This window comes from Lycium barbarum, chromosome 7 (genome assembly GCF_019175385.1).
Source record: "Lycium barbarum isolate Lr01 chromosome 7, ASM1917538v2, whole genome shotgun sequence".
Taxonomy (NCBI): domain Eukaryota; kingdom Viridiplantae; phylum Streptophyta; class Magnoliopsida; order Solanales; family Solanaceae; genus Lycium; species Lycium barbarum.
Window position 1 is genome coordinate 50,093,832 of NC_083343.1, and position 72,089 is coordinate 50,165,920.

The 72,089-nt window shown below is 39.0% G+C and overlaps 1 pseudogene; it reads left to right on the top strand.

Annotated features, from left to right (window-relative positions):
- The first annotated feature begins 5,466 nt into the window (after positions 1-5,466).
- LOC132601487 (uncharacterized) lies at positions 5,467-54,005 on the top strand (annotated as a pseudogene).
- The last annotated feature ends 18,084 nt before the right edge of the window (positions 54,006-72,089 follow it).

Below are 72,089 nucleotides of genomic sequence, written 5' to 3' on the forward strand. Positions count from 1 at the left end.
AGGAATATGTAAGACTACAAAAATCATTATTTGTTAAGCAATTATGTACTTAAATTGGGTTGTTACATTTAACTAAGTCTTATAATATTATTTGAAATAGGTATGATGCAACCATATTGAGAACCAATTCTTGCGTAGTCTTGCTCATGGGCCATTAATAAGCGCAAAACATTATCTGGTGTATTTTGTTAATGGATACAAATTTCACACAGAATGTCATGGTAGTGCAAGATCAACAATGAATAGTGGGGTTTGTATCTCTGATCCAAATGTTGGTGACTACTATGGATGAATACAAGAGATTATAAAAGTGGAATACCGTGAAGAACCTTTTAAGAAAGTTGTATTATTCAAGTGTGAATGGTTTGATTCAACTGTAAATGTTGGTGTTAGGAAGCATAATCAGTACAAATTGACTGATGTGAACCATCGTCATCGGTTTGGAAAGTATGAACCTTTTATTCTTGCGATGCAAGCAACTCAAGTGTGTTATGTGCCTTATCCTAGCATGAAAAAGGACAATGATGATGGGGTAGTTGTATTGAACAACCCGATGAGGCAATAACAACAATTCGAGAATCGGATCGTCCTTTCCAAGTAGATGAAGTTGAAGTCCATGAGATAGATATGAATTTCATTACTGATGAGAATATAATCTTACATGATCCAAATGGGGATGTAATTGAAATGGTTGAACCCTTTGTTGATGGATTGTTGCCAGAGCATCAAGAATTTGAAGAAGAATCTACAGAAGACGAGTATGAAACTGAGGATGAAACTGAGGAGGACGATGAGGAAGACTTTGAAGAAGAAACAGATGATGACTAGTGTATTGATAAAAATGTGCTACTATATTTTCATTGAGTTTTGTTTGTATTAATCTGTGTGGTATGCTATAAGTTATGTATCCATTTTGTAGTATAATCTATAAAGAATCAAATTGAATATCACGTTTGCAGTAATGTATGTGGTGTACTCATCTAGCTTACATTGTGTTATGCCTCTTTTACATTAGACTAATTCCTATTTTAGCAGCAGTAATGTTTATTGTCAACTTAATAGTGTTACATGATTAATCTGCCTAAATTCATAACTAATTGGAGCCAAGATCGTTGTATTTTGGTCTGAAGAATATAACCAATTAAAAAATTCAGTGATTGGTTCCAACATCAGATAGTGCAAGTATTTTTGTTATTGTTGTATTGTGCCTCTTTATATCAGGCTATGCTGTTGGATATGTTTTAATTCTATTGGTACGTTGCTTAGCTTCTTTTTGAGCAATTTCAACTTATTTAGGATCAGTTAACAAATTATTTGAATTTCGGATCTGTATCAGTACAATGATATGCAGAATAATTGTCTTGAACTAAAATTGTCAAAAATGCACAGAACTTGAAAGCTTTCTTGCTGTAAAAACTCTAGAAAATCTTTAACATTATTGAAGTAGTTTTCTTATACTGGCTTTATACTATGTGTGCTCTTTCTATTGTACTAGAAAAATGTACTCTATGTGAAAAAAATTGTTAAAGTGACATGTAACCAGAAATTACTTATAGTAATATCTTAGTAGATTTCATATCCTCCTTTATTTTTTGTTTGTAGATATTCCTCGAGGTAGAGGTCTAGCTAGCGGAGGTCGTGCAGGCAAATCCTTAGGTAGGGGTAATTTTTCTACTCGTGGACACATGCCTACTGTTCCCAGTCCCACATTTAGTCCTCAACAAGGTGGTGCAAGTTCCTATGGTGGAGCAGATCATATCAATCAAGTTCAAACATCAGGTCCTAGTATGCCTCTTCTAGCTTACATTGTGTTATGCCTCTTTTACATTAGACTAATTCCTATTTTAGCAGCAGTAATGTTTATTGTCAACTTAATAGTGTTACATGATTAATCTGTCTAAATTCAGAACTAATTGGAGCCAAAATCGTTGTATTTTGGTCTGAAGAATATAACAAATTCAGAAATTCAGCGATTGGTTCCAACATCAGATAGTGTAAGTATTTCTATCAGATAGTGCAAGTATTTCTTGTTGTTGTTGTATTGTGCCTCTTTATATCAGGCTGTGCTATTGGATATGTTTTAATTCCATTGATACGCTGCTTAGCTTCTTTCCGAGTAATTTCAACTTATTTAGGATCAGTTAACAAATTATTTGAACATTTTCGGATCTGTATCAGTACAATGATATGCAAAATTATAGTCTTGAAATAAAATTGTCAACAATGTGCAGAGCTTGAAAGCTTTCTTGCTGTAGAATCTCTAGAAAATATGTAACATGATTGAAGTAGTTTTCTTATATTGGCTTTATACCATGTGTGCTCTTTCCCTTGTACTAGAGAAATGTACTCTATGTGAAAAAATTGTTAAAGTGACATGTAACTAGAAACTACTTATAGTAATATCTAGTAGATTTCATATCCTCCTTTATTTTTTGTTTGTAGATATGCCTCGAGGTAGAGCTCGAGCTAACAAAGGTCGTGCAGGCAAATCCTTAGGTAAGGGTAATTTTTCTACTCGTGGACACATGCTTACTGTTCCCAGCCCCACATTTAGTCCTCAACAAGGTGGTGCAAGTTCTTCCGGTGGCGCAGATGTCACGACCCAATTTAGGGTCGTGCGGGCACTTACCTTTCCTCCCTCGGTAGGCGAACCCCCTCATTGATTATACATCAATTAAGTAAAGAAAATTCATTTAAATCAATAGATACTTAGGAATTCAGCGGAAACTTCATAATATATGCAATAAACTCAAGATTTAATATAATTACAAAGATGTAACAAATACAGAATCGATCCAACTTGCCATGACCTAGTCTAGACTAGTACAAGAGCGACATTCTAAGGCTCAACCTCCGTCCCGAAATGAAATGGGAGGAGGCCTTCCAGATAGGCATCGCGTATTTCCACATATGCTTCGATCAATCACCTGAAACAATCTACACCCCAAAAAGGGTGTAGCAAGTGCAATATCAGTACAAACCACACGTACTGAGTAAGTATCATAGGCCGAAAATGTTTAGTAACACAGTAAAAGAGTCACAGATAAACATGATAACAACCCAATCAAGTCATACGATGATCTACCACACACTATATATATGTTACATCCCGTATTTTCATACGTTAAGTTGCATCGTAAGTTAGTCACATAAGCTCAAAGGACAAGATTATGTTTGGAGTTATAAGTGTTTATGTTATGTTTAACAAGTGATAAGCAAGTGTTGTGAAGGTTGGAAGTTAAACGCATCGGAGAAAAAAAAAGTTTTGTCAAGTTTGGGATGTTGAACAAGTTATACAGACTATATAGAATTTCGGTCATATCCAAGTATGCAAATAAAGAGATCGGTGTATAAAATTTGAGTCCCTAAAATAATTCCGTGGATGAACAGTGCACGCGGGTGAACAGTGCACACGAAATGAACAGTGACTGTGAAGAGTGAAAATCAGAAAATTTAAAATGAAAAATCTATTTTTTTTCTTCAATCATTTTACACCTCTCTCACCCTCTAAACCCTCTCTAAACTTCCCCGAAACCCTCTCTACCAAGTTCATGAAGGTCTAATATCAAATTCAAGTCATTATATCCAAATTCAACCTCAAAAGTTAACCTTGGTAAGGAAGAACACCTCTATAGCGTTGTGTTGTGTTTAAGGGTGATTGGAAGTTGAATCAGTGGCGGATTTCAAATGATATTTACTGTTTAAGGTAAGTTTAACATCCCTTTGGTTGTGCTTAAGCTTAATTCCATATTGGAGAGATTGTTTATCGCAAAATACAACAAGATAGCATTGAAATAGCCTAAGATATGGCTACTGTTTCGTTGGGATATTTTGAGGTGATAAATATGATTTGTGATGGCTAGAAATTATGGAATACAACATGATTGTGATATGGTCTATGTTGTTATTTGTATATATATGTTTATCAAGTGAATTGGTGAAAGAAACATAAGAAATTTGAGATTGAAAGTGAAGATTGAAATGTTAGGCGTGTGGACTGTTTTGAAAGCTGCTCTTATGAACTTTAAGTGGCTAGGAATTATTTTAAATAAATTGGATATGGTACTGTAAGTATGATTATATTGGTTTACATGTCAAGCTTCTTGAGGAAATTGCTAACTAGAAAAGGAAATGGATATAAAGCACCTGGAAGTTGTCCGCAGTGATATTATCTTGTGTTGGACTGTTTTGGGTAACTTCGAAATTGAGTAGAAGGTTGGACATCCTTTAAAAAGTATTGATTAGTATACTGGATATACTACTACGTTCAAGGATGAATGACAATGGAGTTGAAGCGTGTTAAAAGGGATCCAATCCGAGCTTACTACTCGTCGTGAGATATTGATGACTTGTTATTGACATATTGTTCCTTGTTGTTGATGTTGTATTTGTTGTGTTTCTCTAGTTGTTTTTGTTATGTGGAGTTGGAGGAAGTCAATATTATAGGGAAGATGCTGCCCAAATTACTAACATAGAGATTCGACTAAGTCTCTTTACGGTGTTAATCATGGACCTTATTGTATTAATGTAGATTGAATTGTATTGTGGACTGCTTTTGAAAGCATTGGGGAGATGAGGAGATTTAGGTATGTTAAGGATAAACCCTTTCTTTCTAAAGGCATGATTCTTTTGTTATAAACCTTTGTACCATATCCATAATATCCTTGCCACCATAAATGGTAGAAGCCTATGAATCTCATGATCCTTACGATATTATTGAGATTATTCATGATCTTTGAGACTATTCTTTGTGATTGATCTCGCCTCATAATACTTGTTCTTTCGAGGTGAGATATGGCGATGACGATTCTATTTCTAATGCTATCCAAGTTCATAGCTCTGAATACTCTCATGACATTATCTATTTCATCTTACGATGGTTGATCATTTAAGGAATGATATGGTGATAATGATAATGCTAATGATGATGTTCATTTCATTTATGTATTTTTATGTATATATATGTATGTATGCATTGCACTCCCACTGATCAGTTGGGGATAACACCGAGTCCAGAAAGGGCCAGGTACGGATGACACCGAGTCCTAAAAGGGCCGGGTATGGATAACACCGAGTCCCGAAAGGGCCGGGTACGGATGACACCGAGTCCCGACAGGGCCGGGTACGGATAACAACGAGTCCTGAAAGGGCCGGGTACGGATGGCACCGAGTCCCAACAAGGCTGGGTACGGATATGACAGAAGTATGTATAGTAAATGTATGTGAATGCAAGTGTGTGTATATTGTGTATGGATGTGTATGAAATGTGTTTCCTATAGACAAGTTAATTTACGTGACAGAAATATCAAGAAATGTACGAGGTATAATTGCTCACTTTATCTTATTTTATCTTCATTCTTATATCATGCTACTATTCATGCCTTACATACTCAATAGGATCGTGTGATGAGAGCCAAGTCATAGGGAATGAAATTTCTTGTACTAACCCTTGATTTCAGCGGAAGAATGGTATTGACAAAGGAAGTGGATGATGATATTGGGATTACAGAGGTAAGTCACTTTGCTGAAACTATGTCATCAAAATGTGCTTCTTCTATGAGAATGAATTGGTCATAACCGAGATAAGTTGATTGTATAGTAAAGCAGGGGAATTAGTTAAATGTATAATTTAATGATAAGTTCAGTTGTAATATTGTAGACGATAGAAGTTGAAGGAATCAGTACAGAGGAAAGTAACGGTGAAAAGGATTATAAGTCAACTATGGTAAGAATGTTGCAAGTATTATTGTAATGTATAGCCAATGAATGGAAGAGAAAGTGACCAGGGAAATATAAAAGGACAATTGATAAAAGTTCAATTATATTCCGAGTTGTGAGACATGAGGTAAGTTTCGTCATCTTTGCATTTCTGTTCAATATTGAGAGCCCTGTGAGGCATTGCATGTATTTTCTAGGCTGCGTGCAAGTTTTGGGTTGTAAGAAATATAGGGGAAGCTCTGTTAAAATTTTTGTAAAATTTAAGGATGAGGACCAAAGATTTAAGAGATAACAAAGATTATACGTCTATGATTGCTATAGATTGATTAAAGGGAAAGTATGGGACAAGTTGATATGGAATGATAAAATTAAGATGATGCTACAAGTGGACATCGAGCATTAGTTATTGGAATAAAAAGTACTATTCTGGCCAGATAGATAGTTGGGCACATCATTATTTCGAGTATCCCTATAAATTTTGATTGAGAATGGCAATGAAATACAACACCATAAGGTAAAACCTTTAAGGGGGGAAGCAAATGTTACGCCTCTCGTTCTCGTCGTTGTAGAACCTATGGTTTCCTAGTCGGGTATTCCTTTGGAATAGAGACCCGAGCCCGAGTTTGGAGGTAGAAAGTATCTTACCCCGTGTATAAAGGTACCAACAGGTGTTCCTGGCAATTTACAAGATTAGAAATTGAACGAATCGAATCGACACGATCAGAACTGAACAGGAGAAGTCTGTAGACACCAGTCATCGTCGACGGGCCATCGTTAATGCGGCGTCGATGGGCTTCTGCAGCCCTGAATCTGAAGGCTCAGGTCGACGGAGCACATCGACAGACCGTCGACACGTCGTCGGGTCGTTGATCCGCTCGTCGAATCGCATCGCTGTAACTTTTTAACTCCGAGTATAAATATGTGGTTCACGATTTTATTTCCCATTTTTCCTCCATTCCAGATCAGAGAAACCCTAGTATATTCTCTCCCAACATTTCCATCATTATTAGTGGTGATTTGGTAAGATCCGAGCCCCGTGAACCCGTGCTTGTAAAGAAGAAGGTTGTTTCTAGGGTTTGTTCAAGGTTGTGAAGCTTAGGAAGTTCGAGTTGAAGTGATTCTTGGAGTATTAGGCCTCTCAAGGTATGTAAATGATTTCTACCCTTGTATTTAAGTTAATTACCAAGGATTTTAGTGGTTTTAGGCAAAGAGATGGTATTTGTGAAAGTGGTAAGTTGATGAAGGTTAAGATAGTAATTTGGGGCTATTTTAAGAGATGATGGGGAATAGATTTGAGTATATTTATATATATATATTTTGTTGTTGTTGGATTGAATGGGAAGTTGAAGGATTGTTAAGCTTATAAGGGAAATGTTTCCCATAATTTGTTAAGCTCTACTCGTATTCAAAATGATTAGTAGGCAAGGTAAATAGTCTAATTAAGGCCTACGTTATCTTGATTGTAGACTTACGAGCTCGAGGATTAGAAGTTGGACGATTGGATACAGTTCGAGTTATGTTAAGGCTATCCTTTCTTTCTTTTGGCATGATCCTATGATATGAGTCAACAAACGAGTAAGTGAGCTTCTATATTACTCTACTCTTAGAAACAGTAGGAGTACTTCAGTCTTTGATGTCCATGCACCCCGTTTATGATTGTTCCTTTTGTTCATGGGTCCAGTTTTATGTAGCTAGTTCTATGTATACATTTTATTTATGCATTACATTCGTTATATATCTAAGCACATTGGCCCGTGACCAGAAGGCGCTATATACGCGAATAATAGATATATGTGGGGTATGAGAAGAGAGATAGGCATTATACACGCATTACCACTTGATCAGCTGGTCTACCATGATGATGATATAGGGATCAGGCTACACGTACCACAACAATGTATATGATGATGATGATGGCCGCAGAGAGGCCGATATGATATGATGGGATGCCATAGAGGCTTGACAGGCATTATATACGCACATATATCAGGCGTTATACACGCATATATATAGATGTATGACCTTCATTGATAAGCATTATCATACATATTATGCGCCCACAGTAGCATTGTCAGTTATATAGATTTATGCAGATACATAGAGATACTAGTTCATACAAGTACATGCAGACAATTATTTCAGCTTATGAGTTCAGACTTTAGTCATGATTCTTATATGTACATGATTGCTCTTACGCCTTTCATACTCAGTACATTATTCATACTGACTGCCCATTGCTCGGGGGGCTGCGTTCATGCTCGCAGGTACAGGTAGACAGGCATGTGGTCCAGCTTAGTAGGACTTTTATCCAACAGTGATCAGTGCACTTCATTTGATCCGGAGTTGCATTCGATTTTGGTATGCCATTCTTTTGAGATGTATATAGATGGGTATGATGGGGCCCTGTCCCGTCCTTCTACAACTTTTATTCCAGCAGAGGTTTGTAGACATTTGTATGTATTAGTCAGATGATGTAGCCTTGTCAGCTTCTATTCTTTTGCGTACAGTATATGTAGCAGCCTAGCTGGCTTGCACTGTTCTTCATCATGTTTATTCATATATGTAGATTGTTCAGAGTTCATGATGTCGCCTAAATATGAGATCAGTTTAAGTCATTTTTATGGGCCCTTGATGTTCAGTAAGATTCAGATATGAGTATAGGGTGTTACACCTCACATTCTCAGAGCATGATCATGCCACGTACTTCACCATATTAATGGAGTATCGGAGACATTCCATGAAGTTTTAGAAGGTGCAAGCCATGGGAAGTTAATAACAATAAAGTAAAGGATGAATTACGATCTCGTAAGTCGTAACCGGGAAGGACAACCTTGAAACCAAAGGACATGACCATTATCAAGTATGATTAATGATAAATATCATGTATGGAGAGTTTTAGAAGATTCCGCGACCAAGCAAAGCGAAGAAAATATGTTTGTCAAAAATTTGGAAAAAAAACGTTAGCAGAATTCCGGACAGAATTTTGGGTCAATTTTGGAGGGGTATATCTCCGAGTATATGAGGAGTTTTAAGGTGTTTCAAACGCCTAAAATGAATTTCATCGAGTCTAGTTTCCAACGCAACAAACCGTTTGTCAATCCGACATCCGAGCAGGGCCTTATGGACATTTTAAAACGGACAGTCAGAGGAACCCGAACCTGGGCAGGAATCCGAAAAATCCACTTAAAAGCCCACTTATGTTTTGACCCGGCCCAATCCGAATTTGGCACCTATAAAAGGGCCTCTACACTTCATTTTAATCATTTTCTTCGACTCCATAATCTTCTAGAACTCTCCTAACCTCTCGACACCTCTCTAGAATTTTCCACACTTCTCTCTCCACTACAAGAATATTCTTGAAGGCTCTCCACCATTACAAAATATTCTATACCATCACAAAAGAGGATTAAATTCCAAATCCCCAAGCTAAGTCATGGAGAAGGATTGTTCTTGTCTCCATTTAATGTTGTGATAAATTTAGTCTTGGAAGAAGTTGAGTGGGGTGATGTTCTTCTAGTGTAAGGTATGTTCTCCATCCTATTTCTCATGATTAAGTTGATTTGAAGGTTTAGCAAGTCCTGTAAAAGAAGAGCATCATAGTATAGAAGTTGCAAATTATTAAATGAAGATGATGACTATGGAATGAATTTGAAAGGAGATTTTGGATTAATTTGAGATTAAATTGAATATAATTCTTTGATTATGGTATCATGGATATTGTTATGGTTAGTTGAGAAATTTGGAAAACATCGTGTGGGATGGTTTATGGAGCCTATTGGTGTTGATAATATTGTTGTGATGTTGGTATTGTTGTTGTTGTTGGTTGGTTGTTGGATTTTAATTTCGGGCTAGGCATATAAACAGGGGATGTGCTGCCCAAATTTCTGCAGATTCTAAATGGAATTAAATTGGAGGATTAAGATGAGAGTATGACATTGAGCCTAATAATAGTATGAATGGTTTATATGTAGGTTTACGAGCTTGGAATGATAAATGTTGAACGACTAAGGCGATCGAAAGGTATGTTAAGGCTCGTCCCTTTCTTTTAAAGGCATGATTCCTATGGTATGATTCCATAAGTGTTTCCATAACCTCCTTGATTTCAAAAGCTAGAAGTTATGACTCTTAAAGCTTCTTATGATGTTAAAAATGAGAATGTTTTTATGAGGATTACGTTGAGGATGATTTTATGCTTAAAGGTCTCAAATATGATTTCAACGATGACGTGAAAATGTTCAGCTATTTCATAATTTTCTCGATTTATTTCATTGTTGTTGATCTCACCTTATAAATTGTTCCTTCAAGGTGGGATAGAGCGATAGTTTTTAGTTAAACTCCTATGCATGCCATGAGTATAATATATGTATATAGCTATTTTGTGACATTACAGAGTTCTATTATTTCATTTTGATTATGCACTGCACTCATTTTCATTCTTCATGTATATATAAGGCACAGTTAACGGGGGTGACACTGTGACCTTTGTTGTATATATATAAGGCACAGTTGACATGGGGTGACGCTGTGACCTTTGTTGTATATCTATAAGGCACAGTTGACAGGGGATGACGCTGTGACCTTTGTTGTGTGTATATATGGCACAGTTGACAGGGTGTAACGTTGTGGCCTTTGTTGTGATGTGTATATGTATGGCACAGTTGACAGGGGGTGACGTTGTGGCCTTTCTTGTGATGTGTATATGTATGGAACAGTTGACAGGGGGTGACGCTGTGACCTTTGTTGTGGTGTGTATATATATGGGGGCTGACGTTGTGGCCTTTGTGGTGATATTTCTATGGATATATGTGTTTCTTTGATATAGCTGTACTGATGAATTTATTTTGCCCATTCATTGACATGTCTCAAATGTTTTCGAGGATTTTATGTACATGTTGATTTCATGCCTTACATACTCAGTACACTATTCGTACTGTCCCCCTTTCTTCGGGGGCTGCGTTTCATGCCCGCAGGTATAGACACTTATTTCGGTGATCCTCTGGTTTAGGACTTTAGCTCAGCCGCTTGGAGGGATCTAGTGTTCCGGAGCTCGAGTCATTTTGGTACAGATCCTTTGACATAGGCTTTGTTATACTCTTAGAGGTCTGTAGACATATGTGGGTTGTGTATATACGGTTTGATTAGCTATGCAGATGTAGTTCATTTTGGATATTCCCATGCATAGTGGCAGCCTTATCGGCTTGCATATTTTGTTATGTTTGGTTAGCTGTGGCCTTTCAAAAGACGGGTTCTTTTTGATGTATGATATGATGAGTTTACAGCGTGCCTTCACAAATTGCAATATTGTTTCCGGTTTCGGTCTGATCATACCGAGCATGCTCGTATACGGGTGTCCAGTTCGGGCACTGGTCATGGCCCATCGGTTTGGCTCGTCGCAAAAGTGCTATCAAAGCAGTTCGTCCTAGGGATTGTCTACAGACCGTATCCGGTAGAGTCCTATTTATGGGTGTGAAGCCGGCCACACTTATAAACAGGAGGCTGCAGGGCATTTAGGATTCATTGACCTTTCTTTCTATCTTAGATCGTGCGATAGAGCCAGAGTCTAGGAAAGATCGCTTCTGATCCTATTTTTGTAGGTAAGTGCAGACTGACGAGAGATGAAGAGATCAGCTTCAGATAGTGGGGGTGATAAGAAGGCCACTAGAGTAGATCCAGAACCCCAGGCTCCAGCACCGAGTCGGAGGAGCCTCAGTTGTTCTATTGAGACGGATTCCTCGGAGGACCCATCGACGATTCCTCCAGAGTTTTTGACTCCCAGGGAGGAGGAACTCCCAGAGGACAGTTATGACACGGATTCGTCTAGGAAACCGGAGGAGGAGATCCCCGAGGTTGTTCCAGCTACTGCTATGGTAGAGCACTACGTCAGAACAGCTTCCTTGGTAAGTGTTACGGATTACTCCAGCCCCCTATCCTGGCCGTCGGTAAACCAGGAGTTACCCGATTATCTACATTCCTCGGACTCATATGAGAGAGATGATGAAGGCCAGATGAGCACATGGTGGGTAGACGATGACGAGGAGCACCCTTCACCTTATAGTCCACCAAATCAGGCTAGAGACCGATCGGCTACAGGTATATGAGCCTTTATTGAAATTTCCTGTGTATGTGTATTTACAGTAAATTATAACTTAATAGTGGCGAGCGGAAATCAAAAGGGGCCGACAACCAAGTATTTATAAATAACGACGACCAAGGTGTTTTCGTCACCATGGGGAATTTTGAAATCTAGGATGGAAAGTAGTCATACATACAGGTGAAAGTTGGATATTGAGGATTAAAAAGGCCAAGGTAGTAATTGTGTAGTCGGAAGAATAAGAGATCCTTTCTAATTCGGATGGAGATGCATTACGAGAATGTTTTGGAATGTTAAGACCTCAACTTGCTCGAGATTAGGTGATGAAGGTCATGCAGTAAAGTGGGTGCAATTATATCAGCACTAACACACCAGATTTTATCAGAGTTTCAAGGTTAAGCGTGCTGGGGTAAGAGAAATACTAGGATAGGTGACCCCTTGGGAAGCGTACTAAAAGTTCTATAAATTCAGACATAAGAGACAAATGAGAAGCTAGAGTAGCCTAAGGGAAAATGGAGTATTAGGCGGACTAGATCGTGAAGAATTCGGCGGAGACATTCTTAGAGCATGAGCATGCCACGTACTTCACCATATTAATGGAGTATCGGAGACATTCCATGAAGTTTTAGAAGGTACAAGCCATGGGAAGTTAATAACAATAAAGTAAAGGATGAATTACGATCTCGTAAGTCGTAACCGGGAAGGACAACCTTGAAACCAAAGGACATGACCATTATCAAGTATGATTAATGATAAATATCATGTATGGAGAGTTTTAGAATATTCCGCGACCAAGCAAAGCGAAGAAAATAAGGTTGTCAAAAATTTGGAAAAACAAGTTAGCAGAATTCCGGACAGAATTTTGGGTCAATTTTGGAGGGGTATATCTCCGAGTATATGAGGAGTTTTAAGGTATTTCAAAAGCCTAAAATGAATTTCATCGAGTCTAGTTTCCAACGCAACAAACCGTTTGTCAATCCGACATCCGAGCAGGGGCTTATGGCCATTTTAAAACGGACAGTCAGAGGAACCTGAACCTGGGCAGGAATCCGGAAAATCCACTTAAAAGCCCACTTATGTTTTGACCCGGCCCAATCCGAATTTGGCACCTATAAAAGGGCATCTACACTTCATTTTAATCATTTTCTTAAACTCCATAATCCTTTAGAACTCCCCTAACCTCTCCACACCTCTCTAGAATTTTCCACACTTCTCTCTCCACTGCAAGAATATTCTTGAAGGCTCTCCACCATTCCAAAACATTCTATACCATCCAAAGAGGATTAAACTCCAAAGCCCCAAGCTAAGTCACGAAGAAGGATTGTTCTTGTCTCCACTTAATGATGTGATAAATTTGGTCTTGGAAGAAGTTGAGTGGGGTGAAGTTCTTCTAGTGTAAGGGATGTTCTCCATCCTATTTCTCATGATTAAGTTGATTTGAAGGTTTTGCAAGTCCTGTAAAAGAACAGAATCATAGTATAGAAGTTGCAAATTATTAAAGTGAAGATGATGACTATGGAATTAATTTGAAAGGAGATTTTGGATTATTTTGAGATTAAATTGAATATAATTCTTTGATTATGGTATCGTGGATATTGTTATGGTTAGTTGAGAAATTTGGAAAACATCGTGTGGGATGTTTTATGGAGCCTATTGGTGTTGATAATATTGTTGTGATGTTGGTATTGCTGTTGCTGTTGTTGGTTGTTGGATTGTGATTTAAGGCTAGGCATATAAACAGGGGAGGTGCTGCCCGAATTTCGGCTGATTCTAAACGGAATTAAATTGGAGGCTTAAGATGAGCATATGACATTGAGCCTAATAATAGTATGAATGGTTTATATGTAGATTTACGAGCTTGGAAGGATAAACGTTGAACTACTAAGGCGACCGAAAGGTATGTTAAGGCTTATCCCTTTCTTTTAAAGGCATGATTCCTATGGTATGATTCGATAAGTGTTTCCATAACCTCCTTGATTTCAAAAGCTAGAAGTTATGACTCTTAATGCTTCTTATGATGTTAAAAATGAGAATGTTTTTATGAGGATTACGTTGACGATGATTTTATGCTTAAAGGTCTCAAATATGATTTCAACGATGATGTGAAAATGTTAAGCTAATTTCTCGATTTATTTCATTGTTATTGATCTCACCTTATAAATTGTTCCTTCAAGGTGGGATAGAGCGATAGTTTTTAGTCGCACTCCTATGCATGCCATGAGTATAGTATATGTAGATATATAGCTAATTTGTGACATTACAAAGTTCTATTAATTCATTTTGACTATGCACTGCACTCATTTTCATTCTTCATGTATATATAAGGCATAGTTGACAGGGGGTGACGTTGTGACCTTTGTTGTCACGACCCGGCTAGGGGGCCGCGATGAGCACCCGGTGCTACCCCACCCGGGCACCCCCTTATCGTACATAACATAACATCTAGGTGAACCATAAGTCAATTCGTGCTTTTCTTATCGTTAATCATACTGATCCCATTAGACGACCATCATCATTTAACAGATCATAGGCATCTATGCCACATCATAAGTACAAGGCCGACGAGGCCAACAAAAGATATACAAAACATGGGCCGACATGGCCGAACATCTCTACCCACATACACATGACTACGAGCCTCTAAGAGTATGACACATCGTATGAGCGGGACAGGACCCCGCTATGCCCATAATTATATACACAAAAGAATAAGTACCCAAAATCTACGGCTCCAAAAGAAATGGAGCTCTGCTATGCAATCTCAGAATAAGCAGCTATGGATCAAGTCTGTCTCCCTGAGCACCTGCGGGCATGACGCAGCGTCCACAAACAAAAGGACGTCAGTACGAAGAATGTACTGAGTATGTAAAGTATGATCAACATCAATATAGAAGCATAATAGATATCATATGAAATAGCATAGGAGGGGAGACAGTAATATCATCATCATGTCGCTTACTTGCATACATCGTCGTTCGTGTCCCATAATAATACTCGTACCATACTTGTGCTCATATTCGTATACATGTCCTTATTCGTATCCCTATACATAGTCTTTTCACATTCATATTCATATTATATACATGGTCATTTCATATATATAGCCTTTACATAGCATACCCGACCTCATAGGATCGGTGTTTCATACATACTTGGCCAACCAATGCTCAAGATCATACATACCTGGCCCTACCAAGGCGTCAGGGTTATCCGTACCATCTGCAGAGGTGTGCGCGCGTTTCGTAATCGTATACATACTTTATACATAGTCATATACATATAGTCTTACCCGGCATCATAAGCTCGGGGTCTTATTAAAGCCCTTCATAGGCATACATATACATATATCATAGCTTGTAAACATCTCTAGTCTCATTTTACTCTCATCATCATTACTATCCTCATCATTATCGTTACATCTACATTATAGACTTACTCGTCATACGAGGAACATAGTATAATCATAGTAGATATCAAGGGTCGTGAGCTTATGAGCTCAAAATGTCAACCATGTGAAGACAACATACTCATATAGAGGAATTAGGAATTTGGCCAAGAACCATACCTTATGAAAGAAGGGTTAGCCTTACATACCTTTTCGTCAGAATATTCTACACTTGCACGTTTCCTTCCAATGCTAGCGTTTATACCTTCATTAATATCATAACAATGGCCATTAGTCATTCACATTATCCACGTCATCTAGATTCCTCAATTTGCCTCTAATTTACCCACATTCATGGTCATAACACCCATCTTCGTCCATTCGTCTAAAGCGTTTAGTTCATGATCTTAATACCATTTATAACACACTCATATCACAACACAACAACATTCATAACTCAATTCAAACTATTTCTCAAAATGTCACTATTCATCATTCATGACCTAGTTGACCACATTTTCTACAATCCATGTATTTTAATTCTCCAATACCATAAACATCTAGTAAAAATCATGAATCTTACCTTAGAAGTTGTAGGAACAAGCTTTGGTTGATAATACTCTTCTTTGAGCAAAACCCTAGTTTTTCTCCATTTGGATTTCTTGACTTGGATGATCCTTGATGATTCCCTTATCCTTGATTCACTTGTCTTAATGTTATTGATGGCTTATAATCCTTGAAAACTCATATAATAAATGTAGAGAGAAGTTCTAGAGAGAAGTGGTGTAATGTGGAAATGAAATAAGACAAGTCTTGATCCTCACATTTAATGAATTGGAAAATCTGTGTTGGGTGAACAGTGGTCGTCCATGGAGGTTTACGGTCCGTATTCCACTTTACGGACCGTCCCTCGTGGTCGTCTTTAAGCTTAAGCAGGACCAGAGACTTTGTCCTGCATGCATGGGATTTACGACCATGGTTTACGGGCCGTAAATCACTTTACGGTCCACCAGGTCGTATTATACCTTTTTCCTCAGCTGGCAGAAAGTTGAAGTTTGGCATGCCAGTTTACGACCTGGCAGTTTACGGACCGTATACCAGTTTACGGTCCGTATTTGCACTTTACGACCACTGGCAGACAGCTGAAGCCTGCATGGCAGTTTACATCTGCCAGTTTACGGACCGTATTGCACTTTACGGTCCGTATTTTGCAATATACGACCACTGGGCAGTTTTGCCAACTTTCAATTTTTCTCATTTCTCGACTTTTCATTCTAATCATCCACATCCCTTTACATACATTTCCCATGAAACATTATACACTCGCACTCCTCGCACACACCATTAGTTCATTTACTTGCGTACCAACGGGAAATTTTCCGAGGTGTAATATTCTACCCCCCTTAGGAACATTCGTCCTCGAATGTTAAAGGCTTGAGGAATTCTATAAAAATTTCGCCAGAGTTTCCTCTGTAATGTGGCACTACCACCCTGTCACAACAACCCACAATAGCAATGCCTCACAGGGCAATAATACAACAGCACTAGAAATTTGGCCACACACAACCTGAATGTATAAAAAGGGGAAACATGCATACCTTATGATTTTGACGTCTCATCTTGGACTTCTTCCAAGGGCTGAAATAAATGTGGGTATTTGGATCGCATATTCTCTTCCGCTTCCCATGTCATTTCCTCTCGATTGTTATTTCTCCACAGAACTTTAATTGAGGCCACTTCTTTGTTTCTAAGCCTCCGTACTTCCCTATCTAATATGGTAATGGGTATTTCATCATAAGTTAACTTTTCTATCACTTGAATATCATTCACTGGGACGATCCTCGTAGGATCTCCAACACACTTCCGAAGCATCGAGACATGAAATACTGGATGGACTGACTCCAAATCTGGAGGTAGATCTAGCTCATAGGCCACTTTGCCTATTTTGCGCACAATTTCGTGTGGCCCAATATACCGGGGACTGAGCTTCCCCTTTTTGGCAAATCTCATCACGCCCTTCATCGGCGACACTTTCAAGAATACCCAATCTTTCACTTCGAACTCTAAGTCTCTTCGACGATTATCCGCATAGGACTTCTGACGACTTTGAGCCGCTAGCAACCGATCTTGTATGAGCTTAACTTTCTCTATGGCTTGCTGGACCAAGTCTGGCCCTATCAACTTAGCTTCTCCGGTTTCAAACCACCCAATTGGGGATCTACACTTTCGCCCATATAGAGCTTCATACGGTGCCATTTGAATGCAAGAATGATAACTGTTATTGTAAGCAAACTCAATGAGTGGCAAATGGTCATCCCAATTTCCTCCAAAATCTATCATACATGCTCGTAACATATCTTCAAGAGTCTGAATAGTACGTTCAGCTTGCCCATCGGTCTGTGGGTGAAATGCCGTGCTTAGGCGCACTTGGGTCCTTAAACCTTCTTGGAAAGACCCCCAAAACTTGGCTGTAAACTGAGTTCCTCTATCGGAGATAATAGATACCGGAACGCCATGGAGTCTCACTACCTCTTTGAGATAGAGCTTTGCATAATCTTCTGCCACATAGGTCGTCCTGACCGGTAAGAAATGAGCTGACTTTGTGAGTCTATCCACAATCACCCATATGGAATCATACTTACGTCGAGAACGGGGTAACCCTGTAATGAAATCCATATTAATCACTTCCCACTTCCAAGTTGGGATTTCTATAGCTTGCAATAAGCCACCCGGCTTTTGGTGTTCTATCTTCACTTGTTGGCAATTAGGACACTGAGCTACGAATTCCGCTACGTCTTTCTTCATCCCATTCCACCAATATATAGTCTTAAGATCATGATACATTTTCGTCGCTCCGGGGTGAACGGAGTAACGGGAACAATGAGCTTCTCTCAAAATCTGGTGGCGTAAACTTGCCACATCGGGAACACATAACCTACCTCGACATCGGAGAACTCCGTCTTCCGAAAGGTCAAATGATGAATCCTCCTTCTGAGGGAGTGTATCTCTATACTGCATTAGCATGGGATCCTTATATTGTCGCTCTTTTACTTCCGCTACTAACGATGAAACTGCTGAATTCTGAATAGTAGCTCCGCTGCTACCTGAGTCCACCACTTGGACTCCTAGGCTAGCTAACTGCTGAAGATCACGGGCCATCTCTTTCTTTTCTGGTCGTACATCACTTAGACTTCCCATCGACCTACGACTAAGAGTATCAGCCACCACATTTGCCTTTCCGGGGTGGTACAGGATTTCAACATCATAGTCTTTTAGCAACTCTATCCATCGTCGTTGCCGCAAATTCAACTCTTTCTGCTTGAAGATGTACTGGAGACTCTTATGATCTGTATAAATATCCACGTGGACACCATATAAGTAATGTCTCCATATCGTTAAAGCATGGACCACCGCGGCCAATTCTAAGTCATGGGTAGGATAATTCTGCTCATGTTTCCGTAATTGTCTAGAAGCATATGCAATCACCTTACCATTTTGCATCAATACACAGCCTAGAACGACGCCTGAAGCATCACAATAAATAACATATCCTTCCAATCCCTCTGGAAGTGTCAAGACTGGGGCTGAAGTCAGTCGGTCTTTCAACTCTTGGAAACTACGCTCGCAAGCATCTGTCCATTGAAACTTAGCTGACTTCTGAGTCAACTTGGTGAGCGGTGCAGAAATAAAAGAGAAATCCTCAACAAATCATCTGTAATAACCTGCTAAGCCCAAAAAGCTACGAACCTCCGTAGGGGTCGTGGGCCTTGGCCAAGTCTTCACTGCCTCAATCTTTTGGCTATCCACTCGAATACCGTCAGCTGCAACAATGTGGCCCAGAAATGCCACTGAGTTCAACCAAAACTCGCATTTGGAAAACTTCGCGAATAACTCTCGGGTTCGAAGAACTCCAAGGACAATACGCAAGTGATCCGCATGTTCTGCCTCGGATCTAGAATACACTAGGATATCATTGATGAATACAATCACGAATAGATCCAGAAAAGGCCTGAATACATTGTTCATTAAGTCCATAAACACTGCCGGTGCATTAGTTAGCCCAAATGACATTACTCGGAACTCGAAATGGCCATATCTTGTTCTGAAAGCTGTCTTAGGGATATCTTTCTCCCTAAATCTTACTTGGTGATACCCGGACCTCAAATCAATCTTTGAAAACCATTTGGCACCTTGCAATTGATCAAATAAATCATCAATCCTCGGGAAGGGATACTTGTTCTTAATTGTCACTTTATTCAATTGCCGATAATCAATGCACATTCTCAAAGAGCCATCCTTCTTCCGGACGAACAATACGGGTGCTCCCCACGGGGATGAACTAGGCCTAATGAAGCCTTTTTCAAGCAAGTCTTTTAATTGCTCCTTCAACTCCTTCAACTCTGCGGGTGCCATCCTATAGGGAGGAATAGATATAGGATTAGTGTCTGGCAACACGTCAATAGAAAAATCAATCTCCCGCTCGGGAGGAAGTCCTGGAAGCTCTTCCGGGAACACATCCGGAAATTCGTTCACTACCGGAACTGACTGAAGAGTCGACGACTCAGTTTCTACATCTTGAACTCGTACTAGGTGATAAATGCACCCTTTCGTGATCATCTCCCTTGCCTTTAGATAGGAAATAAACCTACCTTTTGGTGATGCCGCATTCCCTTTCCATTCTAATACTGGTTCTCCCGGAAACTGGAAACGAACCATCTTCATTCGACAATCAACATTGGCATAACAAGAAGCCAACCAATCCATGCCCATAATAACGTCAAAATCTACCATTTCTAGCTCATGCAAATCAATCATGGTACGACGATCACAAATCACAATCACACAATTCCTATATACTCGGCTAGCTATTACCGAGTCACCCACGGGTGTAGACACCTCAAAGGGTTTGATAGACTCTGGCTCAATTATAAATCGACCCGCAATATATGGAGTAACATATGATAATGTGAAGCCCGAATCAATCAAAGCATATACATCATGAGAGAATACCGATAATATACCTATGACCACATCAGGAGAAGACTCAAGATTTTGGCGTCCAGCCAAAGCATAAATACGGTGCTGAGGACCGCTAGTACTGGGAGCTCTGCCTCTACCTCTACCACGGCCGACTAGCGCATGTGAACCTGGCCCCGTAGGGCGTACAGATGCCGAAGATCCGGCTACCGACCCTGATGGCTGGGTCCTACCTCTACGATGTACTGAGGGGCAATCACGCATAATATGGCCTGGCCGACCACATGAATAGCAATCATCTGAACCAAATCGGCATCGACCCCAATGCATCTTCCCACACTGGGAACACGGTGGTACGGGTGGCCTTGACTGGCCCAAATCGCCTCTGAACTGAGGTCCTGTATAACTCGGATTCGGCCCTGAACGAGCAGATCTATCAAGGCCCTGGCCTGCAAACCGTGGAGGTGGACTGGTCATAGAATAGCCTGAATGGCTGGGAAACTGCTGTCTGTGTCCGCCCCTGGACTCGCTCCTCGAACCTGAAGGTCTGGCCCTCTTGTTATGGCCCCTATCCTGCTCACGTTCATTTCTCCGCTATTGTAGGTGTTCCTCTAATTCCTGAGCATGTGCCTGAATGCGGGCAATATTCATGCCATCCTGAAGGGACGCAGTTAAGCATTTATCCATCAAGTGTGGCCCTAGGTCTTTCACGAACCGGTGCACCCGATCGCCCATATCCGCTACCATGGCCGAAGCATACCTAGCCAAGGAATTGAAGCGGAGACTATACTCTGTAGCACTCATGCTACCTTGCCTCAGATTCAAAAATTTATCGGCCCTTGCTCTCCGAACTTCTGGAGGCATATAGTGACGGAGAAAAGCATCAACAAACTCTTCCCATACCGGGGGAGGTGCATTGGCTCCCCGTGAAGCCATCCAAACCGTATACCACTGGATTGAGACATCCCTCAACCTATACGACGCTAGCTCTACCGACTCAGTGTCTGAAGCATGTATCAATCGGAGCGTCCTCAACATACCGTCTATGAAGTCCTGAGGATCCTCCTCCAGTTTCGACCCAAAGAATTCCGGGGGTTTCAAAGCAATGAAGTCACGGGCCCTTGCACTAACAATCCTGTCACCTTGCCCTGCGCTTGACCTCTGAGTCTGGGCCGCAACCAACTGAGTCAACAAATTAATGGCCTCTCTCACGTCTTGGCCCGAAGCATTCGGTGGAGGAGCTGGAGCTGGGGCTGAGGCTCCCATGTGCTCCTCAGTAATAGGCACTGTCTGGGAGGACTAAGATTGAGCCGCACACTGGGACTCATCTTCCTCTACTACCGGTGGCGGTGCTCTTTCAGCCCGCTTTTCTGCCACCGTCTTGCCCTTTTGGGCTGCTGTAGCCTTTTTCTCTTTAGGCATCTCTGAAATACACAACACACGATTTAGGAACAAGAATTTCTTACATCATAGCTCTATCGCACGATTCTTATGAAGAAAGAAGGTCATATATTCCTAAAATTTCTGCAGCTTCTCGTTTATAAGTGTGGTGCGCAACACACCCATAACCAAGACTCTACTAGACATGGCTCGTAGACACATCCTAGGACTGAACTGCTCTGATACCACTTTTGTCACGACCCGGCTAGGGGGCCGCGACATACCACTTTTGTCACGACCCGACTAGGGGGCCGCGACGAGCACCCGGTGCTACCCCACCCGGGCACCCCCTTATCGTACATAACATAACATCTAGGTGAACCATAAGTCAATTCGTGCTTTTCTTATCGTTAATCATACTGATCCCATTAGACAACCATCATCATTTAACATATCATAGGCATCTATGCCACATCATAAGTACAAGGCCGACGAGGCCAACAAAAGATATACAAAACATGGGCCGACATGGCCGAACATCTCTACCCATATACACATGACTACGAGCCTCTAAGAGTATGACATATCGTATGAGCGAGACAGGACCCCGCTATGCCCATAATTATATACACAAAAGAATAAGTACCCAAAAGCTACGGCTCCGAAAGAAATGGAGCTCAGCTATGCAATCTCTTAATAAGCAGCTATGGATCAAGTCTATTTCCCTGAGCACCTGCGGGCATGACGCAGCATCCACAAACAAAAGGACGTCAGTACGAAGAATGTACTAAGTATGTAAAGCATGATCAACATCAATATAGAAGCATAATAGATATCATATGAAATAGCATAGGAGGGGAGACAGTAATATCATCATCATGTCGCTTACTTGCATACATCGTCGTTCGTGTCCCATAATAATACTCGTACCATACTTGTGCTTATATTCGTATACATGTCCTTATTCGTATCCCTATACATAGTCTTTCCACATTCATATTCATATTATATACATGGTCATTTTATATATATAGCCTTTACATAGCATACCCAACCTCATAGGATCGGTGTTTCATACATATTTGGCCAACCAAGGCTCAAGATCATACATACCTGGCCCTACCAAGGCGTCAGGTTTATCCGTACCATCTGCAGAGGTGTGCGCGCGTTTCGTAATCGTATACATACTTTATACATAGTCATATACATATAGTCTTACCCGACATCATAAGCTCGGGGTCTTATCATAGCCCTTCATAGGCATACATATACATATATTATAGCTTGTAAACATCTCTAGTCTCATTTTACTCTCATCATCATTACTATTATCATCATTATCGTTACATCTACATTATAGACTTACTCGTCATATGAGGAACATAGTATAATCATAGTACATATCAAGGGTCGTGAGCTTATGAGCTCGGAATGTCAACCATGTGAAGACAACATACTCATATAGAGGAATTAGGAATTTGGCCAAGAACCATGCCTTATGAAATAAGGGTTAGCCTTACATACCTTTTCGTCGGACTATTCTACACTTGCACGTTTCCTTCCAATGCTAGCGTTTATACCTTCATTAATATCATAACAATGGCCATTAGTCATTCACATTATCCACGTTATCTAGATTCCTCAATTTGCCTCTAATTGACCCACATTCATGGTCATAACACCCATCTTCGTCCATTCGTCTAAAGTGTTTAGTTCATGATCTTAATACCATTTATAACACACTCATATCACAACACAACAACATTCATAACTCAATTCAAACTATTTCTCAAAATGTCACTATTAATCATTCATGACCTAGTTGACCACATTTTCTACAATCCATGTATTTTAATTCTCCAATATCTTAAACATCTGGTAAAAATCATGAATCTTACCTTAGAAGTTGTAGGAACAATCTTTGGTTGATAATACTCTTCTTTGAGCAAAACCCTAGTTTTTCTCCATTTGGATTTCTTGACTTGGATGATCCTTGATGATTCCCTTATCCTTGATTCACTTGTCTTAATGTTATTGATGGCTTATAATCCTTGAAAACTCATACAATAAATGTAGAGAGAAGTTCTAGAGAGAAGTGGTGTAATGTGGAAATGAAATAACACTAGTCTTGATCCTCATATTTAATGAATTGGAAAATCTCTACTGGGTGAACAGTGGTCGTCCATGGAGGTTTACGGTCCGTATTCCACTTTACGGACCGTCCCTCGTGGTCGTCTTTAAGCTTAAGCAAGACCAGAGACTTTGGCCTGCATGCATGGGATTTACGACCATGGTTTACAGGCCGTAAATCACTTTACGGTCCATCCACCAGGTCGTATTATACCTCTTTCCTCAGCTGGCAGAAAGTTGAAGTTTGGCATGCCAGTTTACGACCTGGCAGTTTACGGACCGTATACCAGTTTACGGTCCATATTTGCACTTTACGACCACTGGCAGACAGCTGAAGCCTTTGCATGCCAGTTTACGTCTGCCAGTTTACGGACCGTATTGCACTTTACGGTCCGTATTTTGCAATATACGACCACTGGCAGTTTTGCCAACTTTCAATTTTTCTTATTTCTCGACTTTTCATTCTAATCATCCACATCCCTTTACATACATTTCCCATGAAACATTATTCACTCGCACTCCTCGCACACACCATTAGTTCATATACTTGCGTACCAACGGGAAATTTTCTGAGGTGTAACATTTGTTGTATATATATAAGGCACAGTTGACAGGGGGTGACGCTGTGACCTTTGTTGTATATATATAAGGCAAGGTGCAGGGGGTGACGCTGTGACCTTTGTTGTATATATATAAGGCACAGTTGATAGGGGTGACACTGTGACCTTTGTTGTGTGTATATTTGGCATAGTTGATAGGGGGTGACGTTGTGGCCTTTATTGTAATGTGTATATGTATGGCACAGTTGACAGGGGGGTGATGTTGTGGCCTTTGTTGTGGTGTGTATATATGGCATAGTTGACAAGGGTGACGTTGTGGCCTTTGTGGTGATATTTCTATGTATATATGTTTTTCTTTGATATAGCTGTACTGATGCATTTATTTTGCCCATTCATTGACATGTCTCAAATGTTTTCTAGGATTTTATGTGCATGTTGATTTCATGCCTTACATACTCCTTGAGGTCTGTAAACATATGTGGGTTGCGTATATACGGTTTGATCACCTATGCAGATGTAGTTCGTTTTGGATATTCCCGCGCATAGTGGTAGCCTTATCGGCTTGCATATTTTGTTATGTTTGGTTAACTGTGGCTTCTTAAGAGATAGGTTCTTTTTGATGTATCATATGATGAGTTTACAACGAGGTTTTACAGATTGCCATAATGTTTCCGGTTTCGGTCTAATCATATCGAGCAGGTTCTTATACGAGTGTCCAGTTCGGGCACTGGTCATGGCCCATCGGTTTGGGTCGTGACATATGGGTGTTTGGTCGCTAGAGGTTAGACACTCGTAGCGACTCATTGGTTTGGGTCGTGACAGAAGTGGTATCAGAGTAGTTCCGTGCTAGGATTGTCTACAGACCGTGCCTAGTAGAGTCTTGTCTATAAGCGTGTTGTGCACCATACTTATAAATCAGAGGCTACAGGACAATTAGGAAATTGTCATTCTTTCTTCTTCTTAGATTGTGCGATACAGCTGCCTAGAAGGGCAAGAAGGTTGCCAGTGAGGCCACTAGCATACTCCGCAGGCCACAAGGGCCCAAGATGAGATTCAGAGTGAGGGGCCGTCTGAGACATCGCATACTCCGCCTCCAGCACCTGCCCTGGTTCCTCAGCCGGATGTACCGGGCCAGGACATGCGGGATGCTGTGCAGTTATTGACCAGATTAGTAGCCGCCTAGGCTCAGCGGTAGGGAGTTGGTGTTGACCAGGTAGACATGGCTGGTAGTTCGAGGGTCAAGACCGTCCTTGGGTTAGGTCCTTTAGAGTTTTCTGTGATAAAGCAAAATACGGACCCCTCAGGATTTTATTGATGGTATGCAGAGGACCTTGAGGGTTATGTAAGCGGAGGAGGTCGAGTCTGTGGAGTTGGCCTCGTATAGGCTTCGTGATATTGCAGTACAGTGATATCAGACCTTGGAGTTATCTAGGGGAGAGAATGCCCCTCTTTGTTTGGCGAGAGTTCTCAGATGCTTTTATTCGCCATTATCTACCTCCTGAGGTCAGGCGAGCCCGAGCAGATAGATGTCAGCGTATTGAACAGGGCAGTATGAGTGTCCAGGAGTATTGCGTGTATTTTGATTCTATGGCCAGATATGCTCCAGCCATGGTTGCTGAGATGGAGGACAGAGTTCATCGTTTTGTGATTGGTCTAGGGCCATATTTGATAGATGCTTGTACGACTGCTACATTACAGCTAGGCATGGATATCTCTCGTAAACAGGCATATGCACAGAATCTGGAAGATCGTAAGCGTCAGCAAAGGACAGAACGTGATTGTGACAAAGGCCATGGCAAGAGGGCCAAATCTTTAGATATCGGGGGTGAGTCTAGGGTAGGACAGCGACAGCAGTATCCCCGATATCCATTCCATTTGGTAGGGAGCACACCTCTGCGGTTTCCAGGTCCGAGGTTTGATCGGTCTTCTTATTCCAGAGCGGGCCAGAGTTCCAGAGCATCAGGCTCTCAGTACCAACCATAGTCAGGCCAGGTGAGGCCACCCTTGCCGCGGTGTGCTCGGTGTGGTAGGCTATACACTGGGCAGTGTCCATTGGGATTGGTTGGTTGCTATGCTTGTGGTTAGTCAGGCCACAGGATCATGGAGTACCCGATGAGGATTGGTACGAGTATGGTTCAGCCTACGGGGTCTATGGATAGTTCTTCTTCTGTAGTACGCCCTTCAGGGCAAGCTTTCCAGACACCAATAGGATGGTGTACAGGGAGGAGTGGAGCATCCAGATCGATCGGTCCTCAGGACCGTGTATATGCATTGGCTGGTAGGCAGGATCATGAGACGTCTCTTGATGTTGTTACAGGTATATTATCAGTCTCCTCCTATGATGTGTATGCACTGATTGACCCAGGTTTCACTTTATCATATGTTACGCCCTTTGTTGCTGGTATGTTTGGGATAGAGCCCGAGTTGATTAAACCTTTTGAGGTGTCCAAGCCAGTTGGTGATCCGGTTATAGGTAGACGACTATACCGGGGCTGTGTTGTTATAGTTTGTGACAGCCATACCGTAGCAGATTTGATTGAGTTAGATATGATTGATTTCAATGTTATTATGGGCATGGACTGGTTGGCTTCTTTTTATGCTAATGTTGATTGGAGAACAAAGATAGTTCGATTTCAGTTCCTAGGCGAGCCAGTCCTAGAGTGGAAGGGTAATGCCGTTTCGCTGAAGGATAGGTTTATTTCCTACCTTAAGGCAGAGAAGATGATTAGAAAAGGGTATATTTTTCACTTAGTTCGAGTTCAAGATGTGCAAGTAGAGCCGCCGACTCTTCAGTCTGTTCCTGTGGTTAATGAGTTCCCAGAAGTGTTTTCAGATGGGCTTCCAGGCATTCCTCCAGAGAGAGAGATTGATTTCACTATGGATTTATTTCCAGCTACTCAGCCGATATCTATTCCTCCATATAGGATGGCACCGGCGGATTTGAAAGAATTGAAGGAGCAATTGTGGGATTTACTCGAAAAAGGCTTTATCAGGCCTGGTACATCGCCGTGGGGAGCACCGGTGTTATTTGTAAGAAAGAAGGATGGCTCTTTGCGAATGTGTATTGATTATAAGCAATTGAATAAAGTGACTGTAAAGAATAAGTATCCGCTCCCAAGGATTGATGATTTATTTGATCAGTTGCAAGGCGCTAAATATTTCTCGAAGATAGACTTGAGATCAGGATACCACTAGGTTAGGGTGAAGGAAGAGGACATTCCGAAACAGCATTCCGGACTAGATATGGCCAATATGAGTTCCGTGTTATGTCGTTCAGGCTAACTAATGCCCCAACCGTATTCATGAATTTGATGAATCGTGTATTCAGACCCTTCCTAGATTTGTTCGTGATTGTGTTTATAGATAATATTCTAGATTATTCACCATCAGAGGCTGATCATGTAGAGCATCTACGAGCGTTGCTTGGGGTTCTTCGAAAAAGAGAGCTATATGCCAAGTTTTCCAAGTGTGAGTTCTGGTTGAACACTATGGCTTTTTTGGGTCATATTATTTCAGAAGAAGGCATTAGACTGGATGCCCGTTGTGAAGAATTGGCCAAGGCCCACGACACCAACGGAGATACGTAGTTTCTTTGGCTTGGCAGGTTATTATAGAAGGTTTGTAGAAGGAATTTTCTCTCTGTCAGCCCCATTGACTAAGTTGACTCAGAAATCAGTTTAGTTCCAATGGACAGATGCTTGCGAGCAGAGTTTTCAGACGTTGAAGGATAAGTTGACTTTAACACTTGTTTTGACTCTTCCAAAAGGAGCAGATGGCTATGTGGTATATTGTGATGCTTTAGGCATTGGACTGGGCTGTGTTAATGCAGCACGGTAGGGTTGTCGCTTATGCTTCTAGACAGCTGAAGAAGCACGAGAAGAATTACCCAACCCATGATCTTGAGCTAGCGGCAGTGATTCACGCTTTGAAAATATGGAGGCACTACTTATACGGTGTCAAATGTTGATATCTATACTGACCATAAGAGTCTCCAGTACTTCTTTAAGCAGGACTTAAATCTGCATCAGAGGCGATGGCTAGAGTTGCTGAAAGAGTATGATGTGGATATTCTGTATTATCCCGGGAAAGCTAACGTAGTAGCCGATGCCCTCAGTCGTAAATCTATGGGTAGCTTGTCACATGTGCTGCCAGGGAGAAGGGAAATGGTCCGTGAAGTTCATCGATTATCTAGCCTCGGAGTTCGATTGATAGATTCAAGTGATGCAAGAGTTAATGTTCAAGACACAATAGTGTCATCTTTGGTAGCAGAAATAAAAGAACATCAGTATGAAGACCCTGTTCTAGTTCATTACCGAAATACAGCACCTCAGAAAGAAAAGACACCTTTTGTGATTATAGGTGATGGAGTACTCAGGTATCGAGGTAGATTATGTGTTCCTAATGTTGCAGGACTCCGTCAGCAGGTTATGGGGGAGGCACATTACTGTCCCTATTCTATTCATCCAGGCTCAACAAAGATGTACTGTGATCTCAAGGAAGTTTATTTGTGGGATGATATGAAATGAGATATAGCTGAATTTGTTGCCCAGTGTCCAAATTGTCAACAGGTCAAGATAGAGCACCAGAAGCCCGAAGGTCTATTGCAGGCTATGGAGATTCCGTCATGGATGTGGGAAGTAGTTAATATGGATTTCATTACAGGATTGCCCCGTACCCCGCGGAAGTATGATTCCATATGGGTTGTAGTTGATAGGCTTACAAAGTCAGCCCACTTTTTGGCTTATGCAGCCGAGGATTATGCGAAGCTTTATCTTTAGGAGGTTGTACGACTTAATGGTGTTCCTACATCTATTATTTCAGATAGGGAAGCACAGTTCACAGCTAAATTCTGGAAGTCTTTTCAGCAGGGATTGGGGACTCAGGTTAGTCTTAGTACTGCATTTCACCAGTAGACAGATGGACAGGAGGAGCGTACTATACAGACACTTGAGGATATGTTAAGGGCTTGTGTGATTGACATTCAAGGTAGTTAGGATGATCATTTGTCTCTTATCGAGTTTGCATATAACAACAGCTACTATTCCAGTATTCAGATGGCTCCGTATGACGCCTTATATGGGTGGAGATGTAGGTCGCCAATAGATGGTTTGATGTCGGGGAGAATCCGTTAGTAGGCCTAGAATTGATTCAGCAAGTAGTTGATAGGGTGAAAATGATCTGAGAGAGGTTGCTAACCGCTCAGAGTTGATAGAAATCCTATGCGGATAATCGACGACGTAAGCTAGAGTTTGAGATAGGCGATTGGGTGTTCCTGAAAGTTTCGCCTATAAAGGGAATGATGAGGTTTAGCAAGAAGAGTAAGTTGAGCCCTCGATATATTAGGCCATATAAGATCATTCGTACTGTGGGCACAGTAGTATATAAGCTAGAATTGCCTTCTGAGTTAGAGTTGGTACATTCGGTATTTCATGTGTCTATACTTCGTAAATGCATCAGAGATCCTTCAAGAGTTGTACTAGTAGATGATATCCAGGTGACCGAGCAGTTATCATACGAAGAGGTTCCAGTGGCTATATTGGACAGACAGGTTCGTCGGTTACGAACCAAGAATGTAGCTTCAGTTAAAGTTTTGTGGAGGAATAAGAATGTTGAGGAAGTAACTTGGGAAGCAGAAGAAGCAATGAAGATTAAGTACCCGCATTTGTTTCCAGTAGTATAGGAGGTTCAGTCTGAGGCATCATCTCCCCTAGGTATTGTTTCATTTTCGGTTATCGTGATTGGTCGTGTGAGGCCATAGTATCGTATGTTACAGTATGTGGCAGTATTTTGGGTTGTTGTGTGCAGGTTGGGTTGTATAATTATAGGGGAAACTTTGCCATTTTTTTTTTATATATATAACCCACGATTGTTTGAACATTCAAGGACGAATATTCCGGGGGGGGGGGGGGGGGGGGGGGGGGGAGAATGCTACGCGTCTCGTTCTCGTCGTAGTAGAACCTATGGTTTCCTAGTCGGGTATGCCTTTGGAATAGAGATCCGAACCCGAGTTTGGAGGTAGAAAGTGTCTTACCCCGTGTATAAAGGTACCAGTAAGTGTTCCTAGCAATTTATAGGATTAAAAGTTGAACGAATTGAATCGACGCGATCTGAACTGAACCGGTGAAGTCTGCAGACACCAATCATTGTCGACGGGCCGTCATTAATGCGGCATCGATGGGCTTCTACAACCCTGAATCTGTAGGCGCAGGTCAACGGAGAACGTCGACGGGTCGTCGACCCGCTCGTCGAACCGCATCGCTGTAACTTTTTTACTCCGAGTATAAATATGTGGTTTATGATTTTATTTCCCATTTTTCCTCCATTCCAAATCAGATAAACCCTAGTATTTGCTCTCCCAATATTTTCCATCATTATTAGTGGTGATTTGGTAAGATCCGAGCCCCGTAAACTCATGCTTGTCAAGAAGAAGGTTGTTTCTAGAGTTTCTTTAAGGTTGTGAAGTTTAGGAAGTTCGAGTTGAAGTGATTCTTTGAATCTTAGGCCTCTCAAGCTATGTAAATGATTTCTACCCTTGCATTTAAGTTAATTACTAAGGATTTTAGTGGTTTTAAGCAAAGAAAGGGTATTTGTGGAAGTGGTAAGTTGATGAAGGTTAAGATAGTAATTTGGGGATATTTTAAGAGATGATGGGTAATAGATTTGAGTATATTTCTATATATAAGTGTTGTTATTGTTATTGTGGTTAATGTTAGATTGAATGGGAAGTTGAAGGATTGTTAAGCTTATAAGGGAAATGTTGCCCATAATTTGTTAAGCTCTATTTGTATTCAAAATGATTAGTAGGCGAGGTAAATAGTCTAATTACGACCTACGTTATCTTGATTGTAAACTGACAAGCTCGAGGATTATAAGTTAGACGATTGGATACAGTTCGAGGTATGTTAAGGCTATCTTTTCTTTATTTTTGCATGATCCTATGATATGAGTCAACAAGCGAGTAAGCTAGCTTCCATATTACTCTACTCTTAGAAATAGTAGCAGTACTTCAGTCTTTGATGTTCATGCACCCCGTTTATGATTGTTCCTTCTATTCATGGGTCCAGTTTTACGTACCGCAGCAATGTATATGATGATGATGGCCGCAGAGAGGCCGATATGATATGATGTGATGCCATAGAGGCTTGACAGGGGTTATATACGCACATATATCAGGAGTTATACACGCATATATATATATATATATATATATATATATATATATATATATATATATATAGAGAGAGAGAGAGAGAGAGAGAGAGAGAGAGATGTATGACCTTCATTGGTAGGCATGAGCATGCATATTATTCACCCACAGTGGCATTGTAAATTCTACAGATTTATGCAGAAACATACAGATACTAGTTCATACAAGTACATGCAGACAGTTATTTCAGCTTATGAGTTCAGACTTTAGTCATGATTCTTATATGTACATGATTGCTCTTACGCCTTTCATACTCAGTACATTATCCTTACTGACTCCCCGTTGCTCGGGGGGCTGCGTTCATGCCCGCAGGTACAGGTAGATAGGCAGGTGGTCCAGCTTAGTAGGACTTTTATCTAGCAGCGATCAATGCATTTCATTTGATCCGGAGTTGCAGTCTATTTTGGTATGCCATTCTTTTGAGATGTATATAGATGGGTATGACGGGGCCCTGTTCCGTCCTTCTACAACTTTTATTCCAGTAGAGGTCTATAGACATTTGTATGTATTAGTCAGATGATGTAGCCTTGTCGGCTTCTAATCTTTTGTGTACAGTATATGTAGAGCTTAGCTGGCTTGCACTATTCTTCAGCATGTTTATGTATATATGCAGATTGTTCAGAGTTCATGATGTCGCCTAATTATGAGATCAGTTTAAGTCATTTTTATGGGCCCTTGATGTTTAGTAAGATTCAGCTATGAGTATAGGGGTGTTTGGTCGCTATAGGTCAGACACTCATCGCAACTCATCGGTTTGGGTCGTGACAGCAAGTAAGCTTGAGTACGAGCACAAGGATGGATTACAGATATAGTTTGAAGTAAGAATTATTGTGGAAATAAGTTTAACAAGATCTGAAGGCAAGTCAACAAATGAATAGGGTGACTAAAGGATATCTTTTGAGATTGGACTAAAAATAATTCGTGAGGAAGAAAAGAAATTGAACAATATTCCAGCGGGGGACTTATATTCTACAAAATGGGATATGGAAGGGGACGCAAGGGATAACAATGCTATGAATTTAAAAGAATGAGTACTGAGGTAAAGAAAAAAAGGTATTTGCGGTGGACTTGTGTCCTAACGGCATTGCGGTTATACGAGAGAAGAAGAGAAAAGCGACAGGTGATAAAGGTTATAGAATTGTCTATGGTAAGCTGTGATAACCAAGAAGCGAATAAGGAAGAGAGGAAGAGTACGACAAGAAAAGTCAAGAGAGATAACAAGAAGGACATGGTAAATATACGAGATTTATAGAACAAAGTGATGATATCGCGAAAAAGGAAAGTTTTGAATAAGAATGGAAAAGTTGATATTGACTTTGACGTTGAAGTAAGTTTCGTCTTATTTCAACATTGGAGGACGAATGTTCCAAAGGGGGGAAGGATGTTACATCCCGTATTTTCGTACATTAAGTTGTGACGTAAGTTAGTCACATAAGCTCAAAGGACAGGATTATGTTTGGAGTTACAAGTTTTTATGTTATGTTTAACAAGTGATAAGCAAGTGTTGTGAAGGTTGGAGATTAAACAAACCGAAGAAAAAAAACATTTTGTCAAGTTTGGGATGTTGAACAAGTTATATACACTATATGGAAATTTGGTCATATCCAAGTATGCAAATAAAGAGATCGGTGTATAAAAATTGAGTCCCTAAAATAATTCCGTGGATGAACAGTGAACGCGGGTGAACAGTAAGACGGAATGAACAATGACGGTGAACAATGAAAATCAGAAAACTTAAAATGAAAAATCTTTTTTTTCATCAATCATTTTACACCTCCCTCACCCTCTCTAAACTTCCCCAAAACCCTCTCTACCAAGTTCATGAAGTTCTAATATCAAATTCAAGTGATTATATCCAAATTCAACCGCAAAAGTTAACCTTGGTAAGGAAGAACACCTCTATAGCGTTGTGTTGTGTTTAAGGGTGATTGGAAGTTGAATCAGCGGTGGATTTCAAATGGTATTTACTGTTTAAGGTAAGTTTAACATCCCTTTGGTTGTGCTTAAGCTTAATTCCATGTTGGTGAGATTGTTCATCGCAAAATACTACAAGATAGCATTGAAATAGCCTAAGATATGGCTACTGTTTTGTTTGGCTGTTTTGAGGTGATAAATATGATTTGTGATGGTTAGAAATTATGGAATACAACATTATTGTGATATGGTCTCTGTTTTTATTTGTATATATATGTTTATCAAGTGAATTGGTGAAAGAAACATATGAAATTTGAGATTGAAAGTGAAGATTGAAATGTTAGGCGTGTGGATTGTTTTGAAAGCTGCTCTTATGAACATTAAGTGGCTGGGAATTATTTTAAATAAATTAGATATGGTACGGTAAGTATGATTATATTGGTTTACATGTCAAGCTTCTTATCAAAATTGCTAACTAGAAAAGGAAATGGATATAAAGAACTTTGAAGTTGTCCGCAGTGATATTATCTTGTGTTGGACTGTTTTGGGTAATTTTGAAATTGAGTAGAAGGTTGGAAATCCTTTAAAAAGTATTGATTAGTATACTGGATATACTACTATGTTCAAGGATGAATGACAATGGAGTTGAAGGGTGTTAAAAGGGATCCAATCCGAGCTTATCGATCGTCATGAGGTATTGATGACTTGTTGTTGACATATTGTTCCTTTGTTATTGATGTTGTATTTGTTGTGTTTCTCTGGTTTTTGTTGTTATGTGGAGTTGGAGGAAGTCAATATCATAGGGGAGATGCTGCCCGAATTTATATGGACAAGTTACTAATGTAGAGATTCAACTAAGTCTCTTTACAGTGTTAATCATGGACCTTATTGTATTAATGTAGATTGAATTGTATTGTGGACTGCTTTTGAAAGCATTGGGGAGACGAAGAGATTCAGGTATGTTAAGGCTAAACCCATTCTTTCTAAAGGCATGATTCTTTTGTTATAAACCTTTGTGCCATATCCATAATATCCTTGCCTCCACAAATGCTAGAAGCCTATGAATCTCATGATCCTTACGATATTATTGAGCTTATTCATGATCTTTGAGACTATTCTTTATGATTGATCTCGCCTCATAATACTTGTTCTTTCTAGGTGAGATATAGAGATGACGATTCTATTTCTAATGCTATATAAGTTCATGGCTCTCGATACTCTCATGACATTATCTATTTCATCTTACGATGGTTGATCCTTCAAGAAATGATATAGTGATAATGATAATGCTAATGCTAATGATGATGTTGATTTCATTTATGTATTTTTATGTATATGTATGTATGTATGCATTGCACTCCTACTGATTAGTTGGGGATAACACCGAGTCCGAACACGGCCGGGTACGGATGACATCGAGTCCTGAAAAGGCCGGGTATGGATAACACTGAGTCCCAAAAGGGCTGGGTACGGATAACACCGAGTCCCGAAAGGGCCAGGTACGGATGACACCGAGTCCCGACAGGGCCGGGCATGGATATGACAGAAGTATGTATAGTAAATGTATGTGAATACAAGTGCGTGTATATTATGTATAGATGTGTATGAAATGTTTTTCCTATAGACAAGTTAACTTACGTGACAGAAATATCAGGAAATGTACGAGGTATAATTGCTCACTTTATCTTATGTTATTTTCATTCTTATATCATGCATTCATGCCTTACATACTCAGTACATTATTCGTACTGACGTCCCTTCTTGTGGACGCTGCGTTCATGCCCGCAGTTGTAAATAGACGAGACGAGGATCTTGCATCGTAGGCTACCTTCAGGTATTGGTCTTGAGTGGCAGCTCCACTTCTTCCTGGAGCATTGCTAAGTCTGGGCCTCTCTCTCTCTCTCTCTCTCTCTCTCTCTCTCTCTCTCTCTATATATATATATATATATATATATATATATATATATATATATATATATATATATATATATATATATATATATAACTTGTGTTAAGGGTATGTCGGGGGCCCTATCCCGACTTGTATATTTCAGTCATGTTCATAGAGGATTTGCAGACAGTTCCTGTGTATAACTTAGTTATGTTATGTCGGTTGTTATGTTGGCGTCATGGGTCCATTGTACATATATTTATGCATGATATTATGTTCATGTTTAGCCCTTAGCCGTATTTTTACCATTCGAGACAAGAAGGATGCAAGTTATAAGTTGGTTCGCTCGGTTCTCGTAGGGTGCCGGGTGCCAGTCACGCCTTACCAAGGGTGGTGTGTGATAGTATATCAATACCCTTAAGCATTAATTTCACTCTAATAATTCACCAGTGAAGCTCACAACGATATCGGAACTCACATATCATTAAATCGATCGTTCAGTCTAGTAGTCAACTCATCATTAAGACACCCATTATCCTACATCACATAGAGGCCAAACATATAACTAATCTTACGGACGGTCTATAGGATACCTCAACAAGTTCAATTAATAAATCCAGATCCAAGTACACGTCATTGCCTAAGTAAAGCATCTAATCCCAAATGTGCCAAGTCTGAATAAATCAATTTGAATCCAATCATCACAGGTAAACATCAAATCATCTCAAAGCCATAATGCAATGCAATGCAAGATGTATCATTGCAATGTATGCAAGATGTATGGATGCAATGCCATGCCACGACAATGAGGTATACACATGTACTCTGGATGGAAATATCGACGTCTCTGTAGCACAACCCAGTGTTACTCGCGAAGTCTAAGTGCCACCCGTCTTGGATCTTTGCCCAACAGACACACGGGACCATGACAAATTGCTCGTAGGGGGAGTCTCACCGGCACCACTCTAGGGGACCCACGAAGCCCATGCACTAACAACGATTCCGAGATAACATCGGAATCGGCCATGCAACAATGATGCCGGAATAGCTCATTCGACATCGGCCTTCTCATAATCACTCAAGTAAAAGAGTTTGTCAAACACCAATTTCATAAAATCAACGATTCCGGAATGGATCTTCGGACATCGGCCTTTTCACAATCACTCAAGTAAAAGAGTTTACCAAAATCCTTGTTTCACTCAATCAACGATACCGGATCATCACCAGGTATCGTCCATGCATCATTAATATGAGAGAATGTATGCAATGCATAAGTCAACATCAACAACCAAGTTCAATATCACAAGTACCAATAATGGGGTACACTAACAATGTACCATATCACAATACCAACAATGGTATGCCAACAGTATATCAATATCACAAGTATCGGTAACGGGTACGCCAACAACGTATCATATCACAATACCAACAGTGGGTATGCCTACAATATATATATATATATCACAATACCAACGGTGGGTATGCCAACATTGTGGCTATATCACAATACCAACAGTGGGTTTGCCAACAATATATCATATCACAACACCAACAGTGGGTATATTAAAATTATTTCCAATGAGGATGACAAAACAGAATTCGATATCTACCACCTAACGCATGGCATCAAGCCAACACAACAGAACAGTCAAACACAACAGAACAGGGTGGCTAGTCCCACACACAAAAGGTTACCCAATCAATATACATATTTGCCACTTCCTTAAATTAGGAACGCGAATCTCACCCAACACTCAAAATCCCTCGTCACAACTCATTTTGGACTCAATCACAATCTTGGTACATTTTATCCTCCCATTCATCCACTAGATTTACTATTAATGGCATAACACAATAATCATATATTACGGGAATTTCTCATCATTAGACCAACAATAGGTTTCACCCGCTACTTTCAAGTCACATATGACCACCGATATTACAGAAAACCACATCAAACGCCTAAGGAATCTATAGGCCACAAGCCCGAACACACAAATCACACAACAATACCATTCTAAGAATTCCATCAAAAATCTCCAATTCCTATACATGCATTCTCCATTCCTTCTAATACACGAATATATGAAACTAAATGGAGTCTAGCGAAAGGGAAGCCATAACCTACCTGCCATCCGAGTGAAGCTGCAAACGCGCATCTTCAACTTTGTCACTCGAAGCATCTCCCAATTCTCGAACCACACAAGTCTATTGACATTCGAATACAATGTTACCAATCACACAAACAAGACCCATAATGAAATGACGACATTCAGGTTCCTAAAGAACCTTAGTTTTAGAAGAAACGACCTCTTGAAAATAGTAAAATGGGAATCTCAAGGCACAAAATTCAAGAAAAAACATGAATGATGTTAAATCAATGTTAGGAACTCACTCAAACATGATTTGAACCCATAAAAACTGATTTGGAAACAAACCCCAATTTTGGGTTGAAGAACCCTAGGTTTTGCATAGAGATTTTTGGAAGAGGAAGGGTTTTACAAAACCAAAATGATAGATTAATTAATGGAACTATTAAGCATGAGATTTAGACCTTACCCATAGGAACAATCTTGAGAAACAATCAAGAATCCATTCATCCTGAAGCTTCCAAGAGAGAAGGTATCCTAAATGATGTCCAAATCCGAAATAGTCTCTGGTTTTCCTCGATTCTCGTGCCAATATGACCACAAAATGCAGATTGGACCCGACATCAGTCTTCAGCGGCATCGCTATAGTGGAAACCACTACCGCTACAGCGGTCCTAAGGACGCTGTGGCGGTGCCGCTACAGCGGTAAGGCGTCTGTTATAGCGGTCACCAGACACCAGATGCCCCGATTTTTTGATTTTCCGCCCCGAAACTGCGAAAACTCATCCAGAACCCAATTTTCAACAAACAAAATATGCACCCACATGTAAAAACATGCTATGAATGCACCCGTGACCTCTGATTTCCCAACGGAGATACGTTGACTAAGTCAACTCCCAAACCTCAATAACCATTCCCAAACCAAGTCCCAAAATGCACCTAAGTGCATTAGGAGCTGAACCAGTCCCATCAATGCGTCATAAATCAGTCTATGAACCTTTCGGAATTGATGGATCCCCGAATAAGGTTCATTTCTCAGAAGTCGATCTTCGGTCAAATGGAGAAGGAAGAAGAACTCATGGTAACGACAAAACAAGTCATTACATCAGATACCAATTGAACAATCGCTCGTCCTCGAGCGAGGAACTAGGATAGGAGAAGGCTTGCGATAACTAAGGAAATCATTTCACAACCAACACGAAGCCGGGCATAGAAAGAACAAACCAAACAACAGCTACTTATCACCAAAGCCAAAACCCTTCTGATATTAGCTGAGAACCCAAAATCCATGTAACCATACTCGAAATGCTTTTGGCGACGAGTACCAAAATAATAACCATACAAGAACCTTCTGACCCAAAATACCATGCCTCTGAAATGAACCACAAACCTCATACCCATTATTCGAACAATGCCAACCCTCTGACATAACCAAGTCGTAGCACATTCCGAATCGATAAGATATTCTAATCGCCCTAATTCTTTCATCTCATCTAAGTCATTCATCGAGTCACAACTCCTTAGAAACACACAACAGATTGGGACCCTGACTTACTCCTTCAAGGGAGAAATCCCAAACCTTCCAGAAATCTATAAACCGTTCCTTCGAAACTCCTCCTATCCACAAATTGCTTAGACAATTTTTCAGTCTTCTTAACTTTTCGAATCACTTATCTTGGAGTCTACATTCGAACACCGCATAGGGTACACTCTGTCAAACCTAAAGATCATAACAGAGCCCATTACATACTTAGAGTCCTTTCGAACGTAACAATGCCCATTGCAAACCATTGCACACACCAAAATAGCTGACCCCGAAGGACTTATCGCCAAGTCTACTACTAACAAACCTCATAAATCAACCATTTCCTAGAGAATCCTTGAAACTAATTTCCTTAAGATCCATACATTCGCTCTATGAACTACAACTCGACTTACCTATCTCGAGTCAATTCATATTGACCCATAATGAATGCACCTTTTTAGGAATTTTGTCAACAACCACTCAAACGGATTCCCAAATTCGAAGCCAAACTCATTCTTATCGAGCATAGTAAACCATAGTTCATTTTTTTCAATTTTAAAAGCTGAGACTTATCCGAATCGTCCTCAAGGCACCTGATAAAAAAAAATCTCGGGAACGCAACCTCTAGTTTCTTAACCGCACCCAATACATATATCTTATGCAACCCGAATTTTTCCCGATACTAAGAACATGCAGTCCCATAAATCACTTCTAGTCCATAAAGTCTGAAGTCGTTCTATCAATATTACTCATTTATAGACCTCTTAGCATAACTCAGTAGTATTCCTTAGCCGAACTCACCGCTTTCACAGTCTATTCAAAAGATCCATCACAAGGGTATCACGACTGATTCACGATTTTGGTAGAAGTACCGCATCAAATTTGAACCTATGAATTCTAATCCTCAAAATCAATAGTGAGATATACTATCTCAATCATTATGTCTTCATAACACATTTAAGACACTTTCATTACCGCCCAGAAATCATTCAAACCATCACGCTTCCGCTGCGCCACTCTAAGGAACTTTACACTGGCTATGCCAACATCCAACTAGTCCTCTACATACCGCATCACAAATTATGACCTAATCATGAACTTATCTACTTCATGCCAGACCACAACGCCACGAAGTCATACAACCCCGTAACCAATCAGAACAATCAAGGTGGTAGATTCACACACATACCTTGTATATTAAAGTTTCCTTCAACGCATCAAACATCAAACCCAATCTCCTCTAAGTCCAACGAAGTTCGCATTTGGTCAACAATGACCCACTTATCCTTACCAAGATTCCATCATTTCATCTCTTTATCTTGAAATTCAACGATCTATCTACTCGAATAAGTCAAAACCTAATCTTTGATCCACGACTAAGAATACCCTTATCGTCGAACTTAAGCACATCTATCCAAATAAACAACTATACCTTGGATCTATAAAATCCTTATCATTTCTTTAATCGCGATCGCTCGAGGACACATTATTTATCCAAATAGATCTATGAATCACTCAACGTACAACCACAGCATACCCAGCTCGAACCATCATACTATAATGCAGAAACCATTCTAATATCAAACACAACCATAATCCATTAAGTCTGCCAGATACCAATTATTCCTATCTTACACTCAAAATTCCCAATCCACCTCTTGTTTATCATGACTCAGTCCCATTTACGCATCAGGTACTAATACCTATTCATCTTAAGAACTCTAATCCTTTACACTATTCTCATCAAGGTCGTCCTTTACGAACTTACTCTCAACTCCTCTCATCTATTACACACAATCACTATACTCGTCGAATCTCATGATCCCTAGCAAACTCACACTCGTTCTTGCATATCAACTTTTAAGAGTTCAGCCATTTACCTACCATAAGCTCGCTCGTGCTACGCTTACCATCATACCCTTGTCGAAGTTGAATCCTTCTGCCAATAATCAATCCTCTCATAAAGTGAATCCTCCTTACTAAGCCTAATCATACTAACCATTTTTGAACAACCAACACTTAGAAACACGACGACATTTTGACTAATATCATCAACTCTCCAATTCTCAAGGAACCAATGCCATGAAACAGTCTTAACCACATTTCCTCAATAGAACAGTAAACCCAAGCTTACATGAACTAGACCATGCATTTGCAAGGAGATGATCCCTCTCATACCATACCACAGCACAACGCATGAAATCAATCACACCAGACTTAGCAGGAGTTTCGCCAGTCGAGAGAGAATAAGACAAGGACACAAATATACCAATTAGAATCAACCATATACCAATTGGACCGAAGTAGCACGATTGGAAAGAAAGAAGAGAATTTCCTAGACGCCTCATAGACTCTCGCGGATAGGTACAGATGTCTCCGTACCATTCCACGAGACTCTACTATACATTGCTCTTGTACGTAGTAGACCGGTAACCTAAGCTCTGATACCAACTTGTCCACAACCCAACTTAGGGTGGCACCTACCTTTCCCTCCTTGGTAGGCAAACCCTCTCATTGATTATACATCAATTAAGTAAAGGCGATTTATTTAAATCAATAGATTCTTAGGAATTCAGCGAAAACTTCATAATATATGCAGTAAACTCAAAATTTAATATACTTACAACGATGTAACAAATATAGACTCGATCCAACTTCCCATGACCTGGTCTAGACTAGTACAAGAGCGACTAATGATTTCAGATTACCACTACATTCTAAGACTCAACTTTCGTCCCAAAATGAAATGGGAGGAGGCCTTCTAGATAGGCACCGCATATTTTCACATATGCTTCGATCAATCACCTGAAACAATCTACACCACAAAAAGGGTGTAGCAAGTGCAATATCAGTACAAACCACACATACTGAGTAAGTACCATAGGCCGACAATGGTTAGTAATATATCAGTAAAAGAATTCACAGATAAACATGATGACAACCCAATCAAGTCATATGGCGATCTACCACACACTGTATATAGATGCCCTTATGACTTAATTTCACTCTAATAATTCACCAGTCAAGCTCACAACGCTATCAGAACTCACATATCATTAAATCGATCATTAAGTCTAGTAGTCAACTCCTCATTAAGACACCTGTTATCCTACATCACATAGAGGCCAAACATATAACTAATCATACGGACGGTCTATAAGATACCTCAACAAGTTCAATCAATAAATCCATATCCAAGTACACTTCATTGCCTAACTAAAGCATTTAATCCCAAATGTGCCAAGTCTGAATAAATCAATCTGAATCCAATCATCACAGGTAAACACCAAATCATCTCAAACGAGCCATAATGTAATGCAATGCAAGATGTATCAATGCATGCAATGCAAGGTGTATGGATGCAATGCCATGCCATGCAAATAAGGTGTACACATGTACTCCGGAAGGAAATATCAACTTCTCGGTAGCACAACCCAGTGTTACTCGTGAAGTCTAAGTGCCACCCATCCCGGATCATTGCCTAACAGACAGCCGGGACCCTGGCTAATTTCTCACTGGGGGAGTCTCACCGGCACCACTCTGGGGGACCCGCGGAGTCCATGCACTAACAACGATTCTGGGATAACATCGGAATCGTCCATGTAATAATGATGCCAGAATAGCTCATCCGACATCGGCCTTCTCACAACACTCAAGTAAAAGAGTTTATCAAAATACCAATTTCACTCAATCAACAATACCGAATCATCACCGGGTATCGGCCATGCATCATCAATATGAGAGAATGTATGCAATGCATATGTCAACACCAAAAATCAAGTTCAATATCACAAGTACCAATAATGGGGTACGCCAACAATGTACCATATCACAATACCAACAATGGTATGCCAACAATATATCAATATCAAAAGTACCGGTAACGGGTACGCCAACAACATATCATATCACAATACCAGCGGTGGGTATGCCAACAATATATCAATATCACAATACGAACGGTGGGTATGCCAACAATGTGTCTATATCACAATACCAACAGTGGGTATGCCAACAATATATTATATCACAACGCCAACAGTGGGAATGTTAAATCTATCCCAATCAGGACGACAAAATAGAATTACATATCTACCAACTAGACATGGCATCAAGCAAACACAGCAAAACAGTCAAACACAACACAACAAGGTGGCTAGTCCTACACACAAAAGGTCAACTAAACGATATACATATTCGCCACTTCCTTAAATTAGGAACACGAATCTCACCCTACACTCAAATTCCCTCGTCACAACTCACTTTGGACTCAATCACAATCATTGGTACATTTTATCCTCCCATTTATCCACTAGATTCACTATTAATAGCATAACACAATAATCATATATTACAGGAAATTCTCATCATTAGACACGACAATAGGTTTCACCCGCTGCTTCCAAGTCACATATAACCACCGATATTACAGAAAATCATATCAAACAACCTAAGGAATCTATAGGCCACAAACCCGAACACACAAATAACACAACAATACAATCCCAAGAATTCCATCCCAAATCTCCAATTCCTATACATGAATTCTCCGTTCCTTCTAATACATGAATATATGAAACTAACCGGAGTCTGCCGAAAGGGAAGCCATAACCTACCTTCCATCCGAGCGAAGCTGCAAACGCGCATCTTCAACTTCATCACTCGAAGCATCTGCCAATTCTCGAATCACGCAAGGCTATTCACATTCTAATACAGGGTTACCAATCATAAAAAAATACCCATAATGAAATCACAACATTCCGGTCCTAAAGAACCTTAGTTTTAGAAGAAACGGCCTCTTGAAAAGGGTAAAATGGGAATATCAAGGCACAAAATTCAAGAAAAAATATGAATGATGTTAAATCAATGTTAGAAACATACTCAAACATGATTTGAACCCATAAAAACTGATTTGGAAACAAACCCCAATTTTGGGTTGAAGAACCTTAGGTTTTGCATATAGATTTTTGGAAGAGGAAGGGTTTTACAAAGCCAAAATGATGGATTAATTAATGGAACTATTAATAATGAGACTTAGACCTTACCTATAGGAATAATATTGAGAAAAAATCAAGAATCCATTCATCCCCAAGCTTCCAATAGAGAAGGTATCCTAAATGATGTCCAAATCCGACATAGTCTCTGTTTTTCCTCGATTCTCATCCCAATATGACCTGAAAATGCAGATTGTATGGTCTCATTGGATTCCTTATGAAGTTTCTTGAATTTAGGCTTTTGAATCGCCTCATTTGAACTTAAAATGAGGGAGATATGAGGGTTTTAATATTGGACCCGACATCAGGTTTCAGCAGAACCGCTATAACGGAAACCACTACCGCTACAGCGGACAAACCGCTACAGAGGTCCTAAATAAATTGTAGCAGTTCCGCTAAAGAGGTAAGGGGTCCGCTGTAGCGCTCACCAGACACCAGATGCCCCGATTTTTCAGTTTTTCGCCCCGAAACTCTGAAAACTCATCCGGAACCCGATTTTCAACAAACAAAATATGCACCCACATGTAAAAACATGCTACAAATGCACTCGTGGCCTCGGATTTCCCAACGAAGATACCTTTCACGACCCAACCCCGTGGGCCGCGACTGGTATCCTAACTGGATACCCATACGTACCTACCTACCAGAATTGGCGCATCAGACAGATAATTCACACCAGCTGTATACAAACTTAAGCTAATACAAATGCAGCGCGCGCTATAACGTACACATATCCGAACATACTGAAATTACAATAAGCCGATGAGGCTAACATAACGGACAGAGTCACAAAATCGTACGTGCCTACCCGAATCGTAGCAACCCGTAACCCACATACATATCTACAGGCCTCTAACAGACATACAGAATCAGATGACGGGACAGGGCCCCGCCGTACCCATAATTATCATACATACAGAATATACAGATGTCAGAAGATATATACCAAAAGTATTCGCTCCAGATCAAATGAGCTCTTCAAAATAGCAGAATCTGAGTCCTAGACTGGCGGTGTATCTCCAGGTGCGTCTGTACCTGCGGGCATGTAACGCAGCCCCCGAAGAACCGGGGGTCAGTACGAAAAAATGTACCGAGTATGTAAAGCGGAAATGTATTAAACATAATCATAATATGGACCAGAAACACTGAAATATAATAGACAGCATCATAAGCCGAACAGACAGACGGAAGTATACCGGACAGAGTCATAATCCAGACGGACAGACAGAATCATGGTCCAGACTGACAGACAGAATCATAATACATACGGACAGACAGAATCACAATACATACGGACAGACAGACGTGTGCCGGATAGAATTATGCATACAGAGTCATACAGAATCATATAGAGTCATGTGCTTACATACATGCTGATAGCACTTACATACATACATACAGATCCCGGCCCTGTCATGGGGGCGCGGTAAACAGAACCCGGCCCTCTTAGTACGGGACGCGGTGGACAGACAGAATCCGATAATGTGCCATCCTGGCCGCCATCCCCATACACAGATCATAATATCATACCGATATAAACAGATCCCGGCCCGCACACCGAGGGACGCGGTGAACAATGCAGAGGAATATGCACGATAACAGAACCTGGCCCGGGACGCAGTGAAGGAAGCATTGAGACATTCACGAACAAATTAATGAGAACCCACACACATACAGACTCAATCAAACTGAAGTATGCCAAGCGGCGAGTCAAATCAGAGTATTCGGATGGTATTCATAATACGCGCCTATATCCTACTTGGGAAGGCACGACAGATTATCACCAGAATCATATTTTCAGATGTCAAAACCATTTTGCAAGATTTATATAAAAACAGTCATATCATGGTCAAAATGATAGTTCAGATGTTGCCTGTGAAAAACGGACAGAAAGAAGGCAATTTAGGCCATACAAGAGGTATCGGGGCTCCATGGGCCCACCTCGGACCAACTCGAGGCGACATACGTAAATGACTGATAAAAGACCTTATGAGGTCATCCATAATTATTTAGAAGTATTCCGACTCCGGTTAAGGAAAGTTTCATACAAAAGTTCACTTTAAAGACATTTTATAAGGAAATGGTTTCAATCTTACTGAAGGAATTGGAGCGGATTTCCATCTCGAATTCCGAGGAACGGAGTCGTATTTAAGGCTCGCGGTCGAGCCTATCATGTTCAGAACATGCCTAAGAATAAAGGGGAAGGCTTTACATACCTCGATTGCGCCTTACGCTCGCTTGGCTTCGATTCCAATTTCGTCCAGAATCTAGAAATGGTCAAGTTTACCAATTGTCAATTCAAGCCTTTAGGATTCCATACTTAATCACATAATTGCCTACCGAAATTTCGGCAGCATTTCCCCTATATATTTAACATCCCCGAGACTTAGCTCGGCTTAATATATCAACACAGCACCCAACAACAAGTATTACAAAATATGCAATATGACATTACTAGCCATCTTTCCGACATAACACAATATCTTTCATTCCGACCTTACACTTCCAAACCAATCTTACCATTTTCATATTCATCACTTATCAAGGTCATTACAACATGATTCGGAGACATATCATATCGTTTTCGCCAAATATACATAAGGTATACACAATATACAAGCTTCCTACCAAAGGCATAATTCATCCACAATTTCCAATCTTTTAGCATAAACATCCATAACATATTCTTACCTTCCAACTCCATCAATGATAACCATAATTTGCATCTTCCTACTTTCACTTCCGCATTTACATAATTATAATAAACTTGCATGTTTTCCTACAACAACTTAATAATCATTTTTCCATAACAACAAAAACCATTACTCTTTCATTCACTTCACAATTACACATTTAACATACTAATAAAATTTATTCGCATTCCATTATCCACATCACACCACACGGCCACAACCTATTTTTTTCCAACTTCCACTAATTCGTTCAACTTTCATTTCTAATACAATTCCCACATTAACTACAACAAGATTCCAACATGAATTCAAGTCATCATAGGCATGCAATATATATATATATGCACACGGCCAACATGCAAAACATCCCAACACACAAAATTTTCATGCTTTTCATTCATTTCCACACACTACATCATACATATACCTTCCATAACATAACAAAAGCATAGAATCCTTACCTTTCCTTCAAGTTCTTCACTTGCCACTAGAGTTGTCCTCTTGCCAAAATAATTATACCAAGTTGTAGAGAACCTTGAGCTTGGTAATAATCCCACAAGAAATGAATTTTTTGACCCAAGATTAGGCTCCAAGAAATTTTTTCTTTCTTTTCTTTCTCTTCTCCTCTTGGCTGTGCTCTCTCTCTCTCTCTCTCTCTCTCTCTCTCTCTCTCTCTTTTTCTCTTGTTTGTTCTTTGTTTTTCTTAAAGCTTCTATAGGATATAGATGAATATATATTACCACATGGAAATTAATTCCATGGGCTTGGGTCAAGGGCATATAGCCGGTTGGGCCTTCCCTTTTTGGGCCTTATATCTTATTTTTTTTTAGCCCAATTGTTGGCTAAATAATTGTAATTCATGGCACAAGTTTCCAAAATTCCAACTTTGCCCTTGGCCTCCTTTCGTAATTCCACACCAATGTATTCATAGCCAACACATTCATACCAAGTCCAATTATGGCCTTATTCATTACAAGCCAAGTCATCTCAAATTTTTCGAATATGAAAAAATGCCGGATGTAACAATACCGTTGACTATGTCAACTCCCAAACCTCAATAACCATTCCCAAACCAAGTCCCAAAATGCACCCGAGTGCATTGGGAGCTGAACTAATCCCACTAATGCGTCATAAATCAGTCTATGAACCTCTCAAAATCGATGGATCTCCGAATAAGGTTCACTTCTCAAAAGTTGATCTTCGGTCAAATGGAGAAGGAAGAAGAACTCACGGTAACGATAAAATAGGTTGTTACCACAGATCACATCAATCAAGTTCATACATCAAGTCCCAGTGCGCCACCTATTCAAACATCAGGTCCTAATAGTGCACCACCTATTCAAACATCAGTTCATGGTATTACCCTGCCCATTCATTTGGAACCCTCTCTGACTACCCCTAATCATAACAATACAATAGGTGAGGTTACATCTTCTCAAAGCAACATAATAGGTGAAGCTTTTGTGCAGCAGTACTCGTCAATCATCGACACTTCTTTCTATTTCTCCCGTAGTACATGCTTGTACTATTATTTTTCATATACTATTATTTACACGGAAAAGGGCCTAAAATACCCTCGAACTATTATTATTGTTGGTGCAAAAAATACCATCCATCCACCTTTGAGCTCCCAAATACCCCCGTTGTCCACCTTTTGGGTCTAATATACCCTTGTTTTTAATAGCCTCATCTCATTAAATACGTGACATCATTTAATTTGTTACCCCATATAATTATCAAAACTCATTAAATTTAATGTAAGTTGACCGGATTTCAACCCACCAACCCCACCCGGATCCTCTGTAAACTAATTTTACTGCAGAAATTTGTGTTTGTTGTGGTCTTGCTCCTTCTTTTTAAAGTGTTGCTTGCTGTGAATCACAAATTCACAATTCCTAGTTAGGTATTGAGGACTTGAAAAGAAGCACTTCCTATGACAATGCATACTTTTGCTAAATATTTCACTTTTGTTTTGTTATGGAAATACATAATTTTAGAGAGGTATAGCCTGCATGAGTATTTCCTACATGCCAAATTAGTTTCAATTGTAAGCTCCTCATTGTTATAAATGCAAAAGTTATGACATAAAATTCAAATATCTCAAGTTAGTTGGAGATGGTGCATGTTTTACATGTTCAATAATTTTTACTTACTCAATTATCTTTCTGTTGTTTGAGATATTATTATCTCTATTATTGTCACGACCCGGCTAGGGGCCGCGATGGGTACCCGGGGCTAACCACCGAGCACCGCTCGTGCTATCATTTACCTAACCCATTTAACAATCATTCATCTATTTCCGGTTAACTTCAAAAAGAGGATTTACTTTTCATTACAAAAATATAACGCGTTGATACAAAAACATATTTCAATATACTTATACACCTGCGTACTACCCACGTTGTGGAACCACACAACCCACATCGAGCATCTATGAGCCTCTATGGAGTGGCATACAAATATATACACAAAAGGAACAACCAATTAGCACCTCCGGAAGATGGAGTGCTCTTCAGCTCGGCTAGTGACTCCTATCAGTCTGGACCGCTTTCCCGTCTACTTGTGGGCATGAACACAGCATCCAAAGAAAAGGATGTCAGTACGAGCATTGTACTGAGTATGTAAGGCATACATCAAGAAATAAAGTAAGAATAAGAAAGTAAAGTAAGTACAAGGAGATAATCGATAACTGCTTGCCTCTTAAGGCGGATCCATGCATGCATACTCATAAAGCATCATATAGTAAATTGCTGCGGAACGCGCAGCCCGATCCATATGTCATCATATGTTAGTGCCGAGGAACGTACGGCCCGATCCATAAATATAATAAGTTAGTGCCGAGGAACGTACGGCCCGATCCATAACCCATATATCCTGCATCCAGGATGAAATCATGATATGCCAGCTGACCAGGTGGCTATGCGTCTATAGCGCCTCACCTTCCCCATATCCCCTGAATACATATACATATCATATACTTATACCATATACTTAGCATGCATAAGAGACCAAGGAAAAGCTGTAAGTACGTCGGAGTGACGTAAGGTCGAAAGCCTCCGATTATGTTATGGAGTAATCATTGTCGCTTTGTCTCACCTTGAAGGAACAATTATTATAAGGTGAGACTATCAATGAAGAATAACATTAAAAGAAAACATAGAATAAAATCATGAACTTCATAAGGCATCCATTCATATACTTTGGACGATTTAGAAATAAAGTCACCATCCATGAATAAATTGAGAAATCAGTAAATAGCTCGACGTTCTCATATAGTCCTTGAAATCGTAAACTTGAAACTTTTAAACACAAGATTTACTCTCATCATGGTCAGCATAATAGTATTCTCATTTTTGACATCGTCATTGTTATTGAAAACAATATCCACGGTCGTTATCATAAACGCTCACATAATCACAACCTTTTATTTTGGAAAGTAGGAATACTTTGGAAAACATTTCTAGAATATCAAGAAGGAAATCATGTTTTGGCATATGGGACATTTAACTTTTGATGACGAGGAAAATACGGAAACATTTATGAAACCATAACCTAAAGATCATGCCTTTGAAATAAGGGGCGAGCCTTAACATACCTTCGACGTTTACAATTCTTATTGCTTGCTCGCTCTCCCTTAATGCACTCGTATATACCTTCAAGAGAATTCATGTCGTCGTTAGCTAAGTAATTATAAGAACGGACTACTATTTCTAGGGAAAATTGGATAGCACTTCCTTCATTTCTAATACTTTTCCCATGTTTCATTTCAACTCTCATACATTTGTAACGACACTCACAATATTACTTTCAACAATCATCACTTATACACTTTGGGAAAAATCTACCATTTTCCTCCAATTTCTCCACATCCATGGTTATAGCTCGTTATCACATTTTCTCGTATATAATACTTATTTCATGGTCTAGACGTTATTTATAACATATTCACAACCGTAGCTTATCAACATTCATGACTCCATTCAACTACTATTCAATTGTGCCACTATTCACCCATGCAAAGCCCATTTTCTATGTTCTTATACATTTCAAGTATCTAAGCCTTCCAATACCTTGAACCATATGGTATAGTCATGAAACATACCTTGGATGATGGTGGAACAAGCCTTGAGAAACAATACTCTTTTTATACCAAAACCCTATTTCAACCCTTTTGAGATTTCTTGAAGAAGATGACTTCCAATAGAGTCTCATGCACTTGCTTTCATGAATTAGATGTTGATGATCTTGGTTTCCCTTTGATCTCTTGAATTTTGTGGATGAATAGTTGGAGAGCTTCTAGAGTGTTCTTGAAGGTTGTATGGATGAAAAATGAAATAAAATGAGGCTTTGGTCCCTTTTAATAACTCAAAGTTTGATCTTTAATGAATTCCAGTCGGGGTGAACAGTGGTCGTAAACCACAGTTTACGAGCCGCAAACTGGTTTACGAGCCGTCCTCCCTGGTCGTATTTAAGCATGTCCAAAACAGAGAAGTTGGCTGAAGAATATTGCAGTTTACGATCGAGGTTTACGGTCCGTAAACCAGTTTACGGGCCATATTCCAAGTCGTATTTAAGCATTCCCACACTTTGACATAAAGTTGGAATTTGAAAGGCTGGAGGACGATGGTGGTTTACGGTCCGTAAATCACTTTACGGGCCGTAAATCACTATACGACCACTGGGCTGCATGAAATTCTACAACTTTTCCATTTCCAAAAATTCACGAATCATCACCCCTTGCTTAGTAAAACACCCCACACTCATACCCTTGTCGTTCTATTCCTTGTAAATGTATGGGGACTTTTCCGAGGTGTAACAATTATCACTTCCGTTTTTTAGTGTATGAGGTTATGATTACAAAGAACTAATACTATATTGGTCTTTAATCCTTCGCAGAAAATGGGTTTTAAGTTTCCTTTGACCGTGTGTTGCATACACTTTATTTCCATTCTAAGTACTCACACTTATTGGTTTTTCAGTCATTCAAATTCTGAATATTCACACTTATTTCAATCTTATCATCATCAGACTAAATTACAAGGTCTTTAATTTGGGGCGGGTCGGGTTGGTGGGATGGGATCCGGTCAACTTAGATTAAATTTAATGAGTTTAGTTAATTATATGGGGTAACCAATTAAATGATGCCACGTATTTAATGAGATGGGACTGTTAGAAATAAGGGTATATTAGTAAACCCAAAAGGTATATGCCGGGGGAATTTGGGGGCTCAAAGGTGGATGGAGAGTATTTTTGCACCAATTCTAATAGTTCGATGGTATTTTAGGCCTGTTTCTGTTATTTATATATGGTATGCCTGCAAATAATGTCTTTTTAATTTGTTCAGGCTAGAACCTTCAAGATTATGCTATGAGTGTATACGCAAATATTTCAAGCATGAACTTGATCCTAATGGGATCAATTGGATAAATTGGAAAAGCGTCTCAGGTGGGATAAAAAAAATTATTTTGGAGAAAGCAAGGTATAATCCACCACAATTGAACTTAGGAAGTCTATTAACTTTTATATATAGTATTTTAATGCTATTACTTTATAAAATGATTTCAGAAGGACTTCCACTGGGATTCTTCAATTGATACTGTTGTGGAGGACCAATGGGGGCATAAGGCAGCATTAAGATACAGTGATTTTATTTCCTAACTAAAAAAGAAAAGAGTGCAGCTGCAATTTATTCTAGATAATGTGTGGCAAAGTTGGGGGAGACTTTGGGAAGATCCTAAGTGTGTTGAAAAGTCAGAAATAAATGCAGGCAATCATTGTGGTGGTGAGAGCGGAGTTTCCACTGGGACCCACACGGGTAGCTCTATCAATGTAGGGGAGCATCACAAAAGACTTGTAAGTGTATCTAAAACATCGCAAAATCTCATTTAAGTTTGCACTATTTCGAATCTGAAAATCTCATTTAAGTTTGCACTATTTCGAATCTGAAAATCTCATTTAAGTTTGCACTAATCCGAATTTGAATGGAATGAGGCAAGAATAGTTGACTGTAGTTGTAGATATAAGAGGTGGAGGAACTCTATGTTTTTGGTTCACAAGTAAAAGAAGAGTAGATGGGGCGATGGAAGAATTCATGAGTTTTATTACGAATTAACAGAGACTAATATTTCTCTATGTTATTTTCAAACTCATTTTATAAAAAAAATCTGTCAATCGTCTGAATTGAGTAACATTTTTATAGGCTGTTGAAAATGGTCGAGATCCAAAACCAAGTAAGATGCATTTTCACGTCCATACACATGATCATGATGGAACATCTTTTGTTGGTGAGAAATCCCAAATCCTACATGTAAGTCAACTTTTTCTGTTGTCCTTATTGTATACCAAATTTATGCACTTCGATTCTCTTCTATTCTTACAGACTGAAAGTTATAAATTACGTTGAACGAGAGCATATTCATCTCTTCTTTAGTTTCAGCTTACTTTGTGTTATTGCATTGTATTCTCTCTTTGTTGGGACCAATTTGTTGTTCTTATATAAGGGTTTGTTGGCTGACCTATTAAAAATTTAAAAGGTAGAAGTCCTCGTTGATTAGTGTAGTCCTCACTGATTAGTGTATATATGTTATGTTAGAATGTGTGTGAATTGAGTTGTGATAGACTGTTGGTATTTAATGAAAGTTGAGCTTTTCAGTAATAGACACCATGGACTGAAAATTTGTACCTAAGGCCGGTGTTGACCGTAAAGCCATTGTTGTTCCATATAATTTCAAGTTCACCCCTACACCAAGGTATAGAGCCTCTTCTGGTGCTATTTTACCCCTGATTTCCCCATTTATTTCATTATCTATCCTTATACTTTTTATTTTTGCATGTATCTAGGCATCCTTGTTTTGTCTGCACATTTTGGTTAGTGTTTATATTATGTTAGAATTTGTGTGAATTGAGCTGTCATAGAATTCTAACAAGCTGAAATGGAACATTTTGAAGCTAGACGAATTTTGCGCTGGAAAAGTTTTGCATGTATTTTACCTTTTTTTTATCCCCTCTTCTAAAGGAAAAATACCAGGAAATATTACAACAACAAACACAGACTCAGTCTGATCTTGATCAGTGTCAAGCATATTACCAAGCCGCGGGAGGAGAAAAGAAAAGAAGAGTATATGGTCTTGGATGTCAAGCAAAATGCTACTACGGCCAGAATCTTCGTGACTCTTTTGGATTCGATGCTACATCTTCAGCTGCACCTCAGAATGCTTAATCAACACCAACAGGAAATATGGATGAGTTTGTGATGCGTTTGATTCCTGTATTGACAGAACGTATAGTTCCTGTAATCATTGAGCGGGTGCGCGGACTAGCTTCTACGCCCTCGCATCAGCCAAATATTGATCTTACCAGCAACCCATCAGTTGTGATACCTACAATTCCTACCCCTCCTACTGCTGTTGACGTTGATGAGCTCCATTCATTGGGTTCTGATGATTAAAAATGGAACTCCACTACCCCTAGCAGAGGAACCAGAACTCAAAATTATTGGCTGATGTTTATACACCATAACCCACTACCCAATTTGATTAGAAGATGCAGGAGAACTAAGGAAATATTACCTAGACTAGGAAATAGTAAGCTCTATTTTATTAGCCTATTTTGTTTGGACCATGACTCTCTAGCCTCGCAATAGTTAGCCTATTTTGTTTAGACCTTACACAACTCTCCAGCCTCGCAAGAGTTAGCCTATTTTGTTTGGGTTTGTTGGTGTTTGTGGATGGTTTGTACTTTAGGATACAATTATATGCATTGTCCTATATATTTTGGACCTCGTTCATCTCAAAAAAAAAAAATGAACCTTGTTGAATATTAATTTATATGAATATCAATTATTTTAATTAAGTGTATTTAAGCTTTCATGTAATATGCTTGAACAGGGTATATTTAATTTTATAAATAAAAAGTATTTTAAAAAATATTTAGCGACGAATAATTTTCGTAAAATTAAATCTTGCGACAGATTGAATACAAAAGATTTTTATCGCTAAAAGTAGGAAGAATTAGCTATAAAGGGACTAGCGACAGACTCTTTCGTCGCAATTAGATGAATTTGTTAGGAATTTTAGCGACAAAATTAGTCAAAATAGTGACAGTTGTTTTTGTCGCTAAACTTGGCTATAGATATATTTGGTCGCTAATCCGTCGCTAGCCTAGCGACAGATTTGTATTTTTTGTCGCTAAGAGCTTGGCTACGAGCATTTTAGTGACAAACTTGGATCCATCGCTAATCCGTCGCTAAACCGGTTTAGCGACGGAAATAAGCTGTTTAGCGACGGAATACGTCCGTCACTAAAGGCTTTTTGTTTTGTAGTGATATATGGATTATATTAGTATGCCTATAAAAAATATTTTCTATACTTAAAAACATTTTTTCTATAAAACCTTTTTCTAAACTCGGGTGGACTTACGTAATGTTCTACTTGTGTTAACGCCTTCGGGTTTTAACCTAGGTGTTCTAGTCCGAAATCCAAAAAATGTACAATTTTGGGCAATACTCTATCATTTTTCGTTTTCTTGAAAAGGAGTGTTTTTGGCATGAATGACTAATTTCTATTTGCGGAAATATGAAACAAAAAACTGTTTTTATCACAAGCAATTTATATCTACAAAGGCATACTATTAGAACCCGTAGGTCAATCGTATTTTACGGATCCTTAATACTGGGGTCCCTAATACCTTCCCAGGGGATCACCAGAACCCTTACCCATACTTTGGTTAGATTAGGTTTCTTTTAAAATTTAACCATTTTAAATGAACTCTTTTCGAATTGGTTTTCCTAATTTTTTAAAAATTAGGTGGTGACTCTAAAACATTATCCATTTAGAGTACCATTACGTAGAGGTATATTTTTCCTTTTTCCCGGTACAATTGACACCCGTACTTCCCCGGGACACTTTCCTTTTTAAATGAGGCAAATGCAAATGCGATTCGGAAAAAATATCAAACCACTACAAATGGCGACTCCCCTGGGGATAATTTAAGGTTCTAACCATAAGGGTTCCAACAATTTGTGTGTTTGTATGATATAAATTGTTTATGTGTTTAAATTTTCGCAAAATATAACTGTCATTCGTGCATGCATACTCTGTCCCTCCTGGCATTTATTTTACATTTTTTCTAAGGGTGACGACGCGGGATGAGCTGCGGTCATACATTCACTAAAAAACCTTTTAGCTATATTCTTTGGAGGGGTTTAAGGTCGAGTGGGCATGCGGTCATCCCACAGCCTTAGAGAGCCCACCCCCAGCTTGTCCGCTTGGGTAACCTGTGTCATTTTCTTGAAAAACCACTCTAGAATAATTACGTAGAGCGAAGCCAAATCCTTACTGATATAGTGCATATTGACCATAGGCCAGCTTGGGTATCTCAGACCTACCTGAATCGGACAAGAAGACCGCCCGCATCCAACTATGTGAAGAAATGAAGGATGTACATGCCGTTATAGGAACCGTTTGCCCTTGGGTTTGGGTTTTTACTTTTTAGTTTAGGAGTTGTACCCCTGCGCGGGACTGATATTCTGTATACCTCGTTCCCCTATTATGTATCCCCATTCAATATTTATCAATGTTGTATATACTAGGGCAAACGGAACGTCTTAACGGTACCTGCATCCTTCATACGATAGTATTATTTTGTTGATATATTGATTACATGATATATATATATTGTTTACATGCTATGTGCTATATACTCTGCTTTGCCATGCTTATTTTTTATTTACGCATATAAAGATATCTGTTTTGCTTCAGACAGGAATAGTCCATAGTTCGGTTCCCAAAATCTAAGAATGTCATCAAAACGCACCCCAAAGTAAAATCTCAAAATATCACATCAAAAGTCAAGTTTTCTAAAACTTCTAAAACGTCGTTCGATCATCATCCAATCCACGTGAACCACATCATTTCCAAAAGCACATTTTTTACACTCAAAATTGCTAAAAGCCGTACCCCTCGGTCCTCGCAACCTTTAAAGTTTTAAGACAAATAGCCTAGCCGTCGCAAATTGCCAACAACTACTTCATTCCTAAAAAAAAGTCATTCTTATCAGACCCAAAAGATCGTTAAGGTCATACTTTTCCCTTTCAAAGTCTAAACACTTCAAGTCCAAACTAGTCGAGTCATCATCCAATACTCGTTGACCGTGTCATCCTCAAAGATCACTGTCACATACAAAGATTACCAAAGTCGCACAAAAATCAGTTGAATGGGCAAAATCCTATCCATCCGGGTCATCTATAAAAGTCTCTATGAGAGCCGAAGTTTGGACAATATGTTTTAAGTAAAACAGATGTTACATGTCTTATTATGATTAACGAACTAACACGTTTACCTCTTGAGTTTTTTTTTCTCTTTTGATTGACTCGTGGGGACCACCGAGATGTTTTGATAACGAAACTTAAGTCGTGATCCGTTTTAGCCCATCCATGTGCTACGCTATCGTGATCTCACAAAATTCAAATCACAACTTTTTTTTAGCTCACCCATGCGCTACACTATCATGATATTACAAAATCCAAATCACAACTCCTTAAAAAATTAAAGATTACGACCCTTTTTTAAACCACCCATGTGCTACGCTAAAATGTCCGACATCCAAAATGGCAAGCTTGTGCTTATTCAGATAGACAATCCAGATACGTCAATTTCGAATTCCGAACTACGTCAGACTTCATTCTTCTTCCAGCAAGATACGTAGGCAATCCTATATAAGGGTGCGGTCTCCCCACTGTTTCAAACCACGAACTCCGATAAGGAATCGGGGTACGTCTTTGATCCAATCTTCAAAAATTTCATTCTTCCACTGTTTCAAAATATGGACTCTCCGAGCAGATCTGGGGTATGTCTTTGAATCAGTCAAGCCATTCAAATTTTCAAGCGCAAACATCTTAAACTAAGTGCCCTAGGACTGGAAGCCGGGGCGACTGGTTCAAAATAGTTCGACAATTCTGATATCTTCATTCGTTAGAGTTGCCCAATCAAACGATCAAGTCCTTCCCTTATGAGAATCCAAAATAAGAACGTACGTGGCTTTTTTCGAACGAACAATTCATCCTTTTATAGAAATAAAAAAAAAGGAACGTGCCTTACGTGACGTCCTATACCGGTTATTTAGCCTTCGACTCACTCAATACTTATCCCGGGGATCACATCCCTGTTTCCTTTAGTCTATCATGACACGCTCTGTGAGGCCAACATGAGTCAATCACTTTTACTCTAAAGAAATTTTCTTTGAGCACAGGAATAAGGAAGCTACAAAACAATGAACCTCAAGTTGACGTCAAGTCCAACCAAAGGCGTTATTGAGCCTACCATCGCCTCAACTCTATAAGCCAAAAACGGCTTCATTTCTAACTCAGCCTTCAAATTAGATTCCTTTCACTTCGTTATGTCCACTGACACTTGCTCTTAGAATATTACAAGTTACGATATTATGCAAAGTTGAACTCGGGAATCAAGATTATGAGACGCTAGCTGGATCCTCACCAATCCACATAAGCCAAGACTGCTTCGTCACTAACCTTTTGTGTTATCCTTATCAAAACAATACTATGATTCTACTGACAATAAAGTCGAATCTCGTAGGGATCATGCATCAACACTGCCAAAGACTGGCACATCAAGACTAAAGGATCAATAACGTCACTTTCCCGAGCGTAATCATCACAAAACAAGCAAAACAAACATCAAGCCTTTAAAGATGGCCGAAAATCTCAAAAGCCTATTTAGTGGCCCAAACTGAACGGCGGCATCTCTAACTCTTCTCCCAATTTTTAAAGGCTACTTTTAATGACTTGCTTTAAAATTTTGCAGAGTCAAATTCAAGTCATCAATGACTCCCATCGACCCCAAAACGGGACAACTTGCTTAGGAGGAATGCCGAATCTTCCCAAAAAATAGGAGCTCCACATCAGGCTACAAAGTACGATCGAAGATCAAAAAGCCGACAGAAAGCAAGGCCTACCCCTACAAAAGCAAGCAATTTCTCAACGGTTTCGTATATCTTTCTAAAGTCCTTTTTAGATTATCTTGACTAAAGTCATTGGTAAAGCGACCACGTAGCTACTAATCATCTTCTTAAAGTACAGGTGATTGCTATAAGATTAAGAGGCATCAAAGGCGTGATCGTCCTCAGTGTCAAAGGAAATGAGTCAATTGAGCCAAAGGGGCTATAAAAGGAAAAAACGCCGCAAGGGCGACACAATTGAGCCGAAAGGGCTATAAACAAAATCAAGCAAAAGAAGCTACAAATGGACGTGGGGCCACAAGGGCGATGCCATCAAAAAGTGCTAAAAGATAAAAATAGTGTCTTAAAGACGACATAAAAGAGCCAAAAAGGGCAAAACAACTATCTAACCCAGAGAACCACAATCCTCGGGGGTCGAGATGACGACAAAGAAGTCAAGAAGGCTACGAAGAACACCGAGAAAGCCGTCCTAAGTGATACCAAGAAGGTTATAACTATAAATCAAAACCGAGGGGTTATAACTATGCGAGAATGGTAGAATTGAAACAACCTTATCTTCGTGACAAAGCAGGGTTGTCCGCCCTAAAAATGTAACAAGCAGGGTTGTCCGCCCTTAAAATGTGACAAGCAGGTTCGTCCGCCCTAAAAATGAGACAAACAGGGTCCTCTGCCCTAAAAACATGATACTTACCTCTTAAGTAGACATTGCCTAGCTCTAAAGTGGATTGTCATAGGACGATACGCTAGTCTCGAAAATTCGAAAGGACATCATTAAAACATTACCACCAATTATGTTTATGGCATAATTCTCAAAGTGGGATTACATAGGCGTTTTTCGAGTTTAGTCGCACCAAACGAAAATCGTAGATATCCCTAGATAGAAACTAGGGCAGAAATTTTGAGATCTTTTTGGGAGATCTCAAAACTCAAAATGATAGGTCATTGTTATAGCTTTAACTGGGGCAGAATTTTTAAGAGAATTTCGGTACGGCAAGTTTAAGAATTAGCGAATACACTTCTACACTGGGGCAGAAATTTCCATTTTTCAGACTTAGAATAACGTCATTGCCAAGAGACATGCTCCTCTCAAAGGCATTAACCAAACAAGAGTCGCCACGTCAAACGGTTTCATATCTAACTTTATCTGTCATACCTTACTAACTTTAGTATAAGGGTTTTGTAAGTAATGCCGTCAAACATCGAGGACATGCCTAAAAATGACGGATGAAAGTGGACATCAAATCCGCAACAACGACAAGAAAAAACAAATAAAGCCTCTCTAATGGCGAAAGCTGAATGGCTACACTTTGAACTCTCTTCTTCTCCTTTATGAATACATTGTCGTTTCTTTTGACTAGTTTAACGCCTTTTTGCTTCAAGTTTTGCAGAAAGTCACCATCAACTTATTAACGACTTCCCTTGACCGCATTGTTGAAAAGTAATACCAAACTCTTGAGGGAAAGCAGAGATCCTACAAAGTGCGTCAAGGACCACCACGCAGGAAAAGCATGGAAAGCACGGTCTGCCTCTACAACGAGTGAAAGATGCTTAGTGGTTCACATATACCATTAGCCCTTTCCCTAAGTTTCTTTCTTAAGAATTGTTTTAATTACGGTCGCTAGCAAAGCGACAACGTATCTACTAATCATTTACTTTAAGTACAGATGGCTGGACCATCAGAACGGACTTTGGCAATACAATTCAAAATTCAGAAAGGCATCAAGATGATCGCCACAAACAAAGGCTTCAAAGACAGCAAAGGAGAGCATTTTGGCACCCACATCGACAATGAGACATAAACTATGTCAAACACATCGTTCTCGTTTAAACATGCTAAGAAGATGATACGTACAACAAAGAGGCAATTCATTCAAATTGCTAAGAGGGCCATTCATTCAAAAAAAATACCGAGAGGACCATGCATTTAAGATAAAATTCAAAGGAAGAACAACAGAAGCTGCAATTCAATGAAGGAACACCCGGAAAGGGTAACAAAGCTATTTAAATAGAGTTTTTTCCGCTAACTTGTTTGTTCAGTGATTGAGACAAGAAATGGCGCTAGCGAAACAAAACAAAGCAAAAAAAAAAAAAAACAAAAGAAAAGACGAAAAATTCAAAGACAAAGCAATAAAAGCGAGAAGTATCCCAAAAGGGAATAATGATGACGAAGCAAAACGAAGACAAAAACTTGAAGAGATGTGATAAAGCAAAAGCATCCGAGAAAGGGTAACGAAATCCTCCTTAAGTAAAGTTTTTTTTACTCTAACAAGTTTGTTCGTTTTGCAGAGCACAAATATTTTTACAAAAAGAAAATATTAAGACTACTGAAAGATATAATCATGGTTTACCGAAAGCTTGGTCTCCACTAAACAATATTGTGTCAAGGTATTGTGACCCCAGCTTAGACGTCGCATGGCTTGCCTTAATACATTGACTGATTAGACGTCATAAAAATCTAAAATTTGAAGATGACACATTTATATCGGTACTAAAATGTTGTATTCAAAATTGAGTCTAGTCCTTTTGGAAGATGTGAACCCTGTCGACGGGCGGGTATTCTTCCCTGGAGTCAAAAAAGGAAGGTGTTAGTCTTGCCACCAAGGTAAGCTTCATTCCTCAAAATGACGATATGGATTGAACGACTACGTGCCGAAGGAGCTAAGTCGTCATCCATATATATAGCAAAAATAGGCAGCATAATTCCGAGGTTGATGTCCACAATCGTTGAAATCTGAATGTGATTCCTACATCAAGATTTGCGGTCACTACTACAGTTTATTTCAAGTTAACGTAATCATGGTTCAGGGATAGTGGTAGTCATGAGAAAAGGCTCCACACTTGAATGTGCAGTAGTTAACTTGAATATTCTGACTAAATATTGTAATTCTGAACACAGAGGTTTGTAGTCATCATGAAACGAATATGATCCAGCACTCTGACGTGAAGTCTACATTTGGGTATTTTTGACTATAAGTGATATGGTCCCGAACTGGTATACTGCAGGCTTCGTATGAAGATAACGATGCAGTCGATACCAGATTTGCGACAGTCACCGCAGTATGTGAAAATGATGTGAGTCCAAATTTTTAGGGGTGGCGGATGTTATAAGAAACAAAAATAACCCCGCACTTCAAAACATGATTTTCATTAGTAGCATCTTGCTTACGAAAATGACAATCGGACTGGGGTGTGTAGGTTTCGCAAAAATGCGGTACACCCCGACCCAGATACCAACGAAAGTTATCATTGAACAATGAAAACATCTAAAAATGACGGAAAAAGAGCCGGTAAAAGTATCGTGATTATTATCCAGAGTAGATCATTTTTTTTTCAAAAAATACACGGTAGATCATTTTTTTCAAAAAATACACGGAAAACACACACTTACATGAGAAAAGAAAGAAGGCGGACAAGCATTTGCGAAGAGGTGGACATAATATTGGAGGATGACTTCAATGTGAACAAAATGGCAAAACGCCATTCAGGTATGACTACATTAAAATCAAAATTTTAAAAAAACTAACACGCAAGACTCAGCATTTGGAGATGGCTAAAAGCTACCGAGATAGAAAGCAAAAGGCGGATTCAAAACATGCGAAGCGTACGTGGAATTTTTCTTGGGCAGCCGGTAAAAAATCGTGTACGAGAGTCAAGCTTTCTACACCGGGGATTGGAGATCACTTCAAGCATCAACACTAATAAATCCTTTCCAAAAATCGCCTCCGGTTTGGGATTTCAACCGGAAGTAGCGAAAGGGATTCCCACATAAAGGGATATTCCTTTTCGGGCTATCGAGTCAAACTACAATTGGCCTGATTCCCAAAGCCAGGGATATGTAGGCTACTCAAGTTTCTAGGATCGGCCATATTCCTGTAATTATCTCGAGACACCTCGAGGTAGTTTAAAGAAAACTCTTATTTTTCATAGTTCTCATAGAGTCAGAACAACAAATGGCCTGAATTCTCATGTGGCCTGAGATATGTAGGAAGCCCAGAAACTGGGGTCCAGCCATACTTTCAAAATTTTGTGCAAAAGAAGGCTGTAATTTCTTTTATTTGGTGAAAATTAGGTTTGTCAAGTTCGCAGTTCAAGGATGGCCTTGCCATCCTCGAACTCCGAAGGGGCAGCTGTTGACACCTAATTTTCACCTCATAAAACGCGTATTATAATTTTCAAATTTTCCGAGTCCAAGATGGAGTAAGGATGCCCTTAAAAAATTTAAAATTTAAAAATCCCGAGAAAATTATAAAAATTGAAGTTTAAGTATTATTTTCATAAAAATTAATACTTACAAGAAATTACGAGTTATTTACTTTCACAAACGTGATTTGAAAAGAAGATACATATCCCGCTTAGTCTAACTCGGGAAAATTATTAATTAAAAATGACGTATGAATTACGACTCATTTTGACCGCATTTTTTCACATTTTTAAATATTGCTGGGAAGTATATCAATATTGGGCTCGTTTTGAAGTTCGTATTTTAAAACGACATATTATAATTTTTATTTCGTCAAAATATTATTTTACGAGGGCATATTAGACTAATTAACCTAAAACTATATAAAAATTATGCTACATTTTTTATAAAAAATAAGAAGGAAGTTTTATCCATTTGTACCTTTGTTGGTACTATTTGGATAAGGTCTTTTGGGGGGGGGGGGGGGGGGGAGTACGGCCAAGTGACCTATTTTTGTCCATAGATTTTTAAATGCTTAGTTGGATGATTTTAAAAATTTGAATAAGGATTTGGGGGGAAAAGCTATGGCCACATGGCCTATTTCTGTCCATGAAATTCTAAATGCTTAGTAGGATGATTCTGGAAAATTTGGATAAGGATTTTTGGAGGGAAAAGTACGGTCAAGTGGCCTATTTTTGTCCATTGAATTCTAATTGCTTAGTTGGATGATTTTTGAAAATTTGAATAAGAATTTTGGGGGAAAAAGCTATGGCCACATGTCCTATTTCTGTCCATGAAATTATAAATTGGCTTGCCTACAAATAGAGGGATTGACATTAAGAAAAGGGGACATTTTTTTTGGGGATTACATTTTTTTTGGTTGGGTGGGGGGGGGGGGGGGTGGCGGCGGGGAATCTTCTTTTTCTATTTTTGGGAAAAAGGGAGAAAAAAAAAAAGAGTTCAAATTTGGCATCCTAAAAGCTAAAGTTTGATTTAAATGTTCAAAGCTTAGCAACAAAAGATACAAATATAAGATATATATATATATAGAAAAAGAAAAAGGGGTTTAAAGACTTGGGAATGAACAACTCTATTTTTGTAAAGAAAATTTTACGACACCGTTAAAATGTGTCGTAAAATGCCTTATTTACATTGTTCCTATTTTAAGATGCAACTTACAGACCATAAATATTTTTACGGATCATAACTTGCACTGTAAAATAGTTTCCCCATTTCTAGTTATGCTTATATATTTATTATGATACTTGTGTTAGTTAAAAATAATTCCTTGCTAGCTTAGTCTTGTTTGATGATTAAGTGGATATTATGTGAATTTGATACCATTTGAAAAAATGAAAATAAATTAGAAGTTTGATTTAGACAATGTTAAGTGACTTTAGGTTAGTTAAATTGATATCCTTTATTTCATTTCTAGTTATGATTATATATTTATTATAATACTTGTGTTAGTTAAAAATAATTCTTTGCTAGCTTAGTCTTGCTTGATGATTAAGTGGATATTATGCGAATTTGATACCATTTGAAAAAATGAAAATAAATTAGAAGTTTGATTTAGAAAATGTTAGGTGATTTTAGTTTAGTTAAATTTATATCCTTTATTTCATTTCTAGTTATGATTATATATTTATTATGATACTTGTGTTAGTTAAAAATAATTCTTTGCTAGCTTAGTCTTGCTTGATGATTAAGTGGATATTATGTGAATTTGATATCATTTGAAAAAATGAAAATAAATTAGAAGTTTGATTTAGACAACGTTAAGTGATTTTAGGTTAGTTAAATTGATATCCTTTGTTTCATTTCTAGTTATGATTATATATTTATTATGATACTTGTGTTAGTTAAAAATAATTCTTTGCAAGCTTAGTCTTGCTCGATGATTAAGTGGATATTATGTGAATTTGATACCATTTGAAAAAATGAAAATAAATTAGAAGTTTGATTTAGACAATGTTAAGTGATTTTAGGTTAGTTAAATTGATAAAAAATAAGAAAAACTCCATCCTTTATTTCATTTTAAGTTATGATTATATATTGTTTATGATGCTTGTGTAGTTGAAAAGGATTAGGTGCTAGCCTAACTTTGTTTACGTGATTAAGTGAGTATCCTATGGATTTATTACTATTTGAAAAAATGAAAATAAATTAGAAGTTTGATTTAGACAATGTTAAGTGATTTTAGGTTAGTTAAATCGATAAGAATAAGAAAAAGACATTTCATCCCTTATTTTATTTTAAGTTATGATTATATGTTATTTATGATGCTTATGTAGTTGAAAAGGACTACGTGCTAGCCTAGCTTTGTTTACATGATTAAGTGAGTATCCTATGGATTTATTACTATTTTTGACAATGTTAAGTGATCTTAGGTTAATTAGAATTGATAAAAATAAGAAAAATAGTAGCTTAAGTTAGAATTTTGACATTGTGTTGATAGGTTTAGTGTGATTTATAAATTCTTGTTAGCTTTTGATATATATATAAAACCTTAGTTCTTGTGAGTTTGTTACTAATTCATAGCAATTATTGGGCCTTTTGCATAATTGTCCTTTTATTTATAAGTATGATAATTATGGGCTTGGTTTAAAAGTATTGTAATTTATTTTTTGGCTTTGTAAATTAAATAATTGACCTCGGCCTATTACTAATGTTTTGTACACCTATCTTTTGTGACCTTCCCAATTTGTTGGTGGATCTTTCGAGGCCCACTAACATTTCTAGATCGAGTCAACCCCTATTATGGAAGGACTAAGGTATTAGAACATAATTTGAAGCGGAAATATTTATTTATGCATTTTTCTATTGGGCTTGGTCGGCCCAATTCCCTACTCTTTATATTATTTGCTTGATTATATATATGTATACTTGTATATAAATTGGAACCCTGAATGAGATTATCACGCCTAAGACTTGCTAAAATTGATTTTCAAAATTAAAAAAAAAAAACTGTTTAGGCAAATTTAGGATTGCGGATGATTGTGAGGATTTTGGATACCTTTGATATGATTTTGAACTTATAGGAAACTTTTGGACTACTATGATTGATTTGAAACTTGAGTTGGAAAAGATGTTTTCTAAACTTGGATTATCATTTTGGGTGAACTGTTTTGACTATTAAAAAGGCTAATGAGTTAACTTTGAGACTTTTTGTAAAGATTAAAACGAAGAATTGGATAAAAGTTCTAAAAATATGGTTAACCTATGGAGTATATTAGTATGCTTATAAAAACTATTTTCTATACTTAAAAAACATTTTTCTAATTTTTTTTTCTAAACTCGGGTGGGCTTACGTAGTGTTCTACTTGGGTTAACGCCTTCGGGTTATAACCTAGGTGTTCTAGTCCGAAATCCAAAAAACGCCCAATTTTGGGCAACTCTACCATTTTTCGTTTTCTTGAAAAGGAGTGTTTTTGGCATGAATGACTAATTTCTATTTGCGGAAATATGAAATAAAAAGCTGTTTTTATCACAAGCAATTTATATCTACAAAGGCATACTATTAGAACTCATAGGTCAACCGTATTTTACGGATCCTTAATACTGGGGTGCCTAACACCTTCCCCGGGGGATCACCAGAACCCTTACCCATACATTGGTTAGATTGGTTTCTTTTAAAATTTAACCGTTTTAAATGAATCCTTTTCGAATTGGTTTTCCTAATTTCCTAAAAATTAGGTGGCGACTCTAAAACATTATCCATTTAGAGTAACATTACTGTCACGACCCAGCTAGGGGCCGCGACGGGTACCCGGGGCTAACCACCGAGCATCGCTCGTCCTACTACTCATCATGCTCATTAACTACTCTTTTATCGTTTTTATACTCAAATCATAAGAAAGTCATGTTTCATTCATGAACATAAATAGTTTCATATGCATAAGCCCTTTAGGCTATCAAAATAATATATAAATAATTATACCATATTGACCCTGTCAGACCACATAACCCACACTGTGTATCTACGAGCCTCTACTGGAGTACAAAACGCATAGACGGGATAGGACCCCGTCGAGCCCAACATATACAAATATACACAAAAGAATAATCAAGCACCTCCGGAACAAAGGAGTGCTTTCAATCGACTGACAGCTACTACGAATCTGGGTCGAGCTCTCCTCCCTGTCTACCTGTGGGCATAAACATAGTGTCCAAAGAAAACGGATGTCAGTACGAATATTGTACTGAGTATGTAAGACAAGAATGAAATAAATATAATAGGAGGATCGTGAGCCATGAGAGGAAGATATAACCTGCAAGAGTGTCATAAGCAAATACATTTCGTACACATATCATAGTTTACATAGTCATGGTACATATGTCATCACATCACATATCTAGTCACATTACATATCTCATCACATCACATATCTCGACACATCACATATCTCATCGTTATCCCGCGTCCGGATAACCATCATATGCCGCCCACTAGTGGTGATCATGCCCGGCCCTCTAGGCTCGGTGTAACATCGCAGCCCGCCTTAGCTGTGACATGCCCGGCCATCTAGGCACGGTGGAATCATATGCAGCCCGCCTTCGCGGTGACATGCCCGGCCATTCTGGCGCGGTGGAACTTTATCATCACATAATCAATCATTACCCATCACTATTGCACATTTCATGAACGTATCAAAATCTTATCATAACTTGGCATTTTTATACATAACATAGGCATATTATAATCTAGCATTCTTTATCATCTTATAAGCATACCTTGGCTTTACATCATTACACATTTAGCATTAGGAGCTTACATTAGACTTTGAGGACAACCATAGATATGTCGGGGTGACGTAAGGTCATAAACCCCCGATTATATTATGAACATCTAGGAGTGTCTTGCCTCACCTCGAAGGAAATAGTGCATAAGGTGAGTGTTAACAATAATGACATCATCAGCGTTATGGGATCATCATATCATGAACTATAGAATCTCTATACTTTAACTCATTGTCATCATCATCATCCTCGTATGTAATTTAGTATATTTAAGGACTCATAAGTTCCATCATATAGGAGGATCATGGAAAGCTTGAAAGATTCATGCCTTTGAAGAAAGGGATAAGCCTTACATACCTTAGACGTTTTACTAAGCTATCGCTTGAGTGTTCTCCTTTAATGCACACGTTCTACCTTCAAGAGAATTTATATCGTTATTAGCTAAGCAATTATAAGAACGGGCTTTCTAAAGCTAGGGAAAATTAGGCAGCACTTCCTTTTTTTATACTACTTTTTCCATATTCTATATCAACTCCCAAACGCTCATAACAACATTCACAATATTGCAATCAACAATCATCATTCATATACATTGACCACAATCCACCATTTCTCTTCAATTTCTCCACATTTATGGTTATAGCTTACTATCGCGTTTTCTCATGTATCACACTTGTTTCATGGTATAAATATCATTTATCACGTATTCATGATCACAACACCCCAACATTTACGATTCAATCCAACTACCATCCAAACATGACACTATTCACTCATTAATGACCCATTTCTTATGTCTTTCTACAATTCAAGTATCTTAACCTTCCCTTACCTTAAAAAACATGGTTTAGTCATGAAACTTACCTTAGATAATGGTTGAACAAGTCTTGAGTGGAGTTTCTCCTCTAGCACCAAAACCCTACTTCACTTCTTTTGGGTTTTCTTGAGAAAGATGAACTTTACTTGGGTTTCATACACTTTGTTTCATGGATTTAGTGTTGTTGATCTTGGTTTTCCTTTGATTCTCTTGTGGAGGAGTATTATAGAGTATTCTAGATGTTTCTTGAAGTGTGGAGTGAGAATGAAATGAATTGGAATGAAAAAAGGTCCCTTATACTTAAACTTAAAATCTGGCCGACCATGTTATACGGACCAACATACGGTCCGTACTATTTATACGAACCGTATGTGTGGCCGTATGTTTGGTCCAGTATCTGCTTCCCTCCTTGGCCAATTATACGGTCCAACATACGGCTGGTACAATTTATACGGTCCGTAGGTTGGGCCGTATAATGCCCAATGGTTCCGTTTTCGTTCTCGTTGACTCGTTTCATCTCCGATCCTCATGGAACCTTCTTGGCACTTGTTTAACATATCAATATCAATATTAGGGATGTTATTACTCTTCTCCAAGACATCATTATGCCATCATAGACTCGTTTCTCGAAATTCTTATCCGATACACAACATATGATTCGCTTTCCTTGGCAACTTTCTTTCCTTGCATTATGTGCCTTTGAAATCTCGTTGAGGGTCATCAAATACTATTTCTTACTCATCAAAACATCACATACGCTATGTCCTTTGTTAGCCTATTCACTGCACATATACAGGGGATTTTCCAAGGTCTAACAATTACGTTAAGGTATATTTTTCCTTTTTCCTGGTACGGTTGACAACCGTACTTTCCCGGAACACTTTCCTTTTTAAATGAGGCAAGTGCAAATGTGAATTGAAAAAAATATCGAACCGCTACATATATGACTCATTAATCAAAGTCGAATTCAAGTAAACCATGACCTACCTCAATGCGGAGCAGCTATCACGAACGTCCATGGAATCTTCACCCTTCCGTTTTCGAACCGAGACCCATTACGAAAAAAGTCTAGGGATATCACCAATCCGTGAACACGAGTCAAATTAATGCATACGTTGTAGTCAAAGTTACATAATTAACTAATCCTTACAAGTCATACAATATAACCCTCCCCTTGAGTTCCCAATTCAAGAAGTCAAGTCTTAACTCTAAATATCGAAAGGATCATTATTAGAGGTTTAGTTTACTGTCTTTGAACAAGAATCTATATGAAGTTTTCGAAAGTACAAGGATTCAGTAGTTTAGGAAAATAAGTCTGAGTCATTTCCATCCTCGTCCAACCCTTGTAAATCCCTAGCAAAAATAAACATGGCTCCTACTCATTACAAAACACTTTCCTATAAATATGATTACCTTTATGAAGTAGATATCCTACCCGATGAAAATAAAGTGTCACCAACCGACCCACCCCTCATAAATCCATATTTCGCCTTTGCCAAAAAGACATGTTCCTTGTGGTCACAAATCCGTTCTGTTAGACCTTGGAAAATTCCCCGTTAATGTACAGTGAATAGACGAACGAAGAATACGAGTATACGATATTTTAATAAGAAAGGAATGACGTTTGACGACCCTAATTAAGATTTCAAAGGCATGAGATAAGAGAAGAAAGTTTGCCGAGAGAAGGGAAGGCATACAATGTGTATTGGAAAGAAATTACGGGTAATTAGTTAATGATAACTAAATGGTGCCTTGAAGAGGAGTTATAACGTCCCTTAGAATGTTAATGAACTGATAAACAAGTGCCAAGAAGGTTCCCTATGGGTTGGAGATCAAATAAAGTGGCAAGAAAAAGATCAGTGAAAGGATGGGTTATATGGTTGATTATACGGACCGTATAATGTTATACGGCCCGTATAATTGACCGTAAGATTGTCACAGAATGAAGTTGCTGAAGGGTCAATTTCACGGTCAAATTATACGGACCGTATAAAATTATACGACCCGTATAATGTGCCGTCAAAGTGACACAGAATGAGACGCTCACTGGAGCAGTTTTACGGTCAATTATACGGACCGTATAAATTTATACGGACAGTATAATTGTCCGTATAATGACGTCGGGACAGCTTTTGCATTTATAAAATAATGACCCAAGTTCATTTAATTCATTCCATTTTCTCTCTCCACGACCCAATAGCTCTCTAGAACTTTCCAAACTCTTCCAATACAAGAATCCAAGTGAAAATTTAAGATCAACTTCACCAAATCCACAAAACTAAGTGTGAGAAACACATCAAAGTTCATCCAAGTCAAGAAATTTCAAGAGAGGTGAACTAGGGTTTTGGTGCAAGCATAGTAATACCACTCAAGACTTGTTCCTACACTATCTAAGGTAAGTTTTATGGTATTTGCATGTTATTTAAAGTATGGAGAAGTGGAGACACTTGGATTGTAGAAAGATATAGGAAATGGGCCATGAAACTGTGAATAGTGACATTGTTGAGTAGTAGTTGGAATGAATCATGAAATGGATATGTTGAGATTGTAAATAGGTTATGAATGACATGTAGAACATGGAATGAGTATTATATGTGAAAGAACACGACAGTTAACTATGGTCATTATTATGGATGAATTAAAGTGAAATTGTGAAATATGGATAATATAAATGAATGATGCTTGTCGTTTATGATATTGTGAATGTTGTTGTAAGCGTTTGGGAGTTGATATAGAATGTGGGGAAAGTAGTAGGAACAAAGGAAATGATGCCCAATTTTCCCTAGAAATAGCGACATGTTCTTAAAATCGATTGACTAACGTTAATGCGAATTCTCTCTTGAAGGTAGAAACGTGACATTGAAGGAGCACAAGCGAACGATAGATTAGTTAAATGTAAAAGGTATGTGAGGCTAGTCCCTTCTTTCTATGGCATGAATCCAATGGTATGATTCTCTTTTCTCTCCATGAATTCTCTATATATACCGGAAGGTCAAGAGTCTATGATCATGAATAGCTACATGAGATAAGAGACATGTTATGAGTCCAATAATGTTGATGATAAGCTTGAGCCTAAAGATTCTAGAGTTCATGATATGACGTCCCTATAACGCTAATGATGTCGTAGGTTGTATACACTCACCTCATACATCATTTCCTTCGAGGTGAGGCAGAATACCATTAAGGTAAGTATGTTATGCATTGTACACACTCACCTTATATACTACTTCCTTCAAAGTGAGGCATAATACTTGTGAATGCTCCATAATGAAATCAGGGGATCACGACCTTACGTCACCCCGATAAAGTATAGTTGTCCTTGAGCCTTCATACATGTATTATGATGAGCATATTATGACGAGCATATTATGATGAGTCTATGATGATGATATTACACCGTACCTATATGGTCGGGCAGATATACACACCACTATAGTGGGCAGCTTATACCTCGGACGCGGGAGGCCTGGACGCAGGTTAATGTTATTGATTATCACACCAATCCGATATGGACGGACAGCTTATACATTTATGCATATATGATATGATGATGAGTATGCGTAAGTCTGCATGTGTTATTTCTTTCATATGTCACAGTCAGTTACAGATTGTTCTTCATTTGATACCTCCTCATTTCATTGATGTTTTATTATTGTTTATGCCTCTCATACTCGGTACAATGTTCGTACTGACATCCGTTTTCTTTGGACGCTGTGTTCATGGCCACAGGTAGACAGGGAGGTGATCCTAATCCAGACTTATAAGAGCTAGATACTAATTTGCGAGCACTCCATTGTTCGGAGGTGCTTATGATTATTCTT